Source organism: Physeter macrocephalus, chromosome 14, assembly GCF_002837175.3.
Source record: "Physeter macrocephalus isolate SW-GA chromosome 14, ASM283717v5, whole genome shotgun sequence".
Classification (NCBI taxonomy): Eukaryota; Metazoa; Chordata; class Mammalia; order Artiodactyla; family Physeteridae; genus Physeter; species Physeter macrocephalus.
Window position 1 is genome coordinate 122,834,811 of NC_041227.1, and position 59,749 is coordinate 122,894,559.

The 59,749-nt window shown below is 57.9% G+C and overlaps 4 protein-coding genes, 1 non-coding gene and 1 pseudogene across 10 annotated transcripts; 4 read left to right on the forward strand and 2 right to left on the reverse strand.

The window, feature by feature from the left end:
- Nucleotides 1-3,787: 3,787 nt before the first annotated feature.
- Nucleotides 3,788-22,610, forward strand: FASN (fatty acid synthase). Its single transcript, XM_024130118.3, has 42 exons — nucleotides 3,788-3,908; nucleotides 5,836-5,973; nucleotides 6,757-6,909; nucleotides 8,132-8,305; nucleotides 8,520-8,720; nucleotides 8,835-8,957; nucleotides 9,042-9,157; nucleotides 9,249-9,383; nucleotides 10,039-10,501; nucleotides 10,587-10,774; nucleotides 10,863-11,052; nucleotides 11,720-11,814; nucleotides 11,947-12,081; nucleotides 12,186-12,389; nucleotides 12,544-12,659; nucleotides 12,907-13,079; nucleotides 13,153-13,344; nucleotides 13,426-13,506; nucleotides 13,623-13,808; nucleotides 13,994-14,173; nucleotides 14,250-14,453; nucleotides 15,095-15,399; nucleotides 15,747-16,139; nucleotides 16,223-16,387; nucleotides 16,484-16,602; nucleotides 16,686-16,840; nucleotides 16,995-17,198; nucleotides 17,372-17,522; nucleotides 17,609-17,787; nucleotides 17,873-17,992; nucleotides 18,191-18,313; nucleotides 18,423-18,646; nucleotides 18,725-18,926; nucleotides 19,062-19,213; nucleotides 19,326-19,417; nucleotides 19,626-19,777; nucleotides 19,871-20,116; nucleotides 20,362-20,550; nucleotides 20,824-21,054; nucleotides 21,167-21,387; nucleotides 21,475-21,573; nucleotides 21,663-22,610. The coding sequence occupies exons 2-42, from the start codon at nucleotides 5,847-5,849 to the stop codon at nucleotides 22,050-22,052; spliced, it is 7,548 nt and encodes a 2,515-aa protein (XP_023985886.1). The 5' UTR covers nucleotides 3,788-3,908; nucleotides 5,836-5,846; the 3' UTR covers nucleotides 22,053-22,610.
- A 10,797-nt stretch (nucleotides 22,611-33,407) lies between these two features.
- On the reverse strand, nucleotides 33,408-34,984 carry LOC102992282 (uncharacterized; annotated as a pseudogene).
- Nucleotides 34,985-37,725: 2,741 nt separating this feature from the next.
- Nucleotides 37,726-37,798, forward strand: TRNAE-CUC (transfer RNA glutamic acid (anticodon CUC)). The gene has a single exon. It is a non-coding gene; the product is annotated as a tRNA-Glu (tRNA).
- Nucleotides 37,799-40,188: 2,390 nt separating this feature from the next.
- Nucleotides 40,189-47,228, forward strand: DUS1L (dihydrouridine synthase 1 like). 2 transcript variants are annotated; one of them, XM_055090421.1, is made up of 14 exons: nucleotides 40,189-40,397; nucleotides 41,425-41,505; nucleotides 41,972-42,080; nucleotides 42,594-42,644; nucleotides 43,059-43,171; nucleotides 43,677-43,759; nucleotides 43,965-44,068; nucleotides 44,296-44,440; nucleotides 45,049-45,145; nucleotides 45,225-45,313; nucleotides 45,765-45,910; nucleotides 46,392-46,429; nucleotides 46,662-46,737; nucleotides 46,839-47,228. In XM_055090421.1, the coding sequence occupies exons 3-14, from the start codon at nucleotides 42,065-42,067 to the stop codon at nucleotides 46,976-46,978; spliced, it is 1,098 nt and encodes a 365-aa protein (XP_054946396.1). In that variant the 5' UTR covers nucleotides 40,189-40,397; nucleotides 41,425-41,505; nucleotides 41,972-42,064; the 3' UTR covers nucleotides 46,979-47,228. The 2 variants fall into 2 exon arrangements, with proteins under 2 accessions (XP_054946396.1, XP_007125663.1); XM_007125601.4 differs by having other exon boundaries at nucleotides 40,274-40,397; nucleotides 41,259-41,505.
- A 245-nt stretch (nucleotides 47,229-47,473) lies between these two features.
- Nucleotides 47,474-52,736, reverse strand: GPS1 (G protein pathway suppressor 1). 5 transcript variants are annotated; one of them, XM_028499387.2, is made up of 15 exons: nucleotides 52,651-52,715; nucleotides 52,271-52,471; nucleotides 51,681-51,773; nucleotides 50,995-51,176; nucleotides 50,393-50,557; nucleotides 50,089-50,224; nucleotides 49,909-49,986; nucleotides 49,669-49,729; nucleotides 49,145-49,230; nucleotides 48,833-48,927; nucleotides 48,619-48,724; nucleotides 48,458-48,538; nucleotides 48,237-48,374; nucleotides 48,031-48,165; nucleotides 47,474-47,946 (listed from the first exon to the last, which is right to left on the reverse strand). In XM_028499387.2, the coding sequence occupies exons 1-15, from the start codon at nucleotides 52,681-52,683 to the stop codon at nucleotides 47,872-47,874; spliced, it is 1,665 nt and encodes a 554-aa protein (XP_028355188.1). In that variant the 5' UTR covers nucleotides 52,684-52,715; the 3' UTR covers nucleotides 47,474-47,871. The 5 variants fall into 5 exon arrangements, with proteins under 5 accessions (XP_028355188.1, XP_028355186.1, XP_028355185.1 ...); XM_028499385.2 differs by having other exon boundaries at nucleotides 49,669-49,726; nucleotides 52,271-52,474; XM_028499384.2 differs by having other exon boundaries at nucleotides 52,271-52,474.
- Nucleotides 52,737-52,779: 43 nt separating this feature from the next.
- RFNG (RFNG O-fucosylpeptide 3-beta-N-acetylglucosaminyltransferase) lies at nucleotides 52,780-56,363 on the forward strand. The gene is made up of 8 exons (XM_007125603.4): nucleotides 52,780-53,098; nucleotides 53,758-53,806; nucleotides 54,384-54,486; nucleotides 54,619-54,772; nucleotides 55,074-55,162; nucleotides 55,238-55,403; nucleotides 55,978-56,063; nucleotides 56,136-56,363. Exons 1-8 carry the CDS (start codon nucleotides 52,823-52,825, stop codon nucleotides 56,215-56,217), a joined length of 1,005 nt encoding a protein of 334 aa, XP_007125665.2. The 5' UTR covers nucleotides 52,780-52,822; the 3' UTR covers nucleotides 56,218-56,363.
- Nucleotides 56,364-59,749: the final 3,386 nt, after the last annotated feature.

The window sequence follows — 59,749 nt, forward strand, 5'->3', positions numbered from 1 at the left end:
TTTCCCCCTCCTCCTCCCTTCCAATCCATCTCGGTCTCTTCCCCCTCCTCCTCCTTGGTGGCTTTATCTCCATATCAGGTGTATGTGTGTGGGGGTGGGGGTTGTGCGCACGCGCATGGGTGGGAAGAGTGAACTGAAGAGCAGCCTCCCCAGTGCTGCTAAGGCATCTCATGGACCGATTGCAGAGGCCCGAATTGTTCTTTTAACTTGGGAAGGACGGTAAAAGATTTCCTGGGCTTTGCATGTGTGGCTCTCGTGGCCAGGTTTCTTGTGATTCGAAGGTTCGACTGTGAGTGCTTTGGCATCATTACACATGCTACTCCGTTTATATTTTAGTGTAAAATAGAGAGGCAGTTACAATCCTGAACTACAGATGTCACACACAAGTGAGCAGGAAATCTCGTAGCGTAAAATTCTGTTGTTTAGCTCTCCACAGACTCTGCTACAAACATGTGGGTTTTGGGGTTCACTCTACGACCAGGGCTGAGCCTCCCTGGTCCACATGCGGACTGAGGGAACTCTTCAGATGGGCAGAAAAGCCCAGCCATCTACAGAAGGGGCTCCCAATTCATGGGGTGGGACGTGGGTCAGGCGTTCAGAGCTGCACGGGCGCCCTCCTCTTGGCAGTGCCCAAGGGAGGCCTGACAGAGGGGCAAGAGCTGCATTCTCGCTTCCAGCCCAGCGGCTGCAGGTTGACGGTCCTGGACTTTTGCTCTTCGTCCAGCTGCACCACCTCTGTGTCAGGACGGGGGTCCCGCAGCCCCCGTGTGGGGACGGGCATGAGGCCGGTGTGTGCCCAGAAAGCTTCGCCTGGAGCCAGGCCTGGCACCGTGGCAGCACTCGGCAAATGCCACACTTCTGCTCACATGGTCAGTCGTTCCGGCGGCCCAGGCCCCTGGAGAGGCCTCCTGGCCTCCTTGCCAGCCTCAGGCCTCCCACTTGGGCTGAAATCAGACAGGGAGCAGCGGAGAAGCTGTGGGGAGCTACTGGGCACGCAGTAGGTCTGCGCAGAGCTCACTCCCGCTGGCTGCCTGCCCTGCAGGGCATGTCTGTCGCTGGCCTCTCCTCCCGAAGGGGGTGGGGTGTGGTGTTTGTGGGAGTGGGGACCCAAAGCAGCCCACTGGGTCCTCAGGCTCATCTCCTGGGGCCTGGTCCAGACTCAACGGGGCCTGGAACAAGACAGGCAGCCAGCGTGCTTATGGCCAATTGGCGGCCCTCCCGAGGGGGCACGTTTCTGTGGAAGAGGAGAGCGTTGCCTCACTCACAGCTGTCCCCCCGCCAAGAAGGAGCAGAGGGCAGCCCTTCGAGGCGTGTGGCCTGCCGGTCTACACCCTAGCTGGGTGCAGAGGTGGGCAGCCCCTCCACATGAGGATCTCCAGCGATGCTTGGGTGCCCGGCCTGGGCTACCTGGGGACAGAGCCCCCACGGGTCCCTTTGAAAGTGTACGTTTCATGAATGTCATCTTGTTTATCAGGTTTTCAGGCTTTGATCTCTGTGGAATGAAGGAAGATCATAATTTACACAGGCATATTGATGTCCTAACCACAGATGCACTGCTCATCCTGGGCGCAGCGCTTGGGGAGCTGCGGAGGCAATGGCAGGTCACTTCTGATGTGCCAGGAAGGAGCACGCTGGGAACAGCTTTGCTGCCGGCTGGTAGGGGTCTCTATGCTCTGCTGTGTCTGGCATGTGGCCCTTTAAGTGAGGTGTTGCCATATGACTTCCTTTAGATGAAAAAGTGAGGAGAGATGCCCTGTCGCTTTTCCTAGAAGCACTTCAAAGCCCATGAGTCTCCAAACCTCTGTGGTACAAACCAGAGACTCAGTCCCAGGCACCCAGCCTGTAATAGTCCCATCACCTGGGCTCCTGGCAGGCTGCAGTAAGCAGAGCCCCACTGACCAGCAGGAAGTGAGCCTAGGATAGCTTAAGACACCAAGAGTTGGGGACTTCCCTGGTGGTCTAGTGGGTAAGACTCCATGCTCCCAATGCAGGGGGCCTGGGTTCGATCCCTGGTGGGGGGACTAGATCCTGCATGCCGATTCCACACGCCACAACAAAGATCCCAAGGGCCGCAACGGAGACCTGGCGCAGCCTAAATCAATAAATATTTTAAAATAAATAAATAAGACGTGGTCTTTAAAAAAAAAAAAAAAGACACCAAGATTTGAGGGTGTTTGTGCAGCACGGACCAGCCACTCCTGGTCCAGGTTACCCGGTGTCTGAAAAACTCTTAAGTAGGAAGGAAAAGAAAATCCCACAGAAAGGTTGTTCGGGACAGCAATTCAGCTGTGGGATCTCGGGGCCCTCTCTCCCCTCTTCCTGTCCTGCCCTTTATTCCACAGTGTGCGAACCAGAAGCCCCCAATGATGAAGCCAAGGGGAAGAATAGAGCAGGGAGTGTGGAGCTGCCCTGGGACTACCTGGGGGCCTGGGGAGCACTTGGGGGGGGGAGCGTGTGGCCACGTGAAGCCAGGTTGTCTGGTTTGACGTGCCTGTCCTGTTCTGTGTTGTCCCTGAACAACCGCGGACAGTGCTACACTCCACTGCCCCTGAGCTTCCGAGGGCAAGGCAAGATGGGTTGCCAAGGAGCCAGGCGAGGAGCGCAGCAGCGTTTGATTTCAAGACAATGAGGCTGTGGGGCACCAGCCCCAGGGAACTGCCAGGGCTTCTCTGGCCTAACAAGGGTCTGTCTGTGGCCCCAGAAGGTAGCCAGGGTGGTGCAGGGCGTGGCCACCAGGCCGGGAGGGCCGTCTTCCTGGCCTCTCACTTGACCCCAAGACGGGATGTCTGTTTCTTTTTGGCCTGGAAGTTAAGGGTTTTTTTGTAAATTCGGTAAACATTTGAGCAGGGGAATTACAAAGGAGGGCGCGCCGGTGAGCGGAGACGCAGAGTTCCGCCGGTGCGTGTGCGCGCCCGCGGGTGAGAATGGCCACGTGCGCGCGGGAGCGCCTCTGCCCAGGGAGACTCCTTTGTTCAAATCACACCAAGAGGTGTCCGTACACAGACCGTTCGCCAGATGGCCGCGCCCCGTCCCCGCGGTCGGCTGCGGGGAGCCCCCGCCCGGCCTCGGGAGCGTCCCCCCGGTTCCCGCGCCCGCCTTGCGAATTTGGGAGGCGACGCAGGGAGGACCAGCCGTGCTGCGCTGCGGTGACCGGCAGTAACCCCGCGCGGGGCGCCCTCGGCCGGGTCAACGACCGCGCTCGCCCGCTGCGGCCCGCGCAGCTCCAGGGGCCGTCCGGCCCATCACCCTATCGCCTAGCAACGCCCACTCGCGCGCCGCCATTGGTCCAGCGCGCACGCCTCCGGCCCCCGATTGGCTGCGGCTGCAGAGCGAGCCACGCCCCCGGCCCGGCTTTGCTCGGCCCGGACGCCGGCCCTTCAGTCCTTATGCCCGGGGGTCCGTCCGGCCCCCAGTGTGGCCCCAGTATAACCTCCAGAGTGACCCAAGCAAGCCCCGTCCCGTTTCCACTGCGCGCCGTGCACACGTGGCCCCCGAGGCCCCGTGGGTGGGGGCGGCCCCGGGAGGCGTGGGGCGCGGAAGGGAAGTCGTGGGGCGGGGGTGACGCTGCGTCCCGCCCCGGCGCCCCCCGAGTCCCGGGGCCCCCAGCCCGGCGCCCCCCTGGCGCGCCCCCGCGCAGAGTCCCGGCGTCCGGCGGCGGCGCGCGGCATCACCCCACTGGCGGCGGCGCGCCTGGTCCCGGGGCGCAGCCCTGACGCTCATTGGCCTGGGCGGCGCAGCCAAGCTGTCAGCCCATGTGGCGTGTCCGCGCGGGGACGGCAGCGGTTAAATAGCGCCGGCGCGGGCCTAGAGGGAGCCAGAGAGACGGAAGCGGCCCGGCCTCCCCTCCGCCGCGCGCTCCATCCTCGCTCTCCCTCCGCCGCCCACGCCACCGCCCGCGCCCAGACCAGGTACGAGCGGCCAGGTCGGGCCGGGGTCGGGAGTTGGTTGCCGGGGACCGGAGTCCTGGGGCCGGGCAGGGGCAGGGGCAGGGGCCGGGGCGGGGGTGGTGCGGTCAGGCTCGAGGGGGCGCCGCCGGCCCGCATCTTCCGGCCTTGGGCGCGCGTCGTCCGGTGCGCCAGTGGCGAGGGGTCGCCCCGCACAGCCTGCCCTGGTCTCGTGGTCCGAGCCCCCGGTCTGGATGTTCGAGCCCCACGGGGCGCCCGAGGCCGGGCGGCGAAAGGCCCTCGCGGCATGCCCCAGGCCCGGCGGGGCAGGTGGGCGGATGGCGAGGGGCGGACGCCCAGGAGCGCCGCGAACAGCCATTTTGGTCTTGGGCTGGGCCAGGCGGCTGCGGACCCTCGAGGGCCTGTAGGAGCCCCCAGCCGCCCGGTGTGCGCCCAGCTCCGGCCGCCCACAAGGGCCTCGTTTCGGGCCGGGCCGCCGAGCCCCTCCATCTGCGGCGTCCCCCCACCTCCGGGTGCGGGATAGCAGAGTCTCAGCCGACCGGAGGGCCTAAAAAGAAGGGAGGGTGGTGGGTGGAGGAGGAGCGGGGCCGGATGAGGACGGCTTCCCCACCACGTGGGCTCCGTTTGGAGCCCCCGAAGTTCTGGGGGGAGAGCGGCTCCTGCCCCGTACAGCCTCGCGGCGGCGCATGCGAGGCAGTGCACTCTGCAGGGGTCTCCACCCCCTTGCCTAGTCCCGCCGGACTCCGCGTGAATAGCAAGTAGGGGGAGAACAGAGCGGGCGCTTTCTGGAGAAGCAGCCGCCCCGGGAGCTGGTGTCTCTGGGCCGGCAAAGGGCTCTTTATTTAGCGCTGGGGGAGGGGGCTCCCTCTCTGCCGGGACAGCAGGGCGATCAGGGCACCCAAGGAAGACGCTCTCTCCACTTGCTTGTGCTTTCCCTTGTTCAGAGAGACGCTGGAGGGCCGCTGGTTGGCGAGTCCAGGGGTCATTAGCGCCATGAGGCCCTGGAGCCTTGGTGGAAGCGTGCAGGATCAACCCTGGCCTTGCCCCCTTCCTCAGGGTCTGTACAGGAGCCCCCGTCCTGGACCCACAGTCTCAGGGTAGCCTAGGCTCCCTCGTTGGCGCCTTGGGGACCTGGGTCTGGGTGGCCAGGCAGGCTGCGTGAGATTGGCAAGCAGGACTCTGAGGCCTCAACCTGTTCAGGTGTGTGGGTCTGGGTAGCACTTGCCTGGCACCTGACCAGGAGTAGTTCTCCAGGTTGGAGCTCACTGGAGCTGCCATACAGACTGGGTCTGTCCACCGTGGGGCAGGGACCAGTTTTGCCCCAGAGCCCCACCAGGCCTTGGCACTCTCAGTGCCCGAGCCGTTGGCCCCAGCATGGAGGACAGCGTGGGTGCTTCTCACCTCCATGTTTGCCCTTTCTCCTTCGCCTGCTAAATTCGCTTGGCCAGCTCTTAATAGGCTGACGGCCAGGCAGCCTCTTCCTAGGAAGGGTTTGGGCCCTTCTCTGGGTTGGCCCTGCCTGCCTCCCACTGTGAGGCCCTCTCCTGGGACCACTGCAGCAGGGAGTTGCAGCAGGGCCGTTTTGGGGTCACCCCAGGCCAGGGCCAATGCCCAGAGAGCCCAATACTCCCAGTGAGAGGTGCAGGCAGGCTGGACCAGAGTGGACTCCCCGCCTCCCAACCACCGTACACATACTTCACCCAGGGCATCTGTCCCGGCTGGCACACAGCATAGGCGCTGGCCGTGTGGATCTTTGTTGTGGGGCTTTCTGAGCTGCTGCTCTCAGACCCTTGGGTGGGCCAGATGGAGGAGCGGGGCCAGGAAGCCGGGGCCGGGGGAGCAGCAGCTGGGCCTCCAGTGAGGCTGCAGACTGGCAATGTGGGAGCTGAGGTTGACCAGTGTCCGGGCCCCCACACCACCCTCCCTGCAGAGAGAGCAGCCATGGAGGAGGTGGTGATCGCTGGCATGTCCGGGAAGCTGCCTGAGTCGGAGAACTTGGAGGAGTTCTGGGCCAATCTCATCGGCGGTGTGGACATGGTGACGGATGATGACAGGCGGTGGAAGGCAGGTGAGTGGGCCTGGGTTCTCCTCTCACTGCCGCTGGTACACAGCCTCCAAGCTACCAGGACAGGCCCGCTCTGGCCTGAGCTCCCGTCCCACCTGCAGAGCCAACGGTCACCCGAGGTGAGGCCATGCTGCAGGCTCTTCCTGCGAGATGGCGCCAGGAGAAGGCTCAGGGCAAGGGAGAAACTGGGGCCTCTGGCCAGTGGGCTAGGGACTGAACTCCAGTCCGCAGGAGACTGAGGGCTGGCCCTGGGCATGGTCTTTGCCCAGATGAGCTAGGTAAGCTGCTAGGGGGCAGATCCAGGGCTAGGCCAGGTGGGTGAGCACCTCCGGCCCCACTGCCCACCACCTGGTCCCTGCAGAGCCTGGCCAGCCACTGCTGGCCCACGTGTCCCAAACCGTCAGATAAGACATCAGGCTCTCCCAGGAAGCTGGTTTGACTGTCTCACGCCCAGTAGGTTCTTCTGCAGAGCGGCTCTACCTGATCTACGGGATGTGAGTCAGTGTGGCGGAGCCTGGCCTGGCCTCAGCCTCTGGGGCCAGTGTCAGGCCAGGCAGGGGGTCTCCAGCAGGACAGGACAGTGGTGGGTAGGAGGAGGGGGCACTCCCCCCCCCAGTGCTGTGCTCTGGGACACCACCCATGAGGCTCCCCCTAGGGCCCCCTCTCAGAAATGGGCCCACCCATCCCGGGGAGCCTTGGCTCCCTGTTGCCACAGGGACGCCGCTGTCGGTCACTCGGGGCTGTGAGGTTCCGTGGCTGGCCCCTCCATCTGCATGTGTTCCACAGGACTGTATGGCCTGCCCCGGCGGTTAGGCAAGCTGAAGGACCTGTCCCGGTTTGACGCCTCCTTCTTCGGGGTCCACCCCAAGCAGGCAAACACAATGGATCCCCAGCTGCGCTTGCTTCTGGAGGTCACCTACGAGGCCATTGTGGACGGAGGTGGGTCATCAGGAGGCTGACAGCCAACCTGGGACTTCTGGGGGCCCATCCCTGAGGTTCCTGCCACCCCTCTGAAAGCGTTCCTCCGTTTTGCTTCTAAGAGCAACACGTGTTCATAACAAAACATCCAAAACATAGAAGCTGTTGAGGAGGGAGCGGAGTCCTGGTCTGGGGCGGTTGGGCTGGGGAGGCATGGGCCTTGGGCAGGTCACGTTTCACAACTGCACACCAGAGGTGTCCCAGGCATGTCCTGATGCCCCAGTTTCCTCACTCCCCATTGCATGGCTGATCTTGGGGGCGAGGGCAGGGTGCCAGGCAGAGTAGGAGGCGAGATCTGGCCCCAGGACTCTTGCCCTCCACATTCTCCTCCGCTGGGTTTTGTCTGGCCTTGGACAAGTGCCTCGAGGCCAGCTGCCCCTTGTCCCGGGGCACAGACTTGTCCCAGGGACACCAGGGACATAGAAGTCCTGCCAGGTGGGAGAGGGGAGGCTGCCATGTGGGTGAGGCCTCTCAGTAGGTGAGCGGTGAGAGCTCAGCTCTGAGGGGGAACCTGGGGCCTGCCTGCTCCCACCTGTGGTTGACAGGGTGGGTATCCTGGTCTTGCCGTCTCTTGTCCTGCAGCAGATGCTAAGTAGTCTCTGGGGTTGACACTGAGCCTGACGGGGTCATGGACACGTGCTGCCTGGGGTGGAGTGGAGGGGAGGTGAGAGGACCCTGGTAGGGGAAAGTGGAGGCCTTTCCACTGCCCAGGCCCCACCCGGAGACCTTGGATGCTTCTCCCCAGGGGCTGGCCAGTGTCCCTCCCTCCTTCCCAAGCCTGGACACTCGGCCTTTGTCTCTCTCTGTCTTCTTATCTTGGCCCGCCCAGGGCAGGCCGCCCTCAGGGCTCACCAGACCCTGGCAGCAACACCAGGGGCCAGGGGAGTAGCCTAGGGACAATGCTGCCCTCTGTCCCCACCTCCGGCTGTCTCTGGCCACTGCCTGACCCAGAGCCTGGAGCCCCACCTGGCACCCCGCCCGTGCCTGGGCCCCGGTTCCTTGTGACCTGGTTATCCGTTCTCAGCCCTACCTGGGCTGGCCGCCCCATTGTGGCTCTGCTCTCTCCTCCCTGGCCCACCTCGTCCCCTCCAGAGTCAGGCTGAGAGGCGAGGCCTCACCTCCCAGAGCTGGGTGGTGGGCTGGGCGTGTCACAGCAGCTAGGGCTGACCTCTGTCTCCTACAGGCATCAACCCAGCTTCCCTTCGTGGGACGAACACCGGTGTCTGGGTGGGTGTGAGCAGCTCTGAGGCCTCAGAGGCTCTGAGTCGAGACCCTGAAACCCTCATGGGCTACAGTATGGTGGGCTGCCAGCGTGCCATGATGGCCAACCGCCTCTCCTTCTTCTTCGACTTCAAAGGTGGGTGCACACACAGCTCCTCTGGGCCTCGGACTGGGGCAGGGTGGGCCGGACGGCAGCTGAGACCCTTCCAGACTCTGACCTCCCCTCTCCGAGGAAGGCCTGCAGGGGTGAGGTCCCAGTGTCATAGGCTCCACGTGGAGGGCACCTGCTAAAGCTGCCAGGGCCCCAAGGTTGGGGGAGTCCCACAGCTGCACTGTGCCCTTGCCTGCAGGGCCCAGCGTTGCCCTGGACACAGCCTGCTCCTCCAGCCTGCTGGCCCTGCAGAGCGCCTACCAGGCCATCCGCAGTGGGGAGTGCCCCGCGGCCGTTGTGGGTGGCATCAACATCCTGCTGAAGCCCAACACCTCGGTGCAGTTCATGAAGTTGGGCATGCTCAGCCCTGAGGGCTCCTGCAAATCCTTCGATGCAGCAGGTGAGGGCGGAGGGCGTGGGAGCGCAGGATAGCACCCCCAGCCCCCGTTTCACCCTACACCAGCCCCTGAGCTCTGCCCTGAGCTCCTAGGCCTGAGGTGCCCTCTGCCCCCAGGGGATGGCTACTGCCGAGCAGAGGCTGTGGTGGCCGTCTTGCTGACCAAGAAGTCCCTGGCCCGACGGGTGTATGCCACCATCCTCAATGCCGGCACCAACACTGATGGCTTCAAAGAGCAAGGTGGGAGCGGCCCGGGCAGGGTGAGGGTGGGGCTGCAGGCGGTTAGGTGATTGGTGGTGTGCTGAGGCCTGGCCCCGCCCACAGGCGTCACCTTCCCCTCTGGAGAGGTGCAGGAGCAGCTCATCCGCTCCCTGTACAAGTCGGCCGGGCTGACCCCCGAGTCCCTGGAGTATATCGAAGCCCATGGCACCGGCACCAAGGTGAGAGCCCTGCCTGGCCCTGTGCACACCCGACACCCCCACGCCGGAGAGGCGCCGGGGTGGAGTCCTGACCTCCCTGAGTCTCCCACAGGTGGGCGACCCCCAGGAGCTGAACAGCATCACGCGGGCCCTGTGTGCCACCCGCCAGGACCCCCTGCTGATCGGGTCCACCAAGTCAAACATGGGGCACGCGGAGCCCGCCTCGGGGCTCGCAGCACTGGTCAAGGTAGGTGGGCGGGTCTGGGGCCATCCTGCCCCTGCCTCCTCGGCTTCCTGCTGCCCGGTCGGGGGAGGATCCCCACAGGGTGTGCGGTGGGGTGTGGGCCACTGAGACCCAGACAGCAGGGTGCCAGCATGTAGCCATTCCCTGCCCTAGTTCACTGGGCCAGATAGCTTGCCCAGTACTGCTCCACAAGAGACCAAGCCAGAGGGTGCAGAAGCAGCGGGGCGGCCCCGCCTCTCCAGGGCTGCCCTTCCCCATGGCCTGCTGACCAACTGGTAGCCCAGAGCATCCAGGTCACCACTGCTCAGGCTCCCTGGTGCTCTGGGCTTCCTGGGCCACTGTAGCCACCTGTCTGCAGCTCTTAGATCGGGACCTGGGGTGGGGTCTGGCTGAGGGACCTTTGTGTCTAGACCCATGGCCATTAGTCCAGAGGTGGTAGGGGCCCTAGGTGAGGCCCAAGGCTGAGAGGGGAAGGGGCCTGCGGCTTGGTCACCAGACCACTGCACTGGGGCTGGGCAAGGTTGGGGGGAAGGAAGTCTGTTGCAGTGGGCAGGTGACCTCAGAGTGTCCTCAGGAAGGGAAGTACCTGAAGCCCACCCTGACCAGCAGGGCAGGGAGCCCGGGGCTGGCCACCCCACTGACCATTAGGCACCCATAGGTGCTGCTGTCCCTGGAGCACGGGGTCTGGGCCCCCAACCTGCACTTCCACAGCCCAAACCCCAAGATCCCAGCGCTGCAAGACGGGCAGCTGCAGGTAGTGGACCGGCCTTTGCCCGTTCTCGGGGGCAATGTGGGCATCAACTCCTTCGGCTTCGGCGGCTCCAACGTGCATGTCATCCTCCGGCCCAACTCCCAGCCGCCCCCGCCGCCTGCCCCGCACTCTGCCCTGCCCCGTCTGCTGCGGGCCAGCGGGCGCACGCTTGAGGCTGTGCAGGGCCTGCTGGAGCAGGGCCTCCAGCACAGCCAGGACCTGGCCTTCGTGAGCATGCTCAACGACATCGCGGCCGCCCCCACGGCCGCCATGCCCTTTCGTGGCTACGCTGTGCTGGGCGGCCAGGGCGGCGACCAGGAGGTGCACCAGGTGCCAGCTGGCAAGCGCCCGCTCTGGTTCATCTGCTCCGGTGAGCCCCCGGCTCCCCAGGTTGTCCCCGAGGGCAGTGGGGGCAGGGCCGCGCAGCCCTGCCCTGACGCCTCTCACTGGGACAGGGATGGGCGCACAGTGGCGCGGGATGGGGCTGAGCCTCATGCGCCTGGGCAGCTTCCGCGACTCCATCCTGCGCTCAGACGAGGCCGTGAAGCCTTTGGGACTGCAAGTGTCGGACCTGTTGATGAGCACAGATGAGGCCACCTTTGATGACACCGTCCAGTCCTTCGTGAGCCTCACTGCCATCCAGGTGCACCCCTGGGGTCTGGGGTGAGTGGGCCGGTAGGGCGGTCAGCCTGGCGTCCCCGGGACTGGCGTGACGCACCCTGTTCCCCCAGATTGCCCTCATAGACCTGCTGACCTCCATGGGCCTGCGACCTGACGGCATCATTGGGCACTCCCTGGGCGAGGTGGCCTGCGGCTACGCCGACGGCTGCCTCTCTCAGGAGGAGGCTGTCCTCGCTGCCTACTGGAGGGCCCAGTGCATCAAGGAGGCCAACATCCCACCCGGGGCCATGGCAGCTGTGGGTAGGTGTTGCCCTGTGCTCCCCCATCCCCCTCCACCCATGGGCCTGAGGGTCTCCGTGGGAGGGGACGTCTACGCTGGCACCTTCGACATTGGTGCTGGGCAGAGGCAAGGCCCTGGGGTGACTCGCCGGCCACCGTCCTCCTCACTTCAGGGTGAGAGCGACCCTGACGGCCTGCTCAGCGTGCCCCGTGTGGCCTCCCCGAGCCTGATGGCCTTGGTGCTCGGCACGCTTGCCCATGGGCGTCAGTAGAGGCCAGCATGGTTTTCCCATGAGCCTGAGCTAAACCCCTGGGGGGCTGCAGGGGAAGGAGTGGGCCTGTTCACACTCCGGGCAGGCAGGGCTGGAGACGGGAGGACACCCGAGAAAGCCTGAGGGGCTGGCAGGAGAGTGAGGCCGAGGTCCTCTGTGGTTGGTCAGATGTAGGAGCCTTTGGCGTCAATACTGAGCCGAAACTGGCTCCCGCCTGTGGGGTAGCATTAACGACACCTCTGCCTGAGATCAGACACGGCAGGGGTGAAAGTGCCTCGTAAAGGTGCCGCTCTGCAGCCGTCATCACCGCCTCTGTCGTTCGGGCCGCCCCGGCAGCGTCTTCCTCCCCCTGGGGAGGGGCCGAGTGAGGGTGCCGGCTCCCTGTGGCCACCTTCTGAGGCTGTCTCTGCCCCCAGGCTTGTCCTGGGAAGAGTGTAAGCGGCGCTGCCCCCCTGGTATCGTGCCTGCCTGCCACAACTCCGAGGACTCTGTGACCATCTCCGGACCTCAGGTGGGCCCTGGGAGGCGAGGCCTCATCCCCAAGTCCCCTCCTATCCCTCAGGGTGAGCTCTGCATGGGGAGCCGGGCACAGGCCTAGGACTGCTCGTCCAGCGCCCCTGCCCCCTCCCCGCCCCCACCCCAGGCCGCAATGTCCGAGTTCGTGCAGCAGCTGAAGCAGGAGGGTGTGTTTGCCAAGGAGGTGCGGACAGGTGGCATAGCGTTCCACTCCTACTTCATGGACTCCATCGCCCCTGCGCTGCTGCAGGCGCTCAAGAAGGTGGGTTGCTGCCCCACGGGCTGCCTGGCGGGGGCCTCCCGGAGGACGGGCGGGCAGGCGGGCCCAAGCTCCCTCACGCCGACCGAGCCTGGCCATGTGCGCAGGTGATCCGGGAGCCACGGCCCCGCTCCATGTGCTGGCTCAGCACCTCCATCCCCGAGGCCCAGTGGCAGGGCCGCCTGGCCCGCACGTTCTCAGCTGAGTACAACGTTAACAACTTGGTGAGCCCCGTGCTCTTCCAGGAGGCACTGAGGCACGTGCCCGAGCACGCCGTGGTGCTGGAGATCGCCCCCCACGCCCTGCTGCAGGTGCGCGCTTGGGGGCAGCACGGGCAGCACGGTCAGGTCCGGGAGGGATGGCGGTGGGGGCGTGGCAGGGAGGCAGGCTGGACGGGCTCTGCGTGGCCTTGTGTGTGGGTGGGGGGAGCTAGTCAGGGAGGCCCAGCCTGTCTCTGCCTCTCAGGCCATCCTGAAGCGAGGCCTCAAGTCCAGCTGCACCGTCATCCCGCTGATGAAGAAGGACCACAGGGACAACCTGGAGTTCTTCCTCGGCAACGTGGGCAGGCTCCACCTGATGGGGTGCGTCCCCTCTCCCTGCTTGACCCTGGGAGCCCCTCAGCCACGGGCTGGCCTTGACATCGTCCCCAGGAAGCGGGCCTGTGGGTGCTGGGCCACCGTCACACCCTCACTGCCGCCCCCACCCCACCCCGTCTCGGTCATCCCTGGGGTCTTAGGGGAGAACGGTTGGCAGTGGGTCGGCAGTGGGTATAGCAGGGTGGTCCTGGGGGCAGGTGTGCTGCTCACATCTCCCCTCTCCACTCTCCAGCATTGACATCAACCCCAACGGTCTGTTCCCACCCGTGGAGTTCCCGGCTCCCCGGGGGACCCCCCTCATTTCCCCCCACATCAAGTGGGACCACAGCCAGACTTGGGATGTGCCCGCCGTGGAGGACTTCCCCAGTGGCTCCAGCAGCTCCTCTGTCACTGTCTATAAGATCGGTGAGTGAGGTGCGGGCAGGCGGGGGGCGACTCCTTCCTCCTGGTCGCTGGCACTAAGGCCCATGCCCCACAGATGCCAGCCCTGAGACCCCTGACCACTACCTGCTGGATCACTGCATCGATGGCCGCGTGATCTTCCCCGCCACTGGCTACCTATTCCTGGTATGGAAGACGCTGGCACGAGCCCTGGACCAAAACATGGAGCAGGTGCCTGTGGTGTTTGAGGACGTGACGCTACACCAGGCCACCATCCTGCCCAAGACAGGTGAGGCAGGCGGCTCGGGATGCGGGGCGGGAGTGCTGCCTGCTGACCCCTGCTGCTGACCTCTGACCCTGCTGCCTGCAGGGACCGTGCCCCTGGAAGTGCGGCTTCTGGAGGCTTCGTGCACCTTCGAGGTGTCTGAGAACGGCAACCTGATCGTGAGCGGTGAGCAGGGGCACCCGCCCAGGCTGCAGAGTCCCTGGTGGGGGTCTCTGGGTGGACCCTGGCTGCCAGCTCAGCCCGGCCCTGCCCTCAGGCCCTTCTGCCACCCCCGCCCACAGGGCAGATACACCAGTGGAAGGACCCCGATCCCAGGCTCTTTGACAACCAGTATGGCACGGCCCCCACACCTGTAGACCCCACTGCTGCGTTCCACCTGAGCCAGGGCGACGTGTACAAGGAGCTGCGGCTGCGGGGCTACAACTACGGCCCCCACTTCCAGGGCATCCTCGAGGCCAACCTCGAAGGTGGGTGCAAGGGGGCCCCACTTTATACTCAGGAACGTGCTTTGGGGCTAACTCTTGCTGCCCGGCGTTAGATGCCCAAGCCGGGTGAAGGGAGGGCAGTTGTTGGTGTGAGGGGGCCGCGTGGAGGAGAGGGCCCACTGGGGGAGAGACCCAACCTGGCCGAGCTGACGGTCCCTCCACCCCAGGTAACACAGGCCGGCTGCTGTGGAAGGACAACTGGGTGACCTTCCTGGACACCATGCTGCAGATGTCCCTCCTGGTCCCGGGCCACCGCAACCTGTGCCTGCCCACGCGCATCACCGCCATCCACATCGACCCCACCACCCACCGGCAGAAGCTGCACGCGCTGCAAGGCGAGACACAAGGTAGCCCTGCCCTGGCCCCGCACACTTGTGTCCCCGCGCCAGGCGCTGCCCGCACTTACCCAGCATGTCCCCGCAGTGGCCGACGTGGTGGTGAACAGGTGTCTGAACAGCATAGTGGCCGGCAGCGTCCACATCTCGAGGCTCCATGCCTCGGTGGCCCCTCGGCGACAGCAGGAGCAGCTGGCACCCATCCTGGAGAAGTTCTGCTTCACGCCGCACGTGGAGAGCGGGTGCCTGGCTGGGAGCCTGGCCCTGCAGGAGGAGCTGCAGCTGTGCAGGGGTGAGGCCTGCGCCCCCCCGCCCCCTTTGTCCCGGGGCCCAGCTCCCAGTCCCTGTGCCCAGTCTGGCAAAGGGGAGCTCATCACCTCCCCTCATCGCCCCGTCACAGCCCCTCCTTCACGTGGAGCCCAAATCTGCCTTCCCCTCGTGAGTGCCCCCAGGCCTGGCTCCCCCCGCCCAGAGCTGACGTCTTCAGAGGAGGCCTAGCACGCATAGGTGACAGATTTGTCCCCTCCTGTCTGTGCCCCCAGCCAGCCGTGTAGGCGTAATGCCATGAGACGGCCCCCCACACAGGGCTCACACCCAAGCTGATGGGTGGGGGGTGCTGGGGAGGGGCAGCAGGGCCGTCAAGGCACTGAACCCACCCTCTGGAGAATCCACCCTCTGTGGGGCTCACACCTGGGTGGGAGGCAGAGCAGCCCTTCACCCACCCAGTGGTCCCGATGGTTGATGCCAGTTTCTAGCCCTGGAGGACTGGACTGCCCACTCCGTCCCTCTATTTGCTGTCAGTGGGCAGAGCCGGGCGGTGGGTCCTGCTTACCTCCTAGTCCCTGCTCCAGGCAGACACCAGTTGCTGGGGGACCTTCAGGAACCCCAGCCCAGCTGAGGCTCTTCCCTAGCACCCGTCTCTCTCCTCCCCAGGGCTGGCACAGGCACTGCAGATGAAGGTGGCCCAGCAGGGGATGAAGATGGTTGTGCCCGGGCTGGAAAGTGCCCAGGCTCCCCGGGAGGCCCCGCAACAGGGCCTGCCTCGGCTGCTGGCCACCGCCTGCCAACTGCAACTCAATGGGAACCTACAGCAGGAACTGGGCCAGGTCCTGGCCCAGGAGAGGCCCCTGCTGTGTGATGACCCCCTGCTCAGCGGCCTCCTCGACTCCCCAGCACTCAAGGCGTGCGTGGACACCGCCCTGGAGAACACGGCCAGCCTCAGAATGAAGGTGGTGGAGGTGGGTGCCGAGCACAGAGGCAGGCACTGTGCATATGGACCCAGACGCAGGCAGCCCCAAACGTCAGGAGGGCCGGGGCCCCTCTGACGCGAGGTCGCCCAACTCGCGATGGTGCTGAGGCCGCCCACACACTGAAGGGGAAGGGGCACAGAGAAGGGACTGGAGGTGGGCTCTGCGGGTGCTGTGGACAGGGCAGCGCTGGCCAGTGGCCTCAGCGGAGTTGGTGGGTGGGTCTTTCTGGGAGACACCAGCTGAGGGGGTGGGTGGGTCTTTCTGGGAGACACCCAGCTGAGGGGGTGGGTGCGCCTGCCCCGTGGCAGCTGATCCAAGAAGCTGTTTCACCCCAGGTGCTGGCTGGTGACGGCCGACTGTATTCCCGCATCCCGGCGCTGCTGAACACCCAGCCCCTGATGCAGCTGGACTACATAGCCACTGACCGCCACCCCCAGGCCCTGGAGGCTGCCCAAGCCAAGCTGCAGCAGCTCGACCTGACCCAGGGCCAGTGGGACCCTGTGGACCCAGCCCCCAGCAGCCTGGGCAGGGCTGACCTCCTGGTGTGCAACTGTGCCCTGGCCACCCTTGGTGACCCGGCCACGGCCGTCGGCAACATGGCGGCTACCCTGAAGGAGGGAGGCTTCCTGCTGCTGCACACGCTGCTCGGAGGTTACTCCCTGGGGGAGACTGTCGCCTTTCTCACCTGCTCTGAGCCACATCAAGGGGGGCAGCACCTCCTGAGCCAGGTGCGGGGCGGGGCCGGGATGGGGAGGGGCTGGGATGGGGAGGGGCCAGGAGGCTGCCAAGCACTGACCCCCCCAACGCACAGGACGAGTGGGAGAGCCTATTTACCGGGGCATCCCTGCACCTGGTGGCCCTGAAGAGGTCCTTCTACGGCTCTGTGCTCTTCCTGTGCCGCCGGCTGGCCCCGCAGGACAGCCCAGTCTTCCTGTCTGTGGAAGATGCCAGCTTCGGATGGGTCGACTCACTGAAGGTCAGTCCCTCCCAGCCCTGGCCAGGCCTGGCCGACGCAGCTCCAACGCTGGGGCCTGGGGAGCCCCCAGAAGCCAACCCCTCCCTCGTTCTACAGAACATCCTGGCTGACTCCTCCTCCCGGCCCGTGTGGCTCATGGCCGTTGGCTGCACCACCTCAGGAGTCGTGGGCATGGTGAACTGTCTCCGAAAAGAGCCCGGCGGGCACCAGATTCGGTGAGATGCCCACTGAGCTGCATGCCCCTTGCTCCTCCCCTCCAACCCCCCCAGCTTCCTCTCACCTGTCTGGCTGCCCATAGGTGCGTCCTGGTGTCCAACCTCAGTAGCGCGTCCCCCATCCCTGAGATGAACCCAAACTCCTTGGAGCTGCAGAAGGTGCTGCAGGGGGACCTGGTGATGAACGTCTACCGGGACGGGGCCTGGGGGGCGTTCCGCCACTTCCCACTGGAAAAGGGTGAGCCCCCAATGTGCCACCCTGCCCCCCCAGGCTCCTCCCCTCGCAGCTGGGTGGGCTGAGAAGGAGAGGGCAGGGGGACCCTGGCCGGAAGCCCTGCCCAGCCCAGGGCTGCATGTGACCCTGTGGCAGCTCCACTTTCTGCCACCCGCAGACCGGCCAGAGGAGCAGACAGAGCACGCCTTTGTAAACATCCTCACCCGAGGGGACCTCTCCTCCATCCGCTGGGTCTGCTCTCCTCTGCGCCACGCCCAGCCCACTGGCCCTGGAGTCCAGTTCTGCACCATCTATTATGCCTCCCTCAACTTCCGAGACGTCATGCTGGCCACGGGCAAGCTGTCCCCCGACGCCATCCCAGGTACAGGCAGCACACGGTGGGGGGACCAGAACAAAGACCCTCGGGGCCAGGACCTGGGAACAGGGGGGTCCTCACCCCACAATGCTCAGGAACCTGGGAGGCTCCTCGAACCTAAGCTCACACACTGGGGTCCTCCTGGGGAGATAAGGGGCTCACCCACCATCTGCCCCCAGGAAAATGGGTCGCTCGAGACTGCATGCTGGGCATGGAGTTCTCCGGCCGAGATGCCAGAGGCAAGCGTGTGATGGGGCTGGTGCCCGCCGAAGGCCTGGCCACCTCCATTCTGGTGTCTCAGGACTTCCTATGGGACGTGCCTTCCAACTGGTGAGTCGGTCAGGGCTGTGACCTGGGGCCCAACATGAATGTGTCCAGGGGTCAGGCCAGAGCTGACCCCTGCACTGTGCCCCTAGGACCCTGGAGGAGGCAGCTTCAGTGCCCGTCGTCTATACCACAGCCTATTACGCGTTGGTAGTACGTGGACGCATGCAGCCTGGGGAGACGGTGCTCATCCACTCGGGCTCGGGCGGTGTGGGTCAGGCCGCCATCGCCATCGCTCTCAGCCTGGGCTGCCGCGTCTTCACCACTGTGGGTAAGCCTACAGCCCTTCCCAGAGCCCAGGACTGCCCCTCCAATGCCTGAAGCCCAGACTTACCAGCAGCGTCTCTCCCCACCAGGGTCAGCTGAAAAGCGGGCATACCTCCAGGCCAGGTTCCCACAGCTCAACGAAGCCAGCTTTGCCAACTCCCGGGACACGTCCTTCGAGCAGCACGTGCTTTGGTACACGGCCGGGAAGGGTGAGTGGCTCCCATCACTAGACAACCGCCATCCACCCATATTCTCAGCCCCCTCTTCCTCCCATCCCCGCCCCCCTCCGGCCAAGCTGGAGGAGACACCAGCCCAGGCGGGGACAGGGTCTGGCCTTCCGGACTTGTGCCACGTTGGCTGGGCAGTGGTCTTGACTGTGAGGACCCCTCTTGCCCCCCCACCCCAAGGTGTTGACCTCGTCCTGAATTCCCTGGCGGAAGAGAAGCTGCAGGCCAGTGTGCGGTGCCTGGCCCAGCATGGTCGATTCCTGGAAATTGGCAAATTTGACCTTTCCAACAACCACCCCCTGGGTGAGGCTGGGCAGCAGGCCGGGTGGGCAGGGGGCTGTTGGGCAGAGCGGGGGTCCACAGGGTGGGCTGTCAGCTGAGTGGTGAGTTCCCCACCTGCCCACCTGTCCAGGCATGGCCATCTTCCTGAAGAACGTGACTTTCCACGGGATCCTGCTGGACGCAATCTTTGATGAAGACAGTGCCACCTGGCGGGAGGTGTCGGCGCTGCTGCAGGCGGGCATCCGGGACGGCGTGGTGCAGCCCCTCAAGCGCACCGTGTTCCCCAAGACCCAGGTGGAGGATGCCTTCCGCTACATGGCCCAGGGCAAACACATCGGCAAAGTGGTCCTCCAGGTGAGTAGGGGACCCCAGGCACCCCCAGCTCCGGCCCCTGCCGGCAGTGTGTGAACAGCGATGCCATTTGGGCTGCAGGTACGCGAGGAGGAGCAGGAGGCGGTGCTGCGAGGGACCAAGCCCACCCTGACGGCGGCCTTGTCCAAGACCTACTGCCCAGCCCACAAGACCTACATCATCACAGGGGGCCTGGGTGGCTTCGGCCTAGAGCTGTCCCAGTGGCTTATGCTGCGAGGGGCCCAGAAGCTGGTGCTGACCTCCCGCTCCGGGATCCGCACAGGTGACCGGCCCCAGGGAGCACGAGGGTGGGGCGGTGGGAGAGGCCTCAGTCAGCTCCCCCTCATGTTGCTCTCTGGGCACCTGGGCTTAGGGCCAGAGCCCCGATTTGCCCATCCCCGCCGTCTGTGTCCCGCAGGTTACCAGGCCAGGCAGGTCCGTGAGTGGAGACGCCAGGGTGTGCAGGTCCTTGTGTCCACCAGCAACGTCAGCTCGCTGGATGGTGCCCGGAGCCTTATCACTGAGGCCACCCAGCTTGGGCCTGTAGGCGGCGTCTTCAACCTGGCCATGGTGAGGACGGCTCTAAAGGGGCTGGAGCCAGCTGCCCAGGGAAGCCCCCCGCCCCAAGCAAGCCCCCCAAGGCCCTGGGGCAAAGGCAAGTGCTAAGATCCCCTCACCCCAGGTCCTGAGAGACGCCATGCTGGAGAACCAGACCCCTGAGTTCTTCCAGGACGTCAACAAACCCAAGTACAGTGGCACCCTGAACTTGGACAGGTGGGCTCCTCCCTTCCCTCTCTCCTTCTCCCAGCCCTCCCCCGCACGGCCCTCACACTGCTGTCCAGAGACCAGGCCACAGGCCTCTGCCGGGGTCTAAACCAAGGGTCCGGGGCAGCGGAGGCGGTTTGGCAGGCGAGCCAGGGATCCTGGGCATGTCGGCCGGTGGGCTGGGGATGCCGGCTGGGGGTGACTCGAGAACCCACAGGGTGACCCGGGAGGCATGCCCCGAGCTGGACTACTTCGTGGTCTTCTCCTCGGTGAGCTGCGGGCGTGGCAACGCCAGCCAGACCAACTACGGGTTCGCCAACTCCGCCATGGAGCGCATATGTGAGAAGCGCCGGCATGACGGCCTCCCAGGTGGGCCCGCCCGCCCCTCCTCCTCCACTCCTGTGGTGCCACCCTCACTTGTGCCCCTTCTCACCCCAGCCCCCCACCCTCCCTCACCCGCAGGCCTCGCCGTGCAGTGGGGCGCAATTGGCGATGTGGGCGTCGTGCTGGAGACCATGGGTAACAACGACATAGTCATTGGCGGGACACTGCCCCAGCGCATCATCTCCTGCATGGAGGTGCTGGACCTCTTCCTGAACCAGCCCCACCCCGTCCTGAGCAGCTTTGTGCTGGCGGAGAAGAAGGCCGCAGCCCATGGTGACGGCAGCAGCCAGCAGGACCTGGTGAAGGCTGTGGCTCACATCCTGGGTGAGGGAGCACCCTGCACCCCCCAACTGGCAGACACGCAGCTCCCCTGAGTCTGGTCTCCCTGGCTGCAGAAGGGGGCATGCCGGCTTGCTCATGGAGGGAGAGACACAGGTGGTCTGTGCAGAGCTGGGTGGGTGCTGTGTGCCATGACCATAGTAGTGCTGATGGTTTGGGAAGACCCAGCCATCAGGGTACAGTACCCACCAAGGCCCATCCCCCATTGCCAACTGAGCGCCTCTCCCCAGGCATCCGTGACTTGGCCACTGTCAACTTGGACAGCTCACTGGCAGACCTGGGCCTAGACTCACTCATGGGCGTGGAGGTGCGCCAGATGCTGGAGCGAGAGCATGACCGGGTGCTGTCCATGCGGGAAATCCAGCAGCTCACGCTCCGGAAGCTGCAGGAACTTTCCTCGCAGGCTGGCACAGCTGATGGTAGGTGTGGAGGGGGGTATCCCCGAAGCAGCACAGGTCCTCTCAGTGCTGCTGGCCTGTGAGCAGCCTGGACCGCCCCCCTCCAGGTCAGGGCTCGTCCATCTGGCCCCGTCCTGAGAGCCCTCATTGGGAGCCCAGTGCCCCCACCCACCTCTGCCCTAGCCACCAGCAGCCCCAGTCAGGTGTGTGTGTGTATATGTGTGCATGCTGGGGGATCGTAGCAGGGGACCCCATGTGGCCCCAGCCCTCCCTGGCATCTGCCCCTCTTCACAGAGCTGGTGGCCCCCACACCCAAGGAGGACAGCCCTGCCCGGCAGCAGGCCCAGCTGAACCTGAGCACCCTGCTGGTGAACCCTGAGGGCCCGACCTTGACTCCGCTCAACTCTGTGCAGAGCTCCGAGCGACCCCTATTCCTAGTGCACCCCATCGAGGGCTCCATCACGGTGTTCCACAGCCTGGCTGCCAAGCTCAGCATTCCCACCTACGGCCTGCAGTGCACGGGAGGTGTGTCAGGGTCCTGCGGGGCTGTCCCCACAGTGGGCCTCCTCCGTCCCCCAATGGGTTGGGGGTGACGTGCACGTCCAGACAAGGGCTAAGCCTCGTGCTGTCCCTGCAGCTGCACCCCTGGACAGCATCCAGAGCCTGGCCGCCTACTACATCGAGTGCATCAGGCAGGTGCAGCCAGAGGGGCCCTACCGCATTGCTGGCTACTCCTATGGGGCCTGCGTGGCCTTCGAGATGTGCTCACAGCTGCAGGCACAGCAGAGCGCCGGCCCCACGAACAATAGCCTCTTCCTGTTCGATGGCTCGCACACCTACGTGCTGGCCTACACGCAGGTGAGGGTGGCAACGGCGCCCCTGGGGCCAGGTCTGGAGTCCCAGCCCCTTGTGTCGCCACTGCAGCGGCCCCTCCTCCCTTTGCAGAGCTACCGCGCCAAGATGACCCCTGGCTGCGAGGCAGAGGCCGAGGCCGAGGCCATGTGCTTCTTCGTACAGCAGTTCACTGACGCGGAGCACGGCAGGGTGAGTCTGCAGATACCGCGTGGCCGGGCCTCCCGACACCCCTGCCCCCCATTCCCCTGCCTGGCGCCACTCATTGTCCTGTCCTCCAGGTGCTGGAGGCGCTACTGCCCCTCGAGGGCCTGGAGGAGCGCGTGGCGGCTGCCGTGGAGCTGATCGCACAGAGCCATGCGGGCCTGGACCGCCACGCCGTCCGCTTCGCGGCGCGCTCCTTCTACCAGAAGCTGCGGGCGGCCGAGAAGTACACGCCGCAGGCCACCTACCATGGCAACGTGACACTGCTGCGCGCCAAGACAGGCGGCACCTATGGCGAGGACCTGGGCGCTGACTACAACCTGTCCCAGGTGTGCGACGGCAAGGTGTCCGTGCATGTCATTGAGGGTGACCACCGCACGCTGCTGGAGGGCAGCGGCCTGGAATCCATCCTCAGCATCATCCACAGCTCCCTGGCCGAGCCACGTGTCAGCGTGCGGGAGGGCTAGGCCAGAGGGTCCTGCATGTGGGACCCACCCCGCTGGCCCCCGCACCCCACGTGCAGCCACCAGTAGGACCAGCGCCCTTCCCTCTCCCACCCCCCACCCCGGCTGCCCTGGGCGCGGGGCTGGGACCCGCGCCGCCGACTCGGAGACCTGCCCGGTCTGTGAAGAGTCGGCTGAGCCGCCAGCCAGGCCAAGCTTCCTGAATCGCGCGGGCTCTGCCACGCGGGTCCATTTGTCGTTTCTCCGTTTGGATTCTCCTATTTATTGGGTCGCCAGGGAGACGCCGGTTGGTCCACCTGTGCGGCCGGCGCACGGGAGCCGGGCCGGGGCCCCATGATGCCGGCAGCAGAGCGGAGCAGCCCCGGGCACTGGGCACCCACCCTATTCGTCTGTGTTCATTTTTCAAAAACAACATTCAAACTGCTGCTTGGATTTTGAAATTTACTGTAATTGTCTGTGTAAAGAACCATGTCTGGACCCTGTTTCATTTTTACACCAACCTGGTAGAAATGTTGTCTCCTCTGGAGCCTCCCCACGATTAAACCGCACGTGCGCTCTGGCCTCTGGGCCTCCTTTCTTCCCTCCTCCCTGACCAGCCCTGTGAGCCTGCGCTGTCCTGGCCAAGTCCTGGTGGCCCGGAGGGGACCACCCTCTGCTCCCTGCAGGAGGGAGGGGGCAATGCCTGGCTCCTGAAAACAGGCTGGACACCTTGAGGCAGGGGCCCCTCTATCAGGGAAGCTTGACCAGGAGGAGACAGGTATGCAGTCTGATAATCCACTGGCATAATTGTGGGGTACCCCCTGGGGTACCCTTGCCAGATTTCCTTATCCCTCAGGGAAACCTCAGGTTTTCTCTCCTGGGCCTCAACTGAGTGGAGGATGCCCACCCACATTATTGAGAGTAAACTTTATTTGACGTCACCTGATCATAGACGTGAAGCACACGGACCAAGTACCTTCACAGCAACACCTAGGTGAGTGTTTGCGTAACTGGCCTAGTCCAGCGGAAGGCTGACCATCACACAGGTTTAGGCAGAAGGAGTGAAGGCTGCGTGGAAGGAAGTAGGGGGGTGGGGAGGCCCCTGAGCGTCGGACCCTGGCCAGGCCAAGGGATGAGGTGGACGCGCTGGGCTGGAAGCTTCTGGGCCAACAGCAGAGGTGAGCTGGAGCAGGGAGAGAGGTGGGCCCTGCAGTGGACCAGGACTGAATCTGGGGCCAGGGGAGCAGGCCCACTGCTAGACTTCTAGAAGGATGTGTTGAACCCAGAACATCCGGGGGCCCTTATATGTTCCTCAGAAAGTTCAACATAGAATTACCATGTGAGCCAGTAATTCCACTCCTAGGTATAACTCAAAGGAATTGGAAACGGACTCAGATACTTGTACACCAATGCTCATAACAAGCAGTGTTACTCATCTACGACAGCCGAAAGGTGGAAATAATCCAAGAGTCTGTGAACAGATGAATGAATGTACAAATGTGGTCTACCCACATAATGGATATTATTCAGCCTTTAAAAGGAATGAAGTTCTGATACATGCTACAACATGTATCAGAACATAGTGAAAAGGTTTCTGGAGCACATATGTTAATATCAGAAAAAGTAGGTTTCAGAGCAAAGAATAGGTTAGATATAAAGGATCATTTCATAACGATATAAAAGTGTCAACTAATCCAAAGGACATGAGAACTCGTGCTCCTATAACAGAGCTCCAAATTACAGAAAGCGAAAGATCTGGAAGAAGAATCGGAATTCCCTGGCAGTCCAGTGATTAGGACTCCATGCTTCCACTGCAGGGGGTGTGGGTTCAATCCCCGATCGGGGAACTAAGATCCTGCATGCTGCGTGGTGCAGCCAAAAAAAAAAAAAAAAAAATCAGGCAATCTACAATTGCAGTTGGAGATTTTCAAAACCCTTCTCAATAACTGATCAAGTAGAAAATCAGTAAGGATATGTAAGACTTGAGCAATACAATCAACCAACTGACATTTATAGACCAGCCAACAATAGCAGAATGTACATTCTTTTCAGATTCACATAGAACATCTACTAAGATGGTTCACATTCTGTGTCATAAAACCAGTCTCAATAAGTTGAAAAGAACTCAGCTTCTATAAAATGTTTTCTTTGACCACAATTGAATAAAATTAGAATCAATAGCAAAAAGATCTCTAGAATATCCTCAAATATTTAGAAACCAAATAACATACTTCCAATAACCCATGGGTTGAAGAAGAAATCAGAAGAGAAATCAGAAGCTATTTTGAACTGACTGAAAATGAAGATGGCATGCCAAAATTTGTAGTATACAGCTAAAGCACTGTAGGGGAAATACATAACAATAAAAGCCTATGTCAAAAGAAGAAATTTCTCAAATTAATGACTTCAAATTCTGCCTTAAACAAGAAGAGCAAATGAAACCCAAACTAAGCAGAATAGAGGAAATAATACATATCAGAGTGAAAGTCAAATAGGAAACAAAGGCAGAAAATGAAATTAAAATCTTTGAGAAGACCAGTAAGTCATAAACCTTAAAACAGATTGAGCTGGGAAAAAAAACAGAAAAAATACAAATTACCAATAGTATCAGGAACGACAGAGGTGACATCACTAAGATTCTACATATATTCAAAGGCTAGTAAGGGAATATTATGAACAACTTTATGCCAAACAGTTGGACAACTTAGAAATGAACAAATCCCACACAAAACCCAAAGTCAAGAAGAAATAGACAACCCAAATAACCCTACATCTATTGAAGAAAATGAATTTGTAGTTAAAAACCTTTCCACAAAGAAAACTCCAGTCCTGAATGGCAAGTTCTACCCACTATTTAAGAGGAAAATGTTACCAATTCTACTCAAACTCTCAGAATTTTAGAAAGGAAACGAGTCTCAGTAAGTTCAAAAGAATTCAACTTATATAAAATATATTGGGGATGTCTTCGCCTGCTCAGACAGCCATAACAAAATACCATAGACTGAGTGGCTTAAACAACAGGAATTTGTTTTCTCACAGTTCTAGAGCCTGGGAAGTCCAAAATCAAGGTTCCTGCCCATCTGATTCCTGGTGAGAGCGCCTCCTCCTGGTCTTCAGACCGCTGCCTTTTTGCCTCGCTGTGTCCTTTGGCAGAGTGAGCACAAGCCCTGGTGTCTCTCCCTCTTCTTGTAAGGATGTCCATCATATTGGGTCAGGACACCACCCTTATGACATTTTGACCTCATTTAACCTTTTTACCTCCTGATAGGCCTCATCTCTAAATAGTCACATTCCACATGAATGGGGAGGGGGATGCGATTCAGTCCATAGCAAGGGGATAATTTACCACTCTTCTGTGAGATCAGCATTACTTTTGATACCAAAACCTGACAAAGACATTACAAGAAAACTACCAATATCTATCATGATGATATATACAAAAATTCAAAAAAAAATTTAGCAAATAGAATCATATAGTATAAAACATTATGACAAAATGGGGTTTTCCTAGGAATGCAAGGCTGGTTTAACATTCAAAAATCAATATAACTCACCATATTAGTAATTTTAAAAAATGATCATCTTGGGACTTCCCTGGTGGCACAGTGGTTAAGAGTCTGCCAGCCAATGCAGGGGACACAGGTTCAAGCCCTGGTGCAGGAAGATCCTGCATGCCACGAGCAACTAAACCCATGTGCCACAACTACGTAGCCTGCACTCTAGAGCCCATGAGCCCCAACTAGAGCCCACGTGCCACAACTACTGAAGCCTGCACACCTAGAGCCTGTGCTCCACAACAAGAGAAGCCACCGCAGTGAGAAGCCATGCACCGCAACGAAGAGTAGCCCCTGCTTGCCGCAGCTGGAGAAAGCCCACGCGCAGCAATGAAGACCCAACGCAGAAAAAAATTTTTTTTTAAAATGATCATCTCAGTGGATGTAGAAAGCAGCATCTATTGAACACAGATACACAAAATCCACCACCCATTTATGAGAAAAACTCTCAACCAACTAGGAATAGAAGGAAACTCCCTCAACCTGATAAGACTTCTATGAAAAACATACAGCTATCATCAAACTTAATGGTGAAAGATGACATGTTGTCCAAGATCAGGAACAAAACAGAGATTTCCAGTGTCACCATTTCTACTCAACATTGTATCAGAAGTTCTAGCCAGTGCAGTAAACCCAAGAAAGGAAATAAAAGGCATACAGATTAGAAAGGAAGAAATAAAACTTCCCCTATTTGCAAATGACATAATTGTAGAAAAGCTGACGAAATCTACAAAGTCTACTAGAACTAATGAGTGTGTTTAGGAAGATTGCAGGAGAGATCAAAATGTAAAACCCAATTATATAGTTATGTGCAGGGAATGAACAAGCAGAAATTGATATTTAAAAAATCAACACCATTTACAACAGCAACAAAAAATAAGAAATAGGGATAAATACAATAAAAGATGTGTAAGACTACACTGAAAACTGTAATACGTCACTGAAAAAAATTAAAGAAGGCCCAAGTAAATAGATACACTGTATTCATGGATTAGAAAATTCAATATTGGGACTTCTCTGGTGGTCCAGTGGTAAAGAATCCGCCTTACAGTGCAGAGGATTTAGGTTCAATCCCTGGTCAGGGAACTAAGATCCCACATGCCGTGGGGCAACTAAGCCTGCATGCCGCAACTACTGAGCTCACGCGCCTCAACTAGAGAGCCTGCATGCCGCAAACTACAGAGCCCATATGCTCTGGAACCCGCGCACCACAACTACAGAGCCCACGCGCCCTGGAGCCTGCGCGCCACAACTAGAGAAGAGAAAAAACCCACACACCACAACTAGAGAGAAGCCCACATGACACAACAAAGAGCCCGCATGCCTCAACAAAGATCCCACGTGCTGCAACGAAGACCTGACGCAGCCAAAAATAAATAAATAATAATAATAAATCTTTAAAAATAAATAAATAAATAGCCCAGAAATTGATAAAAATTGATTTTTAAAAAAAGAAAATTCAATATTAAGATGTAAATTCTTCCCAAATTGATCTATAGATTCAATGCAATCTCTATCAAGTTCCCAACGGGCTTTCTGTAGGAATTGACAAGCTGATTCTAAAATCCCTATGGCAATACAAAGGACCTAGGATGGACAATACAATTTGATGTAGAGCAACAAATCTGGAGACATTGCACTGATTGATTTCAAGGTTTTTCAAGATTTGTTATAAAGCTACAATAATCAAGTCAGTGTGTTATAGATATCAAGATACGTAAGTAGATCAATAGAACAAAGCAGTCAAGCAATAGATTCACACATGTATGGATAACTGATTTTCAACAAAGATGCAAAGGCAATTCCATGTAGAAAGGATTGTCTTTTCAACAAATGGTTCTGGAATTGGCTATCCATACGTTAAAAAAAAAAAAAAAGTAAGAAAGAAAGGAAAAAGAACTTAGGTCAGTCCCTCACAACACATACAAAAATTAATTCAAAATGGATCATAGACTTAAATGTGAATCTTAAAACTATAAAACTTCTAGAAGTAAATATAGGAAAATAATCTTTGTTAACTTGGGTTAGGCAAAGATTTCTTAGATATGACACCGAAAGCACAATAAATAGGAGAGTAAATTGTTTGATTGGATTTCATCAAAGTTTGATCATTTCTACTCTTTGAAAGACACTGTTAAAAGAATTAAAAATAAGTCACAGATTGTTAGAAAGTATTTGCAAATGACATATCTGATAAAGGACTCTCAAAATTCAACATAAAGAGAACAGTTTAATTTTTTTTTAATGGGCAGAAGATTTGAAACAGACATTTTAGCAATGAAGGTATACAGAGAGCAAATAAGCACATAAAGAGATGGCATTATTAGTCATAGAGAAATGAAAATTAAAAGCATGTTGAGTGGAACTTCCCTGGTGGTCCAGTGGTTAAGAATCCGTCTTGCAATGCAGGGGACGCTGGCTCGATACCCGTTGGGGAACTTAGATCCCGCAGGCCACAGGGCAACTCTAGAGAGCCTGCGTGCCTCAACCAAAGATCCTGCGAGCCGCAACTAAGACCTGATGCAGCCAAAAAAAACAAAACCAAAAAGCACATTGAGGGACTTCCTTGGTGGCCCAGTGGTTAAGACTCTGCGCTCCCAATGCAGGGGACCCAGGTTGGATCCCTGGTTAGAGAACTAGATCCCGCATGCCGCAACTAAAAGATCCCACCAGCCGCAAGTAAGACATGGCGCAGCCAAATAAATAAATAAATATATATATATTTTTAAAAAGCACATTGAGATATCGCACACGTATTTGCATGGCTAAAATTAGGAATACCAAGTGTTGGTGAGGATGTGGAGAAACTGGAACTTTTCTGCGTTGCTGGTGGGAAAGCAAAATGGTGGAACCACACTGGAAAACAGTTTGGCAATTTCTTTGAAAGGTTAAACACGCACCTACCATATGCCCCAGCCATTCCACTCCTAGGCATTTACCCGAGAGAAACGGAGCATATGTCCACACAAAGACTTGTCCGTGAATGTTTCCTGCAGCTTTATTTGGAATAGCCAAAAACTAGAAACAACAATCCTTCACAGGTGAATAGGCAGACAAATTGTGGTTCATTTCTGAAATGGAATACCACTCCACAATAAAAAGGAATGAACTACTGATACACACAGAAGCATGGATGAATCTCAAAATAATACTGAGTGAAAGACACCAGACCAGAGAAGAGGACAGCTTTTCCTTGACTTACGATGGGATTATGCCCAATAAACCCGTCATAAATTGAAAATACCGTGAGCTGAAAATGCATTTGCTACACCTAAACTACCGAACATCACAGCTGAGCCTCGCCCACCTCAGATGTGCTCAGAACACCAACATCAGTGGGCAGTGAGGCAAAATCATCTAACACAAGCTCTATTTTATAATAAAGTGTTGACTGTCTCACGTAGTGGATTAAATACCGTACTGACAGTGAAAATCAGAATGGTTGTCTGGGTCCAGGATGCTTGTTCACCCTCGTATCGCGGGCTGACTGGGGACTGCGCTTGCTGCCGCTGCATCACAGGAGAGGACCAGGCTGCATATTGCTAGCCTGGAAAAGAGCAACATTCAAAATTTGAAATATGGTTCCTACTAAATGTGTATTGCTTTCACACCATCATAAAGTAAAAAAATCGTAAGTTGAACCATCATAAGTTGGGGACCATCTGTCTATGTAATATGACTCCATTTATACAAAGTTCTAGAAAGGCAAACTAATCTGCAACAGAAAATGGATCAGTGCTTGCTAGGGATAGGAGGGGTGCGGGGGGGAGGACTTACAAAGGGGTAGAGGAAGCATGGGGGATAATAAATATTTCCATTATTTTGATTGTGGTAGTTTTACTGTTTACATACATGTAAAAACTTATTTCATTGTCACCTTATGTGCAGTTTTAAACTGTTAATTATACCTCAGTAAAGCTGTTAAAAAGTTTATATATATATACATACCAAATAAAAGTCACTTAGACACCTAACATATAATAAGACACTTCTCTCATTCTAGGAGAAATGCAAATGACAACCACACTGAGCTATCTCATACCTTACCCATCAGACAGGCACAAATTGAGAGCACCGCCTACATCCTCTGATGGTGAGGCCATGGGGAGACAGGGACTCGTGCGCTGCTGGTGGCAATGCAAAAGAGCACAAATCCTCTGGAAGGAATGTGGCAATCTGCAGAAAGATTACCTATGCATTCCCATGTCTTGTAATTTATCCTAAATGTATACCTACAGCAATTTTTATAAAAAACCAAACAACACATACACAAGCAGATTCATTGCAGCATTATTATTATTTTATTTTTATTTATTTTGGGGGGCTGCGTTGGGTCTTCGTTGCTGCGCACAGGCCTTCTCTAGTTGTGGCGAGTGGGGGCTACTCTTCGTTGAGGTGGGCGGGCTTCTCACTGCGGTGGCTTCTCCAGTTGCAGAGCACAGGCTCCAGGCATGCGGGCTTCAGCAGTTGTGGCACGTGGGCTCAGTAGTTGTGGCTCACAGGCTCTAGAGCGCAGGCTCAGTAGTTGTGGTGCACGGGCTTAGTTGCTTCGCGGCACGTGGGATCCTCCCAGAATAGGACTCGAACCCGTGTCCCCTGCATTGGCAGGCGGACTCCCAACCACTGCGCCACCAGGGAAGTCCCTCATTGCAGCATTATTTGAAGTTGCAAAATATCAGAGATCACTTACATGTCCATAAGAGGTGATTGACATACTAAGCGACAGCCCATTCCCATGGAAAATAAGGAAGACTGCTGTGATATTCAAGACACAGTATTAAGTGAAAAAAAGGAAGTGTAAAAGGATGATATATCTGTATATTAGAGAAGGAGAAATAAGAATACATATGTGTATCTGTGCTTATTTTTTCAGAAAGAAGCAGGAAGGATAAAGTAAGCCCAGGGGCAGGTGGGAAAGGGGTGGTAGGAATCGTGGTAAAAAGGACATTTCTCTGAGCAAGATTTTCTGTATAGTTTTTATTTGGGGAATTACATTAATACTTTATATATTCAAAGAGTAAATTTGAATCTACAAAGATGAGGACAAAACTAAAGTTGGATACAAACAGAAACAAATAGATCCATATGCATAGCAAATGGATAAAATCACCACACAGAAGAGAAAAAATTGGACCACCTTTAGTGGGGCATATTCTAAAGACAAAGGGACCACCACAAATCTTGACCTTCTCTGTAAGAGAGCTTGTTACTGAGGGAGAAGAGAAATACAGGTGCAGGGAGAAGGTGGCTTACCTATATGGTGGGTGGGAGACATCATACAGACCCATGCTTTAAAACCCACACACACGTGCACACACATGCACAAGCACATATGTATATAATCTTCAGTTTGGTCTTCAGAAAGGGCCTGAAAGCAATGATATCCCCAAAGCAAGGAGGATGACTGGTACCGAGATCTTGTTTTCTAAATACCATTCCGCACTGAAAACCCCAGGGTTCCTGGAAGAACAGGGCTGGCTTTAGAGCCAGGGCAGGGTGAGTCCCTGGGCTCAGCAATGGTGACAGCAAAGGGCACAGGCCAGACTGAGGGGCTGCACTGGCCAATCTGGGGACAACTTAGCATCAAAATGAGCAACGATGATCACGTGTTATAAATATTACACTGCATGGAAAAGAGTCCACGCTTTTGGAATGGTGGAGCGAGGACCTCTGTGGACTCTCTCCCCGGTGAAAATACCATAACTGCTGGAAACTACTTACGAAATAATCACCGAAAGTCTCTGAGGGCACACAGCACATGGAGGAACATTTATTTAGGAAAATCTGCAAAGGCTCACAGGAAAGTCACAAAGCACTACTGAAGGGAATTAAAGAAAATCTAAATAAAGGGAAAGATGTGCCCGATTCATGTATTCAAAGAGTCAATATTGTTCCTACTTCTGCTCTGCCCAACTTCATCTATAACTTCAGTGTAATCCTAATCAAAGTCCCAACAGGCTTTTTTTTTTTTTTTTTAACGTAGAAATTGAAAAGCTAACACTAAAATTTAAGTGGAAATGCAAAGAACCTAACATGGATGAAATGAGTTTTAAAAATACAAAGTTGGAGAAATTACACCCTTGATTTTAAGACTTACTATAACGTTATATTAATTAAAACAGTGTGGTATTGCTGTAAAGATAGACATATGGATTAGTGAACAGAATAGAGACTCCAGAAATACACCCTCATGTATACGGTTACTTTTAAAAGGTACCCACGATTCTGATACTTTATGGGGCAAAGAGTCCTTTAACCAGCCCTGGAACAACTAGACATACACATGGGGGAGGGGAGGAAATGCAACCACAAGCACATCATGTACAAAAACTAATTTAAAATGGATTATAAGGGGGATTTCCCTGGTGGTCCAGTGGTTAGGACTCCGCGCTTCCAGTGCCGGGGGCATGGATTCGATCCCTGGTCAGGGAACTAAGATCCCGCATGCCACATGGTGCGGCAAAAAAAAAAAAAGATAATAAATAAATAAATAAAATTAAATGGATTATAAACCTAGAAATGAAATCTAAAACTATAAAATTTCTATAAGAAAACATGGTAGGGGGACTTCCCTGGTGGTCCAGTGGGTAAAACTCCACACTCCCAATTCAGGGGGCTCAGCTTTGATCCCTGGTTGGGGAACTAGATCCCGCATGCATGCTGCAACTAAGAAGTCTGCATGCAGCAACTAAAGATCCTGCATGCTGCAACAAAGATCCCACATGCTGCAACTAAGACCCAGTGCAGCCAAAATAAATAAATTAATTAAAAATTTTTTTAAAAAAGAAAGAAATCATGGTAGGAAATCTTCATGATCTTTGGGGATGCAAAGATTTCTTAGGACACAAAAAGCCCTTAAAAAATGCTTCACTGGTCATCAAAATCAAACTCATCTGCTCCTCAAAAGATACTGTTAGGAAAACAAAACTACAAGCTGCAGACTAGGAGGAACTCTTTAGAATTCCTATATCTAACGAAGGATTTCTATCCAAAATTATATAAAGAACAATTAGGATGTAGTAACAAGACAAATAATTCAATGTTTTTTAATGGCAAAAGAGTTGAACGGACACGTCACAAAACAAGGTACATGAATGTCCCAATAAACATATGAAAATAGACTCAATATCATTAGTCATTAGGGAAAGGCAACTTGCAACCACAATGCCTTTTATTTCTTTTTCTTGCCTTATTGTTCTGGTTAGAACACCCAGTACTATTTTGAATAAGTGTGGTGAGTTTGGGCATGCTTGCCTTGTTTCTGATCTTAAGGGAAAAACATTGTCTGTCATCACTGAGTATGATGTTAGTTGTAAGTTTTTTTATAGATACTTGTATCAAGTTGAGGAAATTCTCCTTCTATTCCTAGTTTATTGAGGTTTGTTTTTGTTTTGTTTTTTCCATTGATTGTCAAATAACCATTTATTCTTTTTCTTTGCAATTCTTAACTAGCTGGGCATTCCGCCACACCACTGTTTTTTTTTTGTTGTTGTTGTTTTTGTTTGGTTTTTATGTTTGGTTGGTTTTAGGGTTTTTTTTTTAAATTATTAATTTATTTTTGGCTGTGTTGGGTCTTCATTGTTGCATGCGAGCTTTCTCTAGTTGCAGCAAGCGGGGGCTACTCTTCGCTGTGGGGCACAGGCCTCTTGTTGCGGTGGCTTCTCTTGTTGCGGAGCGTGGGCTCTAGGTAGTTGCAGCATGTGGGCTCAGTAGTTGTGGCTCACAGGCTCTAGAGAGCAGGCTCAGTAGTTGTGGCACACAGGCTTAGTTGCTCCGCGGCATGTGGGATCTTCCCGGACCAAGGCTCAAACCTGTGTCCCCTGCATTTGTAGGCAGATTTTTAACCCCTGTGCCACCAGGGAAGTCCCTCCACCACACCACTGTTGATGTCATCTATGATGTCATGAGGGTGGCAGCCATCAAGTTTGCAGCCCACAGACTGGGCAGTCCCCAGGATCTCTTTAATGGTTCCAGAGAGTTCTCTAGCTAAAGATCGATGCTGCATCTGTGGGGCAATGTTGACAATCTCATCAAAAGTGATGTTTCCACTGTGCTTACTGTTTTTCTGCTTCTTTCTGTCTCTTGGAGGTTCCTTGAGGGCTTTGAGATCAGGGCAGAGGCAGAAGGTACCACCTCAATCTGGGCCTGTCTTTTCTGAATGGTCAGTTTCACTGTAACCTTCAGGCCCTTCCAATCACCAGTTGCCTTGGCAATGTCATCACCAGCCTTTCTTGGAGGCAGACCCAGGGGACCAATCTTGGGGGCCAGGGCAGATGTGGAACTGACCTCCCCACTGGTGCACCTCAAGTACACGACTTTGATCTCGTTGGGGTCAGTTTAGACAGCATGGTGGAGGTGGCTGGTGTCGGATGAACCCGGATTCGGGGTGACCGAAGAAATTTGCACCTTGGCCTCCTCCGAGCTGAAAGCTGAAAGCTGTTTGTGTTTTTTTAATCATGAGTAGGTTTTGGATTTTGTCATCTGCATCTATTGACATGATCATGTGGTTTTTTGCACTTCATTATATTAATATGGTGTATTATATTAATTGATTTTCAGATAACAAGCCAACTTTGCATTCCTGGGATACATGCCACTTGGTCATGGTACATGTCTTTCTATATGTTGCTGGATTAAGTTTGCTAATGTCTTGAGGATTTTTGTGACTGTGCTCATGACAGATATGAGTATGTAGTTTTATACCATTTTTGGTAGGCACACAGGCTTAGTTGCTCCGCGGCATGTGGGATCTTCCCGGACCAAGGCTCAAACCTGTGTCCCCTGCATTTGTAGGCAGATTTTTAACCCCTGTGCCACCAGGGAAGTCCCTCCACCACACCACTGTTGATGTCATCTATGATGTCATGAGGGTGGCAGCCATCAAGTTTGCAGCCCACAGACTGGGCAGTCCCCAGGATCTCTTTAATGGTTCCAGAGAGTTCTCTAGCTAAAGATCGATGCTGCATCTGTGGGGCAATGTTGACAATCTCATCAAAAGTGATGTTTCCACTGTGCTTACTGTTTTTCTGCTTCTTTCTGTCTCTTGGAGGTTCCTTGAGGGCTTTGAGATCAGGGCAGAGGCAGAAGGTACCACCTCAATCTGGGCCTGTCTTTTCTGAATGGTCAGTTTCACTGTAACCTTCAGGCCCTTCCAATCACCAGTTGCCTTGGCAATGTCATCACCAGCCTTTCTTGGAGGCAGACCCAGGGGACCAATCTTGGGGGCCAGGGCAGATGTGGAACTGACCTCCCCACTGGTGCACCTCAAGTACACGACTTTGATCTCGTTGGGGTCAGTTTAGACAGCATGGTGGAGGTGGCTGGTGTCGGATGAACCCGGATTCGGGGTGACCGAAGAAATTTGCACCTTGGCCTCCTCCGAGCTGAAAGCTGAAAGCTGTTTGTGTTTTTTTAATCATGAGTAGGTTTTGGATTTTGTCATCTGCATCTATTGACATGATCATGTGGTTTTTTGCACTTCATTATATTAATATGGTGTATTATATTAATTGATTTTCAGATAACAAGCCAACTTTGCATTCCTGGGATACATGCCACTTGGTCATGGTACATGTCTTTCTATATGTTGCTGGATTAAGTTTGCTAATGTCTTGAGGATTTTTGTGACTGTGCTCATGACAGATATGAGTATGTAGTTTTATACCATTTTTGGTACCATTTTTGTATATTTATACCATTTTATTATTTTTAATATTTATCTATTTGGCTGCATTGGGTCTTAATTGTGGCACACGGGATCTTTCATTGTGGCACACAGGCTTCTCTCTAGTTGTGGTGTGGGCTCCAGAGAGCGTGGGCTCAGTAGTTGCAGCACGCGGGCTTAGTTGTCCTGCAGCATGTGGGATCTTAGTTCCCTGACAGGGATCGAACCCATGTCCCCTGCATTGGAAGGCGGATTCTCAACCACTGGACCACCAGGGAAGTCCCCACATTGTGGTGGGCTTTTAAAAAATAAATTTATTTATTTATTTTTGGCTGTGTTGGGTCTTCGCTGCTGCGTGCGGGCTTTCTCTAGCTGTGGCGAGCGGGGGCTACTCTTTGTTGCGGTGCGCAGGCTTCCCATTGCAGTGGCTTCTCTTGTTGCAGAGCACAGGCTCTAGGTACACGGGCTCCAGTAGCTGTGGTGCGTGGGCCCAGTAGTTGTGGCTCGCGGGTTCTAGAGCACAGGCTCAGTAGTTGTGGTGCACGGGCTTAGTTGCTCTGCGGCATGTGGGATCTTCCCCAACCAGGGTTCAAACCCATGTCCCCTGCATTGGCAGGCGGATTCTTAACCACTGCGCCACCAGGGAAGTCCCTATCCCATTTTAAGATAATTATCTATGTAATTATCTTTACTGGTGTTCCTTTTATCTTCGTGTGGATTCATGGCACCATCTGATGTCATTTCCTTTATCCTAAAAGACTTCCTTTAGTATTTTATGTAAGGCAGGTCTGCTAGCAACACATTCTCTCCATCTCTGTTTATCTGGGAATATCTTTATTTTGCCTTCATTTTTGAAAGATAATTTTGCTGGATGTAGAATTATTGGTTGACTGTTTTTTTCTTTCAGAATTTTAATTACTCCTCTGCTCTTTGATATCCATGATTTTACAAGAAGTCATCTTTTATCTTACTGCAGTTCTCTTGTATCTGATGAGCCGCTTTCTCCTACTACTTTCAAGGTTTTGTTTTTCTTTTAGCAGTTTGACTGTGTCTAGGTGTGAATATATTTGTATTTATCCTATTAAGATTCTTGGATTGGTAAATTAATGTTTTTCATCAAATTTGGAAAGTTTGGGACCATTACTTTTTCAAAAACCTTTTTCCTGCTCCTCTTTCTCTTTCCTTTCTTCTGGATGTGAATGTATTGCATGTGTATGCTTGATGGTATCCCGTGGGTCTCTGAGGTACTGTTCATTTTTCTTTATGCTTTTTCCTTTCTGTCCTTCAGATTGGATAATATTTACTGATCTATCTTCAAGTTCACTAATTCTTCCTTTTGCCAGTTCATATCTGCTGTTGAGGCTCTCTAGTGGAATTTTCATTGCAGTTATTGTGTTTTTCCACTCTTAATTTCCATTGGATTTTTTTATACTTTATTTATTTTTTAAAATATTTATTTATTTATTTATTTTGTTGCGCCTGGTCTTAGTTGCGGCAGGTGGGCTCCTTAGTTGCAGCTCCAGGGCTCCTTAGCTGTGGCATGCAAATTCTTAGTTGTGGCATGCATGTGGGATCTAGTTCCCTGACCAGGGATCAAACCCGGGCCCCCTGTATTGGGAATATGGAGTCTTATCCACTGCACCACCAGGGAAGTCCCTCCATTGGCTTTTTTTTTTTTTTTTTTTTTTTTTTTTTTTTTGCGGTATGCGGGCCTCTCACTGTTGTGGCCTCTCCCGTTGTGGAGCACAGGCTCCGGGCGCACGCGCAGGCTCAGCGGCCATGGCTCACGGGCCCAGCCGCTTTGCGGCATGTGGGATCTTCCCGGACCGGGGCACGAACCCGTGTCCCCTGCATCGGCAGGCGGACTCTCAACCACTGCGCCACCAGGGAAGCCCCCTCCATTGGCTTTTAAAAATCATTTCTATCTTTTTATTGATAATCTTAACTTGATGAGTCATTGTCATATATATATTTTTACTCTTTAAACATGGTTTCTTTTTGTCCTTTGAACATATTTACAATAGCTGCCTTAATTCATAGTCTGCTAAACCCATCATCTAAGCCCCCTCAGGGACAGTTTCTAGGAACCACTTTTTTTCCCGTGTATGGCCTAAATTTCTGTTTCTTTGACTGTCTCATACTTTCTTATTAAATACTGGGCATTTATAATATGTTGTAGAAACTCTGGATTCTGACCCCTTTCCTACCTTACTGGATATTTTTATTGATGCTAGTATTTGTTTGCTCAGTACCAGGCCTGGATGAATTCTGTAGAGCCTGTCCCCTCTGCAGTGTGTGGTCACTGATAACTCTACTAGATTTTTTTTCTTTTTGGACACGCTGCACAGCATGTGGGGTCTTAGTTCCTCGACCAGGGATCGAACGCTCACCCCCTGCGTTGGAAGTGCAGAGTCTTAACCACTGAACCGCCAGGGAAGTCCTCTACTAGATTTTTTTTTAATCTTTTTTTTTAGGGAATTCCCTGGCAGTCCAGTGGTTAGGACTCTGTACTCTCACTGCGGAGGGCCCAGGTTCAATCCCTGGTTGGGGAACTAAGATCCCACAAGCCATGCGGCGTGGCCAAAAAAAAAAAAATCTTTTTTTTTGGTTGGGGGGGGGATGTACACGGGCCTCTCACTGCTGCGGCCTCTCCCATTGCGGAGCACAGGCTCTGGACGCGCAGGCTCAGCGGCCATGGCTCACGGGCCTAGCCGCTCCGCGGCATGTGGGATCCTCCCGGACCGGGACACAAACCCATGTCCCCTGCATCGGCAGGCGGACTCTCAACCACTGCGCCACCAGGGAAGCCCCCCCAAAAATCTTTTTTTTGTATGTAAGCTTGGCTTCCCAAGACTTGCCCCTGGGTCATTATAGTTTAATGGCCAGCCAGTTATTGGTTAGAGATTATGCTTAAGTCTACTGAACCAGTAAGGCCTCCACCCTTTGCTGACAGCTATGTGTATGGGTTGGTTTAAGCAGTTTACAATTTGGGCCTGGCTTTTTCCTTGCACAAAGCCTCATATTCAGCCAGAGAGGAGTATATAGCTGGGGCATCTCTGGTCTTTCCTTACTACATGCACAGCCTTTCGGACTACTATCTTATCAAGGCCCACCATGGCTATCTCATTTACTGAATTTCCTTGTTAAATTTCTGGCTGGACTATTGCTTGCTCCAACCATTATCATGGCCTCAGGCAGCTGAGATACAGGCCTCTACCCAGTTGTTTGCTACTGTGATTGCAGTTGTTCTTTGGGGCTTTCCCCCTCCCTCAGTCAAGCCAGCTCTCTCCAGTGTCTGTAGGAACTTGAGGTCCTCATGGCCTAACTGGCTCTGGTGGAATTACCATGGTGAGGGAGGAAATAAAAGTAGTTCAATACGAAACTCCACAGACTCCCACTGTTCTTCTTACAGATGTTCAGTACTTTTTTTTTTTTTTTGCAGTACGCAGGCCTCTCACTGTTGTGGCCTCTCCTGTTGCGGAGCACAGGCTCCAGACGCGCAGGGTCAGCAGCCATGGCTCACGGGCCTAGCAGCTCCGCGGCCTGTGCGATATTCCCAGACCAGGGCATGAACCCGTGTCCCCTGCATCGGCAGGCGGACTCTCAACCACTGCGCCACCAGGGAAGCCCAGTACTTTTTTTTAATAAGTGCTTTTCAAATATTGTATGCCTTTGGTCAACTTCCAGAGTCCTGGAATGGTTGCTTTTAACAGTTCTGCCCAGTTTTATCACTGCTTTTTGGGGAGGAGATTTGGTGAGCTCCTCAACCTGCTATTCCAGAAATCCCACCCACATACATAAATATAAATTTTCTAGTAGCCACACTGAGAAAGATAAAATTATTTTCAATAATGTATTTAACCTAACATAAAAATATTATTTCAACATGTCATCAATATTCTTTAAATTATGAATTTTTACTTTTTTTTGTTTCCTACTAAATCTTTGAAATCTGGTGTGTCTTTTTACTGTTACAGCACGTCTTAATTCAGACCAGTCACATTCCAGCACTCAAGATATGACAGCTGGCTGCCATATTGGACACACAAGGATGGATATTTGATATTAGGAAATTGTTATTTTTTAGGTGTGTTAATGATATTGTGCTTGTTTCTCTAAAAACTCCTGTCCTTTGGGGATGTTGAAATACTAAGGATGAAATGATACAATGAAACTTGGTTCTGCCAGAGGAAAAACTTTCCCTCTTCCCTTTTGGGACTGTGCTTGGAGGTCCTGAAAATTAAACTGACAAAAGACAGGTGAACAGGGAGAAAGCAAAGTGTATTCACACCCTCTGGCGGGTAAAGGAGACGTGCACGCAGTAATCAGAGGTAGGGGTTTCTGTACCTTAGGTAATAGAAGAAAGGGAGGGAGGGGAAAGAGAAGACCAATCGGTTTCTTTAGGAAAGAGAAGCGGGTGTTTAGGGGAACAAGCAAGAGGTAAGTTTGTGATCATATTTGCTAAGCAGGTGACTCGCATGTCTTGGGTTTAAAACGAAGAATTCTGTGGGTCTGGGCAGCCAAGCGCCGCGCTATAGGGGCCAGGAAGTTCGCGCATCGTTTGCTTTCCGCGATAAAACAGCGATTTCGGCCCTCGGCCCTTCGAAGGTTTTTACGAGGTTCCACACGCGGGGCCGAGGCGAGGACTTTAGGGCCGAGACGAGGACTTTAGCTCCGAGCTCCTCTGCGGGGAAATGCGGGAGCTCAAGCCGGGCGGTACCCGCCGCGAGCGAGGGGCGACTCTCGGCCATCCCTGCCCGGCCCGGCCCGACCCCCGCGAACCCGCCCCACCGCGCCGGGCGGAGCCAACCTCTGGCCTGCGACCCCCGACCCCGCGCACCGCCCCTCTGCCGCCGGGCGCGGTTTCCCGGGGACGCATTTCTCGCCGCACCGCGGGCCGCCCGGACCGCCCTGGCGGAGCACCTTCCGGCGGACCCAGCGCGGAGCCCTGGGCTCGGCTGCGGTCCGGCGGCAACCCAGGTGTGGCGGCCTCAGGACGCGACGCGAGCACAGAAGCCGCACCCCGCGGGACCCCGGCCGCACCCCCGGAGCTCCAGGCCGCCCCGCCCCGCCCTCGGCTCCGAAGGGCGTAGCTGCGTCGGGAGGACCCTCAGCCTGGCTCGGGCGCTCAGGTGGCCCGGGTCCGCCCAAGTAGGTTCCCTGCGGATTTGACCCGCGGTTCTCGGGTTCCCGGGGCTCTTCCTTCGGGTGGGGGTGGAGGGTACCCCGCTGGGCAACACATTGGCGACCTAGGTGATTTTTACATGTAACTTCACAATTTCCGAAATTCTCAAACCCACAGCTGGGCACTTAGGCAGTTGTTAAGCCGATGACCATGGTTAATAATTCCCAGACTAGGTACAGGAGGTGAGCGTTCTCTGAAAGTAAGCCTCCCTCGTAGTCCGTTCTCCGGTGTTTCGGATTGTAATCGTTTCTCGGCTACCACCTGTTAAGCCTCTGTAGGGAACGATGGCTCCTACAAGGTTGGCCGGGCATAGGTAAGATAAGATAGAGGGGAAAGTACTCTTAGTGTTTTTATACACCTGGCACCCGGAGGAGAGCACAGAGTGTCCAGGTGACTGCCCTGGGCCCCTTGGTGGGCAGGGAGGGCAGGCATTTTGCAGGCTTCCAGCAGTGTCGCCACTGGGTGGTCCTGCTTTGGTGGGGGTCCCCGAGTCTTCTGGGTTGTAGCTGCCTTTTAAGGTAGCCTCCTCTGGGCTAGGCACTGACAGGACGTACTGTTCCATTTACTCTTCACGCCAGTCCTGCCAGGCAGACATCTTAATCCCGCTAAGAAGTAAGGGGTTAAAGCTCAGAGAGGTTGAGTGACCTGTCCAGGGTTTCCACTGGAAGGCGACCGGCACTGGGGCTTCAGTTCCTGGCCTGCACCAGCTGACACCCTTAGTGTCCACATTTGTGACCATCGGGCAGCACTGGAGCAGCCTCGAGGAGGGTCGGCTCCTACACCTGCGCTCCGTTGGCCGCGGCTGAGCCCCTGGTCTTACCCCTCAGTGTGGAGACGATGCCAAAGCTGCAGGGCTTCGAGTTCTGGAGCTGTACCCTGGGGGGGGCCCGCCACGTGGTGGCCCCCATGGTGGACCAAAGCGAGCTGGCCTGGAGGCTGCTGAGCCGCCGCCACGGGGCCCAGCTGTGCTACACACCCATGCTGCATGCCCAGGTCTTCATTCGAGATGCCAACTACCGCAAGGAGAACCTGTACTGCGACGTGTGCCCCGAGGACCGGCCTCTCATTGTGCAGGTGGGCGGCCCGGCCCAGAATGCTGGCCAAGCACCTCTTCCTGGGCCTTTCCGGAAAAGGCTTCCATGAGATCGGAGGGGCGGGGGTGGCCCAGTTCTCCCAGAGATTGACCTCTTCCTGGGAGCTGCCTCAGGCTTTTGGTGAACGGACGACCTGGGTGTGATGGAGGATTCGCAGCCCCCTCCCCAGCATCACCCCAGGTGCTCCCTCTTTATGAGAACAGAGAGAATGGCTCTGCTCTTCGCAAAGTCAGTGATACTGGCTTTCTGCTACAACTGGGAGAACTGTGTGAATTCGTAACTCGCTCTCCTGGTGGCATGGGAACACATCCTAGCTTGGTTAAATTGTAAACATCTAAGATAGGATGCCATCCTGTGGTCATCCCCTCGGGCAACACCCCCACTGGTTACCTGTGAACCCGGGTGGGACTGGCTTGGGCTCATGGTGACTTTCATGTCTCTTTCAGTTCTGTGCCAATGACCCAGAGGTGTTTGTCCAGGCAGCTCTCCTGGCTCAGGACTACTGCGACGCCATCGACCTGAATTTGGGCTGCCCGCAGATGATAGCCAAGCGAGGTGAGTTCCCGTTCTGGGGTTCTGTGTCATTGCACAAGCTTTTGGCTGGAGCGGGCTCCAAGCCCATAGGTGCCCAGTGTGTGGGTGAGCTGGCCAGGGGCCTGGCCCTGCCTCTGATGGCAGCAGCTCACGCGGCCACCGGCCCTTTCTTTGCTCCTCCTTCTGGAGGGCGGCCCTTCTAAGGCACTGAGGGCGGGGGGCAGGGTTCAGCTGGCTGTCGGGCTCATCACGTCCTGGGAAGTTGTTGGGCTCCCTCTGGATAAATGTGTTTTGCTGAAAAGTCCCCACCACGCCCTCGTGCTGCCTCAGGGACCAGTGGCTGCTGCCCTGGCATTTCAGCCTTTCTCCCTCACTGGGCCTGGGGAGTTGCTGGGTGGTCAGAGACCGTGTGGGGTGGGCATTCCATTCAGCACCCTTGAGCTCAGGCCGCCAGGCTAATAGAACCTGGCCAGGCAGCTCGAGGCCCATGTGGACTCAAGAGCAGGGTGCAGAGGGCGTGCTTGTTCTTCGCAGGTCACTATGGCGCCTTCCTGCAGGAGGAGTGGGACCTCCTCCAAAGAATGAGTGAGTCGGCCACACGCTACCTGCGGGGACTTGGGGCCGCTTTGTGGTTGGGTGGCAAGCCTGAGACCGCCTGGCAGCGTTCAGGAGAGGACAGTGGCTGGCAGAGTCCTCTTGGCTGTGGCGACCCCCACGCCTTTCCACTGTACAAGGTGGCTGTGAAGTCGCCTGTCCCGCTCCTGCTGACCCCCCGTCAAACCAGATAGTAGGCGCTGGAGGGCCGCGTCCTCGCCCGCCCGGTCCTGGCCTCTCCAGTGCCCTAGGGTCAGAGGTGCAACTCTCAGCTGCCATCGAAAGGGAGCCAGCGCAGGGCGTCTGCAGGGCCTGTGCTCCTTGGGGGGCTTAGCCATGGGTCCCCACAGCCTGCCTGAAGGTGGCACCACAGTTCTCTCAGGAGCTGACTCTGCCTTTCCCTAGTTCTGCTAGCCCACGAAAAACTTTCTGTCCCTGTCACATGCAAGATCCGTGTCTTCCCAGAGATTGACAAGACCGTAAGGTACGCCCAGATGCTGGAAAAGGCTGGCTGCCAGGTGAGGGCTGTGGGCTCCCAGGGCCCTGCACTGTTCCCCCGCCTCCAGGAGTGCCCCTTGAGGGTTTACCCTCTGGGGTGGGCAGGAATCAGTGACCTTTAGGTGAGGCCTGACGAGGGGAGGTGCTGGGCCTCAACCACCTTCTTCCCACCCACCCCCACCAGCCCTGGGGTCAGGCTGGTGCCTGTTCCTCCCTCACACCTTTGGCCTTGGGCAGCGGGGGTGCTGCCGCTACAGAGAGGACTGGCCCTTGAAAGGGTCTGGGCCTCTCACCTCCACATCCTGGGTGGCGTCGTAGGCTGGCTCTGACGTGCAAGCCCCAGGCAGCGCCCCCAGGGTGTCAGCTGGCCTCAAGTGCAGCACTGAGTGAGCGAGGCACAGGGCGGCCTTTCCTCTGCTCTGCGTGGGAAGCTGATACCCCAAGAGCCCGAGGCAGCGGGTCCCCTGGAGTTGGTTTGGGGCCGCAGTTGAGAGTGGGGCTGAGCCAGGAGCTGCTGTGTCCTAGTTGCTGACTGTCCATGGGCGCACCAAGGAGCAGAAGGGGCCCTTGTCGGGCACCGCGTCCTGGGAGCACATCAAGGCTGTGCGGTGAGTGGACATGGGGTGAACCCAGGGCAGGGAGACGGCCCAGCCCCAAGGCAAGGCCCTCAGCCCTTTGGGCACCAGGAGGGGTGCTGGGCCTGGGGGTGAACAGCACAGTGGGAAGATGGAGTTCGGGGGCCTGGCCCTCCCCCCAGGGTTGTGGGGGGAAACAGCATCCTTCTGAGCGTCTGCCCGTCCTGTTCCCCGACAGGAAGGCAGTGGCCATCCCCGTGTTTGCCAATGGGAACATCCAGTGCCTGCGGGACGTGGAACGCTGCATCCAGGACACGGGGGTGCAAGGGGTTATGAGTGCAGGTGAGGCTGTGCCCTTGCCCACAGCTGGGCCACCACTGGCAGATGCTGGAGGGGCCTGTTTGCATCATGGCACCATTGGCCCAGCTGAAGAGCCTCAGGCTTCACGCTGTCATCGCTGAAGTCTCCATCTGCCTGATGGGCCAGAGCTGTCAGGCCAGTGGCCAGCCTTGCCCTTGGAGTGGCAAGGCACGGGGGCCCCTGAGCCTCACATTACCTTCCTCCTGCAGAGGGAAACCTGCACAACCCTGCCCTGTTCGAGGGCCGCAGTCCTGCCGTGTGGGAGCTGGCCGAGGAGTACCTGGACATCGTGCGGCAGCACCCCTGCCCTCTGTCCTACGTCCGGGCCCATCTCTTTAAGCTGTGGCACCACACGTGAGTTGCCCCCCCACCAGGGCAAACACTGTCTGGTCTGAGGCCTGCCTGGGGCGTTGGGATTTGTGGTTTTTTCCTAAATTTTTTAAAAAATTTATTTTATTTATTTATTTTTGGCTGCATTGGGTCTTCGTTGCTGCATGTGGGCTTTCTCTAGTTGCAGCAAGCGGGTGCTACACTTTGTTGAGGTGCGCAGGCTTCTCGTTGTGGAGCACGGGCTCTAGGTACGCGGGCTTCAGTAGTTGTGGCACGTGGGTTCAGTAGTTGTGGCTCGCGGGCTCTAGAGCGCAGGCTCAGTAGTTGTGGCGCACGGGCTTAGTTGCTCCGCGGCATGTGGGATCTTCCCGGACCAGGGCTCGAACCCTTGTCCCCTGCATTGGCAGGAGGATTCTTAACCACTGCGCCACCAGGGAAGCCCTGCATTGGGGTTTTTAAGACGAGCTCTCCACAAACATTTACAAAACCGCCTGCCACCGAGTCTGGGAGGGCCGCGGTGCCATGGTGAGGTTGGGTGGGAGGAGAGACCGTGCTCCTCTGTGCCCGGGGCTCAGGGTTGGTGGTTGGGAGCTGGGTGCTGGGCTGGCTCGCTGATGCGGCGTCTGCATCAGGCTGCAGGTGCATCAGCAGCTTCGAGAGGAGCTCGCCAAAGTGAAGACCCTGGAGGGCATTGCCGCGGTGAGCCAGGAGCTGAAGCTGCGGTGTCAGGTAGGTGCTGGGCCGCCGTGTAGTGGGAAAGAGGCTTGGGCCTTGAGCCTCTGACCGAGGGCCCTTTGGGCTTTTGCAGGAAGATATATCCAGGCAGAAGGAGGGAGAGAAGCCTTCAGGCGGCTTGCTTTTCTTCCACTGGATCTGCCAGCCCTACTTCCGGCCAGGGTGAGCCTCCCGCATGTGGGCTGGCAGGGGGGTGAGGGGGTGCGAGGCGGTTTCATGGAGGAGGGGGCTGTTCTGCCTGCTGTCCCCCTTGGCTGGGGTGCTTCATCCCTCAGGGGCCAGGGGCCTTTTCCTTGTCAGCCTATGCTTAGGTTTTAAATGGCTTTTTTCATAAGATGCTTCTCTAAGCTTCTCTGATCCTGAGTGGATTTGTCCTGGGGTTAAGAGGTTGACCCTCGCTAGCTTCCTCTGGCTTTTCTGAGGTGAGGCTAGGCTGTCATCTGTAGCCACAGCCCCGCCCAGGACTCAGTGGCTCAGACACTGGTGTCCCAGCCTCGGTGCCGGCTGCTGGGGCCTCAGCGGAGTTGCACACGCATCCTCACCCGGGGACTGCAGTTGGCGGGCTGCCCCTCGTGAGTGTCCCTCAGCTCTGCCCGCTGCTGCTCCCTTTCAGGCCCAGGGAGGGGAGCAAGGAGAGCGAGGGTGCCCGTAGCAAGCGGGCCCTGGAGGAGGAGGAGGGCAGTACAGACGTCTTGTCCAAGAACAAGCAGAAGAAGAAACTGAGGAACCCCCACAAGACCTTTGACCCCTCGCTGAAGCGTAAGACGCCCCCACCACTGGAGCCCTGGGAGGCGGCCAGCCCCCCACCCCGGGTCCCCCAGGGTCAGGTGGCTCTGCTGCTTCCTAAGCCATGGGCAGTCCACCAAGAAGGGCCCTGTGACCCTTCCACGTGCCCCCAAGGAGACTGGCGGGTCCCACGAGGCCACAGCCAGCCAGCCTGCCTCCCTGCTGCGGTCCCTGAGCTGCTGCCCTGAGGCAGCTGGAGAGGAAGGGAGTGGGGCCTGGGGTGGCTTTCCCAAGAAGGACCTTCAAGTGGGAGGTGGTGGGCATGGAGCCCGTGCATCTCGGGCAGATGGGATGAGGTTTCCCAGCGCAATCGTGAGTACTCCGTCCTCTGCCAGCCACCTGACCTGGCCAGCCGCAGGGAGCAGGGATACCTGCCAGGGGCCACATGTAGGAGATGGCTGTGGTGGGTGGGCTCACCTAGTTCAACCAGCACCTCCTTTTGTTCTTTTCCCAGCAAAATATGCAAAGTGTGATCAGTGTGGAAACCCAAAGGTGAGTCCGTCCTAGCCACACGGCCCAGGGCAGAGCTCAGCCCCGGGAGGGGTGGGGACCTGCGCAAGAGGTCCTCTTCCTGTCTGTTTTGGGGGCAGCCTGGGCACAGCCCAAGGTGGGTTGGCTTCAAGGGGCTCTGCCTGTCTTCAGGAGAGCCCCACTTGTGCTCAGGGCCCGCCCACTCAGGCTGCAGGAGCATTAGCCCCAGGCTCACGAGCTTTCCTGTGTCCAGGGCAACAGGTGTGTGTTTAACCTGTGCCGGGGCTGCTGCAAGAAGCGAGCTTTCAAAGAGACAGCTGACTGTCCAGGTGAGGCGTGCCCACTGCCACCAGGCGCCCGCCCCCACTGTAGTGGGCAGTGGACCCTCAGCCTCCTGAGGCCCGTTTCCCTCCTCTTGCCTCTCTGCCAGGTCATGGACTGCTTTTTAAAACCAAACTGGAGAAGTCTCTGGCCTGGAAGGGGGCCCAGCCGCGGCTGCAGGAACCACAGCAGGCCAGGCCTGGAGAACCAGGTGGCTTCCCGGAGGTTGTGGGCAGTGTCCTGGCCTGAAGGGCAGCTGCAGCCCCATGTGCCACCCCCCAGGCCCGCTGCTTGAAGCCTTGCAACGTCCCACTTAAGGAAACTACTCAGGGAACCTCCTGCTACTTCACACGGAAGGAAGGACAAGCTGGTCTTCCCTTCAGCCCATGCTGGGGGCCCGGAGATGCTGCGCCAGGGAGCAGGCTCCCAGGCTGGACCTGCCCCGTCCTCACAGCCCACGTGTGTTCAAGATGATGAACAATAAATCATTTCAAAGACACGACGTTCCCACTCAGGTTCTTTGAGACCTGAGTGTCGTTGGGGTCAATAGGAACCTCAGAACAGGGGACATGAGCAAGGGACCTCCTGCCTTCATTTTCTTAACCACAGAGACCTGCTTAAAGGAAGGCCATGCACTGGCCTCAGCCCTGCAAAGCCAAGTGCAGTGTGAGTAAAGGGGCGCCCAAGGAGGTGGGGACTGGGCCAGGGGGCCCCATGGAGACAGGAAGGAGTGGTGCAAGGGGCTGTTCTCAGGCTGCCCTTTAATGGACTAAGAGTCAACAATGCTACAACCCCAAATGACACATCAACATGGAGGCTGGGCGACAGTGCTGCCAGGCGGGGGCCCCGGGCACCACGTGGGTGAGCCCAGCAGGTCTCTCCTTCCAGGAAAGCCCACCTCCTCCCCAGCACCCCCAGCACAGGGTGCAGCAAGGGGGAGGGGGGCACAAGAATCTGGGCACGTGGAAGCCCAGGCAGGGGGCTGAGGGCTAGCGTCAGCCAGCAGCCAGGCCCCTACAAGTGGGCCACACGCAACACCTCTGGAAGTGCTGCTGGAGCAGATGGGAGGCCCAGGAGGCCGAGGGTTGGGGGGGCGGGGCAGGGTGGGGGTGTGCAGACCATCCTGGAGGCCGCGTGTGCCCTCACATGTTGGTGCTCATCCGGGACTGGCTGTTGGCCGGCGTCAGCTCCCCTTGGCTTCCTTCCCGGGGAGGGGACTGCAGTGGAGACAGCCACTTAGCCCAGGGGGGCACGCGTGTGCCCATCCCATCCCCCCAACCCCAGGGCCCCCCTGCCCGCACCTTGACATGGATCTGGTTGCGTAGCACAGCTGCCCTCAGGATCATGGCTTTGGCACGGCGCTGGAACTCCTTGCCCATCAGCAGAGACTTCTCGAAGGTGGTGCTGCGCTGATCCACGTCCCGGGCATATAGGATCTGTGGAGGTGCAGGGCTCAGTGGGGCCCAGGGTCTCCCCTCCCACACCCCACAGCCCTGAGGCTGGCCACCTTGCTGTGGGAGTCGATGCGGGCGTTGATGAGCCCCTCCAGGATGAGCTGCGTCAGCTCATCTTCCAGCGCCGCCACCGTGGTGTTGAAGGCCGTGGCCATCTTGCGCATGTCAGCTGACACATAAGGGCTGAAATACTGCAGAGCAAAGGGAACATGAGCTACCCGCAGACACATCCGTAGCACCCTGCCTCGGCCTCAGCCTCTGCCCCTGCGTTTACCTGGATGAGGGCCCGGTTGCGAATCTGCGTGTACAGGGTCCTGACGTGGGGGGCCAGGTACATGTCTAGGAGCAGGTTGTCCTGGCGAGGAGAGCCAGTCAGGGACAGCTGCCCCAGGCCTTCCACACTCACCCACCTCCAAGCCAGGCCAGGCCCCTCACCTTCATCTCGTCCAGCATCTTCAGGCACGAGGCATACTTGGACTCATAGAATTTGAAGATAATGTCCCGAACCTGTGGTTCCAGCTCCAAGAACAACTTGAAGGAGCTGCAGATGCCAGACTCCTCAGAGCCGGCCCTGCCTGCCCACCCGCCTGAAGGTGGCTGGGGGCACAGGAGCAGGGCTGCAGTGCCCAGTACCCCACCTTCCACCCACCTGCTGGAGATGACATTGCGCTGCAGCTCCTGTCGGTCAAAGGTGGCCAAGGCGCACAGGCCACCGTACACGGCCACATTGCTGGGGGACAGCAGCTGAGGAGCAAGAAGGGAGATGGGTCAGAGTCCTGGGGTCACCGGCAGTCAGTACAGAAGTGTGGGCTGGGTCCACCCTACCTCACCCACCACCCACTCAGAATGTCTAGGACCCCATGGGGGTGACCGCCCAACAGAGAGCCCAACTCTCGAGCCCTCACCCTGCTTCCCAAGCCCCAGTGAAGTTCTCCTTCCCAGAGACCCTCACGCCCCTCACCTCGGGGAAGTCGCAGTGATCGAAGGAAGCCAGCAGGAAGCACTTGGCAGCCTGCTTGTACTTGCGTGCGGCCAACTCAGCCAGGCCTGGAGGGGGGCAGGGGAAAAAAGGATGAAGCCCGGCATCCAGAGGAAGCTGCCAGGGTCCCGTGGGGCCATCAACGGGCGCGCACCTGGGACAGAAACGCTGGCAAGTGAGAAGTAACCTCGCCAGTGAGCGCCGGCAGCACTCTCCGTGAGCCAGGCGCCCGGGGAGGCTGAGTAGCTGCTATTCCTATTGCAAAGGGCACCCGAGCTGTTCAGCTGACGGGGTAGGGGTGGAAGCAGGGGTAACCAGCCATGGCAGCAGGTGTCAGAAGGCACTGCCTCTACTCCCAACCACTGGTCACCACTCCCTAGCCTCTCCAAGGGGGAGCTGAGCCGGGTAGGTGTCAGGTACAGAATAGGTGTGGGGCTTGTGGGTTTCCCTGGCTGGGATGAGGTCACCTGGGGTGCCCTCCTGCCCCTGTGCCCCAGGGCCCTCACCTGCTGCACATTTGAGCTTGGTGAGGATGGCCTGAGTCTGGGTGTCACGCTCCCCACGCTGCTGCAGGAGAAGGTCGCACATGTGAGCAACCCCCCGCCCTCCATACCTTCATCAACCCCCAGGCACCCAGCCCCAGCCTAAGAGCAGCAGAGGCAGACTCCAGGAGGACAAGGCCCACCAGGGCCAGGAGTGGTCAGGGATCCTGGGGCAAGTTCCAAGGGGCACAGAGCCATCATTACCTCGGCAATTTCCGGGGTGGACTCGGCTTTGCTGACATAGCTCAGCACGTGAGACCAATTCTGCAAGTAGACGCTGACCTGGTGGGCAGGTGGAATGCACTCAGCCTGGGGCGCCCCCTCCTGGCCCACGGGCATTGCTGCCCTACGCCCCCCTCCCATGCCACCCACCTGAGGGCCCACCTTGATGACGTTGAGGCACATGTTAATGACGTGCTTGGCGCTGGTGCAGTAGTCCCGGGCCCGGGAGTAACACTTGAGGGCGTTGCTGAGGTCCCCACAGTCCAGATAGTGGTCACCCAGGTCGTCATGGCCACGCCTGTGGGTCCGGCCGCAAGTGGACACCGGTCAGTCCATGGGCCTGGCTGCCCAACCCCCAACCCCAAGGGTGCACCTGATGCTCCCTCTGATGGAGCCTGCCCCCCAGCCCCCTGGGCACACCTGATGATCTCCTTGATGGAGCCCACCCCCCAGCTCCTGGGCACACCTGATGCTCTCCTTGATAGAATTGCCCTTGTAATTCTTCAGATCTGTGTCCAGCTTCTCCAGCTTCAGCAAGGCCTTCTTCCGCGTGGCTTCCACCCAGGCCGTGTCCAAGGGTGGGGGCTCCACACCGCTCTCAGGGATGGCATCGGGTGCGTTCTGCAGCTCCCTGAGGGAGGACCTGGCCATTAGGGGCCCGTGTGCAGGGGGGGCAGCTGCCTCCCAGCGGCCCTCACCCCCATCGGGAGGGGGCCCAGTTGGCACAGGGGCAGTTGTGACAGCAGGAGCCCGCAGCCTGGCGGGAGAGCCCAATGAGAAATAAGTCACACAGCTGTGCTGAGAGGCAAAAAGCACGTTGCTGTCTCCGCAGGCTCTGCTCAGTGTTGGAACCGCACACGCGTGCAAACGTGGAGGGAGCCTGAGTTCTCAGCGAGGAGAATGAGTCTAGCCCGTTGGGCCGTTTCTGCCCCTCCTGAGTTTTCAACAAGAAAGCCAGATCACTGTGTCACGGATCCAGGCACTGCAGGAGCACAGGGAAGGCCTTTGCCCAGGCTGGCCATATAGCACACGCAATCCCTGCCCCACCTCACTGAGCCCCGGCCTCACCTGGCAGCCTCCAGGAGCTTGCGGTGGATCTCCTCGTACATGTCCACGTTGAAGGTCCTCTGCACGAAGGACAGGGCCATCTTCAGGGCCTCCACCCGCAGCGGGGGGCAGTGGTCAGCAATGAACTGCAGTCGTTCGATGCGCATCAGGCCACTGTAGCTGGCCGCGTACTGCTCCAGGTCCTGGGGGCGGGGGTGGATTGTGCAAGCTGGGACCCTAGACCTCAAGCCCCAGCCAGTGAGTCAGGAGTAGTGGCATGTGGGCACCAAATAAACCACTGTCCAGGGGCTGACGAAAGGCCACTCGGGATGGGCCAGTGCAAGGGCCTCTGGAGTAAATCTCTGCCCTGGGGGGTGAACAGCCAGAGCCACATGGGCAGCCAGTCATGAAACTGAGCAGTGAGGAGACAGTGCTTCCCAGGCTGGGTCCCAAGGAAGACCTGTCCTCGCAGTGAGACTCGACCTGCAGGGTGGCCTGGCACACAGGGGTCCTCCGTGTGGGCGAGAAACAGGTGCAGGGTCTGGAACCGACTAGCAACCCATTATAAGCGTGCAACTAGAAACCCTAAAAGTATCTGAATCAGAAAAAGATGCGATGGGAGTGGGGAGCCTAGCCTGGACCTCCCAGCAGGACTGACACCCCCAAGCAGTCCCCGATGCCCCAGGAGTGCCCGCCAGGCTCCGTACCAGGGTGGGGTTCTCCACAACATAGTTGACATCGGGCGCGTTCTGCGGGTCCTCCTGGGGGTCCACATCAATCTGCATAGGCTCCACGGCCCCCTGCAACACGGGCCAGCATCTTGGCACCTCGAGCAGGGGACGCCCAGGGAGGGCGAGTGACCCTCACTGTGCCCCAGCTCAGCTCTGCCCTCCATCTCCCGGGCGGGTGGGATCCTGTCCCCCGAGCCCCTCCCCACTGCCCGCCAAGTCCAGCGCCGCCACATCAGGCAGGGGGCTCCTAGCGAGACTGTTGGCTCAAGAGCAGAACGCTCAGCCCGACCGTGATGGCCCATCTGTGGGGCGGGAACCAGAGCCGAAAGACCACTACCCAGGGACCCCAGAGGGTCCCTACGTGCTCCCAGCCACCGTCCTGACGCAGCCTCCTCCGAGCCATAGGGAAAACACGGACGGCCTCAACCCAGGCGCGGCTGAGCAGCCGGAGCCGCAGCGCCGGGCGAGTAACGCCGATGGACCGGGAGGCGGGAGGGGGGCGCCCGGGCGCCCTGCGCGGCCCGGCGGGCGTGCGGGCTGGTCCCGGCCCCTGTCCTGGAAGGTACCTCATAAAGCAGCGTACAGGCCGACAGGCTGGCGCTCAGGCTGAAGTCCCCGGCCGTGCCCGGCAGGAAGAGCTCTGACCTACCGCTGGGAGGGGCGCAGTGCACATCTGCCACTGACGACGCGGCCGCGCGGGGGGCCGGGCCACCCCGCATTCTGTCCTGACTCTCTGCACCCCCCGACCCTGACACAGAGCTGGCTGGCTGCTGAAGGAGAGAGAGCGTTAGCGCGCCGGGCCTGCCGGGCTGCCGGGGCCGACGGGCGGGACGCTGCGGCCGGAGCCCAGGCGCAGGGAGGACGCCGCGCGGGGGGGTGCGCACGGCCGGCCCCGCTCCGGCCCAGAGGCGGGAGCGCGGGGGGGCCGCCGGCCGCGGCTCGTTACCTGCAAGTTAAACACCTGAACCGGCAGCGGCATCTTCGCCCACCCCGCCGCGGCTCACCGTCCACTTCCGGGGCAGCGCAGCCGCCGCTTCCGGGTCGTGGCGTGGGCGGGGCGGCTCTTAAAGGGGCCGCGGCGCGCCTGGCCGGGCGGTGCCCGCGGATTCCGCGGCCGTATGAGCCGCGCGCGGGGGGCGCTGTGCCGGGCCTGCCTCGCGCTGGCCGCGGCCCTGGCCGCGCTGCTGCTGCTGCCACTGCCGCTACCCCGCGCGCCCGCGCCGGCCCCGACCCGGGCCCCAGCCCCCGGCCCACGCGCTCCCCCTGCCCGGCCCGCCACCGCCCCCCGCCTGCGGCCCGACGACGTCTTCATCGCGGTCAAGACCACCCGGAAGAACCACGGGCCGCGCCTAGGGCTGCTGCTGCGCACCTGGATCTCCCGGGCCCGACGGCAGGTGGGCCCCGTCCCGAGACCCCGGGGACCCCGGGACTCCCGCCCCCGGCACCCTCCCATGCCCCGAGATCCCAGCTCCTCGGATTCCTGACCCTGGGACCCCAGGCCCGGGACCTCCCCCATCCCTAGTCCCGGCACAGCCGACCCCGGACTCCGCCCTCAGGACCTCCACCGCCGGGATCTACCCGGGACTCCTACCCCGGCATCCTTGCCTTGGGACCCCGCTCCCTCATCCCCAAACTGGCAATCCCACCCTGGACCCCACCCAGGATCCCCACCCCAGGACCCCCTACCCACCGCTGTGTCCCTAGCATGGCAGTCAGGCCCCAGGCCTGAGTATGCAGGGACCCAGGACCCTCAGTGCCCACCCTTTCCTGTCCTTTCTCGGGCTTCAGGCTTGGGTGGGTTTTCCCAGCTGACACTGGGCTGAGACCACAGAAACTCCTCCAGCAAGAGCAAGCCTGGCCCCAGCAGCACTGGGGATGCTGAGAGTACTAGCAGGCTGTCACTGGGACACTGCCCTCCCTTCTCCTGGACCCCATCCCGTCCAAGCCCACCCTTGCCTCTCCAGCTTCACCATTGCTCACAGGGCCAAGGCCCTGCCAGGCCCAGAGTCCCTGGGAGGTGCCTCTTGAAACCTCACAAGCTATTTCTCTACAGACGTTCATCTTTACCGACGGGGATGACCCTGAGCTACAGCTCCAGGAAGGTGAGTGCCCTCCCCAGCCCAGCCCTGCTGGCGTGTCCGAGGGCCTCCTTCTCAGCTATCCCTTGGTTCAGTGCCACATGGACCCCTGCTGTGTACAAAGGCCGGGGTGGGGGGGGGGGTGTTAAGGCACCTGCCCAAGGTTACACAGCTGGTAGAGGACAGAGCCTGGAGTCCAGGGCCCCACCCTACCAGCCATCCTCTGTCTCCCTCAGCCACTGGCTGACTTCCCAGGGCCTCTAGCTGGAGTCATGTCCCCTGAAGATGGGCTAGCAGGGAACCATCCTTTCCGGTCCTGCTCAGAGCAGCGTGGTCCCACCCCAGTCCTATTTCCATCCTATTTCCTGGTGGGTTTTCTCGTATGAGATTCCAAGTGGTTGTCATCTGCCTGGACCTCAGAGGGCAGCAACAGGATCAGCTGAAGGAGATCAAGACAGAGCTGTGATTGGGTCCGACTTCTGGGCCTTGAACAGGACAGGCACTGTGCCGACCAGCCAGCCGCATTTTGACCGACTTCAGTGGGGTGGACTGGCAGCAGGCCTCACCCCAGCCCTCATGCTTCCGTCTCTCCAATGGGCAGGCAGCCACGTCGTCAACACCAACTGCTCAGCCGTGCACACACGCCAGGCTCTGTGCTGCAAGATGTCAGTGGAATACGACAAGTTCATCGAGTCTGGACGCAAGTATGTGGTGGCCGCGCCCGTGCCCCCTGGAGACCCCAGGGCTGAGTGAGAGTCCGGGCCCCCACCTGGGCCAGGGGCTCCCCCACCCCCACCCCCTGGGCCCGGCTCGCTCCAGAGATTGCACGTTCCCAGGTGGTTCTGCCATGTGGACGATGACAACTACGTGAACCCCGAAGGCCTGCTGCAGCTGCTGTCCACCTTCTCACCCAGCCAGGACGTCTACCTGGGGCGGCCCAGCCTGGACCACCCCATCGAGGCTACCGAGAGGGTCCAAGGAGGTGGAACCGTGAGTGCTGGGGCCGGGGAGGGGCAGCTGAGAACATGGAGACCCCAGCAGGGAAGGGCTGGGACAGGGGCCCGATCCACCCAGATGCAGTGTTTCAGGAACTGGGGTAAGTGAGGTGGGGCTGCGGGAGGGGCTGGGGCCACAGGCAACTGGGCTGTGGAAGCCCTGGTGCCCTTGTGCCCTGGGAAGCTTCTACCAATTGACCGGGGAGTCATTAAGGAGCAGCTTAAGGACGACCGTTGGAGTGCCCAGATGAAGAGTTGGGGTGAAGAGACCTGATTGGTGGCTCCCTTCTCTTCAGGTGACCACAGTCAAGTTCTGGTTTGCTACCGGAGGGGCCGGGTTCTGCTTGAGCAGAGGCCTTGCACTCAAGATGAGCCCGTGGGCCAGGTGAGTGGAGGCCAGGCAGGCCCTGGCTGCTGCAGGGCTGGGGAGGCGCTGACCTCTTCCCCCTCTGCTCCCCAGCCTGGGCAGTTTCATGAGCACAGCCGAGCGGGTGCGGCTGCCAGATGACTGCACGGTGGGCTACATTGTGGAGGGGCTGCTGGGCGCCCGCCTGCTGCACAGCTCACTGTTCCACTCCCACCTGGAGAGCCTGCAGAGGCTGCCGCCCGACACCCTGCTCCAGCAGGTAGGCGCGCTGGGCCCCTGCTGCCTCCACAGGTATCCCTGCCTCGGGCCCCTGCCCCCACCTGGCTCCCCGGCACCCAGATGGGCTCCCGGCTGAACAAGGGCTCAGGGCGGGGGTGGGTTCCAGTGCTGCGGCAAAGTTGCCGTGGACCCTGGACCCTGGCTGCTGTGACCCAGGGTCCTGGCTGTAGGGGGCTCCCAGGCTCACGTGGGGGCTCTTTTGTAAAGAACAGCTGCTGCGCCTTCCCAGGCGGGCGGGCCCAGGGCACCCGGGCCATGGGCAGTGGTTCAGGGGCGACAGGAGTCACAGACCCGGCCCAGGGAGGGGGGATCAGCTTTGGGCAGGGGGTTGGGGACCTCTCGCCCCTACATGTGCACCAGCCACCTCCCTGAGGTGTCTTCTGTGCTGGCCACGCCTCTCAGCCCCCATTACTTTTCAGTGCTGTTCCTGAGCCTACCCTGAGAGCGCTGGGTGGGGGGCGCTAGGGAACCAGGAGGCCGAGTGGTACCTCCTGTGAAGGACGGGGTGGGAGCCACTGGCCCGGAGAGTGACTCTCCCTCCTCCTCTCTCCCAGGTCACCTTAAGCTACGGGGGTCCTGAGAACCCACATAATGTGGTGAACGTGGCCGGAGGCTTCAGCCTGCAGCAGGACCCCACGCGGTGAGCCGGCAGTGGGGAGGAGTGCTGGGCCAGCCCGCCTGCCTTGCAGCCTGACTCCCATTTCCCTCCCAGGTTTAAGTCCATCCACTGCCTTCTTTACCCGGACACGGACTGGTGTCCTGTGCAGAAGCAGAGTGACCTCGCCTCTCGGTGACCCTCGATGTCCGACCCAAATGTGCCTCTGGCTCTGCCCCAGGTGCAAGTGGGCGACGCCTGCCTGAGGGAGCAGGAACAGTGCTCTCCCCTCCTGGGCTCCAGGCGGCCACGGCCTCATCCAGGGAGATAAGGGCGCCCAGCAAATACTCCAGCTGGCTTGGAGCCCTCCCCACAGCCCCGGGCAGGCCCGGGTGACCTGGCACTGTGGGAGAGGGGGACAGCGCTGTGTGCCTGCCCAGGGACCCAGGCCCAGCTCTCACAGGAAAGGTCTCACCCTAGGGTCTGGGGGCCTGGGAGGGGGCTGACATCTGACTCCCAGGGCTCTGTCCTGCTGCCCTCACCTGTTGGAGAAGGGACTCCAGGCCAGGGTCATGTGTGAGATGCTGCAGCTTAGCAAAGGTGACTGCAGATGCTTCACCCTCCGTTCTCTCGGGAAGCCGCCCTCCCCACACCAGGCTTTGGAGCCCAGACAGGGCCTCTGTTTCCGACGGGAGCCGCACTCAAGGATGCAGGCCCTCTGGCTGGCTGTGCTCTTGGGCACAGCTTACTGCTAGCCAGGGCATCTCCATTCAGAGGCCACCTTCTTGGGGGCCGTCAGCCAAGGGGTTCTTACTGAGGGAACTTGAAGAACTTTTCTCCACTCTGACTCATTGCTCAGTACTTGTCCTCCCTTCCTCCACCCTGGGCCCTAAGTCCATGAAATAGCAGGAGCCTTTTGTGTGGGGCCGTCTCTGCAGTGAGGCATCCCCATCCCACCAGCTGACCCACCTTGACCTTGACGGTGCCTTTCCATGGGAGGAGGAAACAGAACAAGGGGAGCCAGCGCCTGCCTTCTGGTCTCTCGCTCTGCTATTGCAACTGCAACGAGTAAATAAAGCCTTGATTGTTACTCTCTGTCGGTCGTTGTCTTAATTAACCAGTGGCACCTGGCAGCTCAGCTCCGGATAGGGCCACGCAGCATCCAGCTCCTTTCTCTGAAGGCTCTGCCCCAGACCAGCTCCGCGCCAGGCAGATCTGTGCTCCTTACTGCACCGCCAGCACAGTCAAGCCTTAAGCTGCCCACTGGGCTCTTCAGTGTGAGTTGAAGAGTATGTGGCGGGTTTGGTGGGGGGGCCTGCAGGGAAGGATGGAAACGTGACAGAACTTGCCCCAGGAGGCAGACCGCCCAGACCGCCGGAGTTTCATGCTTGCTTTTTCAGCACACTGTGGAAGGAGCGAGCGTAGCGTGCGTGGGCACGTAGCGTGCGTGGGCACGTAGCGTGCGTGGGCACGTAGCGTGCGTGGGCACGTAGCGTGCGTGGGCACGTAGCGTGCGTGGGCACGTAGCGTGCGTGGGCACGTAGCGTGCGTGGGCACGTAGCGTGCGTGGGCACGTAGCGTGCGTGGGCACGTAGCGTGCGTGGGCACGTAGCGTGCGTGGGCACGTAGCGTGCGTGGGCACGTAGCGTGCGTGGGCACGTAGCGTGCGTGGGCACGTAGCGTGCGTGGGCACGTAGCGTGCGTGGGCACGTAGCGTGCGTGGGCACGTAGCGTGCGTGGGCACGTAGCGTGCGTGGGCACGTAGCGTGCGTGGGCACGTAGCGTGCGTGGGCACGTAGCGTGCGTGGGCACGTAGCGTGCGTGGGCACGTAGCGTGCGTGGGCACGTAGCGTGCGTGGGCACGTAGCGTGCGTGGGCACGTAGCGTGCGTGGGCACGTAGCGTGCGTGGGCACGTAGCGTGCGTGGGCACGTAGCGTGCGTGGGCACGTAGCGTGCGTGGGCACGTAGCGTGCGTGGGCACGTAGCGTGCGTGGGCACGTAGCGTGCGTGGGCACGTAGCGTGCGTGGGCACGTAGCGTGCGTGGGCACGTAGCGTGCGTGGGCACGTAGCGTGCGTGGGCACGTAGCGTGCGTGGGCACGTAGCGTGCGTGGGCACGTAGCGTGCGTGGGCACGTAGCGTGCGTGGGCACGTAGCGTGCGTGGGCACGTAGCGTGCGTGGGCACGTAGCGTGCGTGGGCACGTAGCGTGCGTGGGCACGTAGCGTGCGTGGGCACGTAGCGTGCGTGGGCACGTAGCGTGCGTGGGCACGTAGCGTGCGTGGGCACGTAGCGTGCGTGGGCACGTAGCGTGCGTGGGCACGTAGCGTGCGTGGGCACGTAGCGTGCCTGAGCGAATTGCTGTGTAAACGTATGCATGTGGGTACAAACGTGTGTGGCTGTGTAAAAAGGGTGTGTGTGTGTGTGTGTGTGTGTGTGTGTGTGTGTGTGTGTAGGGCAGGCCAGCAATACCCAGTAAGCAGGTTGGAGTCAGCATGGGCTGAGTGGTCCGAGGTCCCTTGGAGAGGGGTTTATGGCAGGTCACTGGGAACTGTCCATGCTCAGCAGTTACCTCCCCTCACATTCCCAGATGTGAATGTGTGACAGCCCCCGAGACCTAGACACACACTGAACCTCCAAGACCACAGCCCATTGGGGCATCCACACAGCACAGACCCAGGACAGCATCAGTTGGACCAAATTGCCCCTCCCCCAGCTGGAGCTGCCTCAGGTCTGGATCTCCAGCCTCGACCACCTCAGAGGCAACAGACTCCTCCCTCACCAGGTCCAGAGGAGTAGTCACCCCCATCCCCCCAGCACCCTCTAACGGGAGGTGGGACTGGCTAGCACCCTGAGGCTGCGTGATCTGCCCAAGTAGGCGGTCCATTTATTGTTCAGAGAGAAAAAAGCCTGGAAGGAAACACACCAAAATGTTTATGTGATTGTCCCTGAAAAGTGCAAGAATTGGTGAAAATGTTTTTTTCTCTTGCCACTTTTTGTTATTTTACAAATAACAAATATGTCGTATAGTAGACATATAATAGATGTATAATCAAAGTTAAAATTTTGTTAATTAAGGTTCAAAATTAAATTGTGTGTACTTGGCCCTCCATCTAACATTTTTTTGGACAACTATTTACTCAGCATCAGTCCATCCCATGTCATTGCATGCCAGGCACTGTGCAAGCACAGAGGAATGGTGACCTGCAAAATGGACCAGCTCCCCAGGGCTGGGGAGAGCTGGGGTGTATGGGGCATAACCACTGATGGGTATGGGCTTACTTTGAGGGCATGAAAAGTCAATCCTCGTTATTTGCAGATTCTGTGTTTCCAAATTCACCCACATGATAAAACTTATTTGTAACCCCAAAATCAACACCTACTTTCCCGGTCATTCTCAGACACGCGAACAACGGTGAAAAAAATTGAGTTGCCAGACGTGCCCATCCCCAGCTGAGGCTTAACTAGGTGAGGCTTGGCCCCAGAGACTCCGAGAACATGGAAACAGTAGGGGGCAGTGCAGAGTAAAGCAAGAAACCCAATGGGAATTAATTTCATTCTGGAATTAGATTATGGTGATGGTTACACAATTCTGTGAATGTAATAAAAAAAAACTAGTGAATTATACACTTCAAAACTGTACACTTGGGGCTTCCCTGGTGGCGCAGTGGTTGCGCGTCCGCCTGCCGATGCAGGGGAACCGGGTTCGCGCCCCGGTCCGGGAAGATCCCA

Excerpts from the sequence above, each read along its gene's own strand:
- FASN (XM_024130118.3), top strand. The coding sequence starts at position 5,847 with ATGGAGGAGGTGGTGATCGCTGGCATGTCCGGGAAGCTGCCTGAGTCG. Across the intron at positions 14,174-14,249 it reads GCTGCAAGGCGAGACACAAG|TGGCCGACGTGGTGGTGAAC; the intron begins GTAGCCCTGCCC and ends ATGTCCCCGCAG. Across the intron at positions 17,523-17,608 it reads TGGGACGTGCCTTCCAACTG|GACCCTGGAGGAGGCAGCTT; the intron begins GTGAGTCGGTCA and ends CTGTGCCCCTAG.
- DUS1L (XM_007125601.4), top strand. The coding sequence starts at position 41,269 with ATGCCAAAGCTGCAGGGCTTCGAGTTCTGGAGCTGTACCCTGGGGGGG. Across the intron at positions 43,172-43,676 it reads TGGAAAAGGCTGGCTGCCAG|TTGCTGACTGTCCATGGGCG; the intron begins GTGAGGGCTGTG and ends GCTGTGTCCTAG. Across the intron at positions 45,911-46,391 it reads CTTTGACCCCTCGCTGAAGC|CAAAATATGCAAAGTGTGAT; the intron begins GTAAGACGCCCC and ends TTCTTTTCCCAG.
- GPS1 (XM_028499384.2), bottom strand. The coding sequence starts at position 52,683 with ATGCCGCTGCCGGTTCAGGTGTTTAACTTGCAG. Across the intron at positions 50,225-50,392 it reads TCTATCAAGGAGAGCATCAG|GCGTGGCCATGACGACCTGG; the intron begins GTGTGCCCAGGA and ends CCGGACCCACAG. Across the intron at positions 48,928-49,144 it reads ATCACTGCGACTTCCCCGAG|CTGCTGTCCCCCAGCAATGT; the intron begins GTGAGGGGCGTG and ends CTTGCTCCTCAG.
- RFNG (XM_007125603.4), top strand. The coding sequence starts at position 52,823 with ATGAGCCGCGCGCGGGGGGCGCTGTGCCGGGCCTGCCTCGCGCTGGCC. Across the intron at positions 53,807-54,383 it reads TGAGCTACAGCTCCAGGAAG|GCAGCCACGTCGTCAACACC; the intron begins GTGAGTGCCCTC and ends TCCAATGGGCAG. Across the intron at positions 55,163-55,237 it reads AAGATGAGCCCGTGGGCCAG|CCTGGGCAGTTTCATGAGCA; the intron begins GTGAGTGGAGGC and ends TCTGCTCCCCAG.